Consider the following 71,285-nt stretch of genomic DNA (forward strand, 5'->3'; position numbering starts at 1 on the left):
AGCTGCATCAAAGCCAATAGGAAAGTACATGGCACCTTCTCCCCCATAATATCTCCCCCATGACAGCACCACACAACAGGAGGAAGCCCCCAGCTCCTGGCTTGTCCCTGAGAAGGGAAGGAAAGGACTGGACTGTAATCCAAAGTTCTAATGTCTTGAGGGGCTGCCTGAGGGACTGGTTTCTGTCTTGCCTGAGTCTGAGCACTGATGGGAAGGTGCTCCAGATTGGGAGCCACTGAAAACAAAGGTGATGATTTGGAAAGCATGCTCTCACTGGCCACAGACCTTTACCCACCTCAGCACAGAGCAAGTGGGGCACAAAACCCAAATCCTGGTTTCCTCTGGAGGGAAAGAATTAGAGCATTCATCCAACATTTGGGGTAGCTATCCAAAGGACTGGCTTCTGTAAGAGAGCTTTTTTTGGGAATCAACCAGCCCAAAAAAAGAAAACAAAACAAAAGATAAGCACAAACAACAACAAAATAAAACAAAACAAAAACTACCATTAAGAAAATCCCAAGGAAACAGCCCAACCAGATCACCCTAAATAGAAAACCAAAGTATAAACAAAACTAACTCATGTCCACAGAGCTTCCAATCACCTTTTTACCCAATTAACCAAACAGTATCTCACACAAGAGACAGAGACCACAACAGTCGCACTGAAAATGAAAGCACTTGGGAGAGAACAGACTGAGGGAAGAAGAAACGAAAAAAGAAACTCTTAGTAACTTTAGAGCTATAACTGACTAGAACTCAGAGGTATAACTAAAAAGACAGTATCTGTGAAGCAAGAAAAAGATTTTTTTCTTTAAAGAACAAAAAGATGTTAGGGGCACCTGGGTGGCTCAGTCGTTAAGCGTCTGCCTTCAGCTCGGGTCGTAATCCCAGCGTCCTGGGATCGAGCCCCGCCTCGGGCTCCCTGCTCAGCGGGAAGCCTGCTTCTCCCTCTCCCACTCCCCCGGCTTTGTGTTTCTGCTCTCGCTGTCTCTCTCTCCCTGTCAAATAAATAAATAAATAATCTTAAAAAAAAAAGAACAAAAAGATGTTAGAGTTTTTTAATGTTAGGAGAAATGAAAAACAAGAGGATTAAAATATAAAATGTAGGAAAATATCACAAAACAACAAAAAGGCACAGAGAAAAACAATAGAGAAGTGGTAAATAAATCAGAGAATCAAAACAGATGGCCCAACCTCAAAACAATAGGCATTTCAGGGATACCTGGGTGGCTCCGTCGGTTAAGTGTCTGCCTTTGGCTCAGGTCATGATCCCAGGATCCTGGGATTGAGTCCCACATTGGGCTCCTTGCTCAGCGGGGAGCCTGCTTCTCCCTCTGCCTGCCGCTCCCCCTGCTTGTGCGTGCTCTCTCTCTCTGACAAATAAATAAATAAAATCCTTTTTAAAAAATAGACATCTCATAAGTATGGAAATATGGGGCAAGAAAATTTCCCTGAATGAAAGTTGTGAATTTCAAGATTGAAAATTGCTCATCAGAATAAACAAAAGAATGTACCCTATCAATTCTCAGAGAAAGAAAACAGTTTTCCTGGAAAAGTCAAGAATGAGAATGGCCTTGAACATCTCTCATTTTTTTAGTTTTTTTTATTTTATTTTATTATGTTATGTTAGTCACCATACATCATTAGTTTTTGATGTAGTGATCCATGATTCATTGTTTTCATATAACACCCAGTTTACTTATTTATTTGAGAGAGAGAGAGCAAGCACAAGCAGGGGGAGTGGTAGAGGGAGAAGCAGACTCCCCGCTGAGCAGAGAGCCCAATGCAGGGCTCAATCCCAGGACTCCAGGATCATAACCTGAGCCGAAGACAGATGCTTAACCAACTGAGCCACCAAGGTGCCCCTCTAGGGTGGCCTTGAACTCTTCAACAGGAACACCAAATGTTAGAATGCAATGGAGCGATGTTTTAAAATGCTCTGAGAAAATTAGTTGGGACCTAGAATTCTATAGCTAGTCAAATAACCATGTAAGTATAAGATAAAATAACATTTTTTTTAGACCTGATAGGTTTTTCTTCCAATCTGTCTCCACTGCACTCACTCAGGGAGCATGTGTCGCACCTAAATGAGCCATCAACCTAAAGAGAAGAAACAGAGGATTCAACCTGAAAGAGAATCCCTAGAATGATGGTGAAGGGGGATCCTAGGATGACAGCTCTCAGCCACCTCAGCCAGAAGCAGGTCAACCTCCAAAAGAGGTTTCTTCAAGATTAAACTGATAGAAAATTTTATATGTTTGAAAGTTTTGAGAGGATATTTACATAAATGTGAAGGTTTAGGATTCAAAAAGAACCTCAAAACAGAAAAAGATTGTTTCTTACCAACATACCTGGCCAAAACTCACCTGCTGATACAGCAACACCTGCATAAAGGTCTGTGTGTCCCACACAGACAGTGGAACTGGTTCCATCATACCTGGAGAGCCTACCTCACCAAAAACCACACACTGTCAAGGACTTAACCCACAAAGATGGTGTCAAGTATCCAGATATTTGGTCCGCAGGCTGGGAAAATGGGCCCTGGCCCTTCATAGTGCTATGCATCCAGTTTGCACGAGACAAAGGTAAAAAAACACATCTCGTGCTGGTTCCTTCCCTACCTTGCTCTGAAGCCCACTGAGCTAGGGCTATGAGCAGACCCAGAGAGACAGACGCATAGTTCTCCCCATCTCACAGTGACTCCTGATAAACCTCCCTGGAATGTGTCACTCCCCACTTAGTCCACCAGCTCCTTCTTCATCTGAGCAGTGATGAACCAACTGTCAAGAGATGGCAGTTCCAGGGGAAGGTATTACATCAAAAGCCTCTTCCAGCTTCTCCTTTCTACTTCAGAGAAAGTTAATTGCAGGGGAGTCAGGTGCCCTGCTTCTCAAATTTGTCCCAGGAGAGCATGAGAAAACAATGATGTTCACCTCTTAATGAACCACAGGAATGGTGGAGGGAGCACCACATGGATAACCAAGAGGTGCTGGGCAGGGCCATCCAAACGCCACTGAGCATTCCAAGCAGAAGGATGAGCAAAGGAGTCTGTTTTAAGATACAGGTTTATTACGATCTGAGCAGGTGAGGCCAACAGGTTAGGAGAGCAGTACCATTGAAAAGCTAGCTTGTTACAGTTCCCAAGAGGAGGGGTTGTGGCACGCTATTGGGGGCCCCTCAGAGAGGCACTAGGGTCAGGCAGGAGACACAGGTAGTGAGGGGGAAATGTGGACAATGCAGGGCATACAGGCTTAGGACTGGCTAGTTTGAATAATTTCAGTGGGCTCTGGGACACAGGGGCTATCCCTTGTTGTCTGGAACCCGGCCCTGGGGATCAGCAGAGGGGAACAGTGGCCCTGAGTGTGAAAGCCCCACAGAGGAGGGGGTAGGGAGTGTGGGCTCTGAATTCGTTGGTTTGCCCATGAAAGGTGCACTGGCAGGTGAGGTGTGTGCTATCTCTAGGAATCAGCTAGCCCTGGGAGGGGGGCCCTCAAGATGTCAAAGCATCAAAAATATAGAATAAAAAGGCATGGTCTATACAGCATTCCTATTTGTTCTCCAGGGTTCATGGCAAGACTGCTCAGGTACTCAGTGGTGCTCAGCACTGAATACACAGCAGACTCACCTGCAAGCTTTTTAAAATGCAATGCTCAGGTCACATTGCAGGTCAAGTGAGTGAGTGTTGCTGACTGAAGAATGAATGGAGTTGCTGATGTCAACACAGCCAGAAAGAGGTGCCGCGTCCCGGCAAAAGTGGCATTTCCCCATGTGAAAAACACCCCCAATTCAGCAACATGATACTCTCTGGGGGGAGATCCACAGAGGGCTTCCAGTGTGTTTGCTGTGTTTTTGTTGCTTATGTTGTGTGGTGAATACATACAGGCACTTGAGATCCTGTGTGTGCGTGTGTGTCTGTGTGTGTATACACACCCATATACATATGATTCTGTGTGTGTGTATGTACAGCCAATCCCCATTATTCACAGAGTCCATATTTAAGAATTCACCTACATAAATTGATTTGTAATCACAAACTCAATACTGCTGGGACTCTCATGGTCATTTGCAGACATGCACGGAGCAGCAAAAAAATCTAAATTGCCTACATGCTCCCTCCCAGCTGAGTTCCCACAATGCTCTGCCTTCTTGTTGTGCTCTCATACCATAAGCAAGTGCCCTTTTCATGGTCTGTTTAGTGCCCCAGGTTTCACATTTTTGTCCTGTATGCCCCTGGTTTCACTGTTTAAATCAGCCAGAAGCATTGTGCCACACTGCTACCTAGAGTTCTCATGCACAAGAAGATTTTGGGGTGCCTTGCAGAGAAAATGCGTGAGCTGGACAAGCTTCATTCAGGCGTGAGGTATAACGATGTTGGCTGTGAGTTCGGTGTTAGTAAGATCAATAATATATATTAACCGTGCCTTTAAACAGAATCACACATAACACAGGGTTATGTTTTGAATGGTTGATGAAAGAGAACAAATAGGAGCACTGTATGAGTCATGTCTTTTATTCTGTATTTTTTCCAGCTTTATGGAGAAATAACTGACATGCAACATTGTGTAAGTTCAAGGCCTACAATGATGGATACACTTACATACTGCAAAATAGTTACCACCAGATGTTTCACATCTCATAATCACTATTTTTGTGGTGAAAAAGTTGAAGATCTGGTCTCCTAGCAGCTTTCAAGTATATATGCAGTATTGTCAACTATAGTCACTACTGTACATTAGATCCTCAGAACTTATTCATAACTAGAAGTTTGTACCCTTTGACCAACATCTCATTTCCTCCACCCCACAGCCCCTGGGAACCACCATTCTACTCTCTGTTTCTACGAATTCGGCTTTGCTAGAGTCCACATATAAGTAAGATCACACAGTGTTTGTCTTTCTCTGACTTACTCAGCATAATGCTCTCAAGTGTCATCTACGTTGCACAAATGGTGGGAGTTCCTTCTTTCTCATGGCTGGATAACATTTATATATAAGTTTTATTGTGAGAAGTTTTCCTTTCATCTCCCAGATGTCCACAAGGCTCCAGACAATGTTCCTCAAAGTGAAGTCAGCCAACCAGGAGCATCAGCATCACCTGGAAGCTCGTTAGGAATGCAGATTCTCTGCAGGGCCCTGGACCTGCTGAATCAGAATCTCTGGGCAAGACCAGAACTCTATGTTTTAACAAGCCCTTCTAGAGACTCTCACACACATTTAAGCATGAGAACCTGCTGATCCCAGAGAACTGTGTCACAACCCCAGACTCCCAGTCCATCATTTCTGATGGTCAGGGGGAATTAAGAAATTGAGAATGAGAGAAAGAAAGGAAAGAAAGGGAAGGAAGGGAGGGAGGGAGGGAGGAAAGAAGGAGAGAGAGAGAGGGAAGGAGGGAGAAGGAAGGAAGGAAGGAAGGAAGGAAGGAAGGAAGGAAGGAAGGAAGGGAGAATTTGAGAATGTTAAAGACCCAGACAAATGGGCCTCCACTTGCTTCACATTAAGGTCTCCTGGGAGCTTTAAACAATCACTCCTGCTTGGTCTCCATCTGCAGAGTTTCTGATTCAAGTCTGGGGTGCAGCCAGAACACGGGGATTCTTTTTTAAATTCCTCTGGTGATCCTAAGCTGCAACCAAGGATGTGAACCTCTGAGCAACTGAGCCAAGGACTTAGCAGAAAGAAAAAGAAGCCGGTGGTCTTGGAAGGCCTCTCTTGGCAGGAAGCTGTACAACTCAACTCCTGGGGACCACAGACCAGGTGGAAGGCGGCGCTGCCCACGCAGATTTCAGATAAGCCCAGTGCAAAGATCTGCAGTCTGGAAAAAATGCCCTTTCAAGAGAAATGCCCATCTAAATCCCTAATTCCACTGCAGAGCTGTTGTTCAGATATTTCCACTTACTGGTTGCTCATACACACTACTGAAGCACACAATACCTGCAATTTGTGTAAACCTTCACAAAGCAAGATGTACCAGCCACTGACTTCACAGATAACTCGTCCATCCACATACCTGCCCTTTGAAGTCAGTACTATTATTACCTCTAACTAGCTAATGGGGAAGCTGAGGTACAGAGAGATTTAGTAGTTTGCCTCACTATTAAAGTGGGGGAGCCAGGTTTAACCCCAGCAGCTGGCTCCAGATCTGTGGTCTTGACCACATCATTGCCTTGTTGCCTCTACTCAGTGATGATCTCTGTCCTGTTTGCTGCGGTATCCGAGAATGGAGCATTATGTGCCAGAAACAACAGAGGAACCTGAGGTCAACAGAGTCCCAGCCTCCATTTGTACTGTTTCGGATGGATCTTAGACCTCACAGTTTTCCAGACCTGCACTCAGCCACTGCAGTATCTCAGAGATCTGGGTTCAAATCCTGCTCTTGTGCCATCCCAGCTGTGTGACTTTGGGCAAATTACTTCACCTCTCTGAGCCTTTATTTCCCCCATCAGAAAAAAATGAACATAGTACCATACGATGCAGTGAAAATTTACCTGACCCCCATCCCGAACTATCAACTACCATCCCTCTCACTTGCCACGATGATTCTTTAAAAGGGAAAATAATTATTTTTGTCTTAAATGGCTATAGACTAAATTCACCAAAATACTCTTTCAGGAGGTCAAGGGACCATCTCTGCGGATGTGTTGAATGAGGGGGAATAATGGAAAGTGACTCCCCTTCTGCACACAGCTACATGACTAGCAATACCAAAGGCTGGGCTCTGAACACCGCCTATTCAGTTCTTTATGTAACAGTCCGTCTGAACTAAACATGTCTTTCTAACATGCAGATGCTTAAAACTCTATCACAACTCATTACAATAGCTGTAATTAAAAATAAAAAAGGGGGAAAGGCAAAAACAAGTGTTAAGAATGTGGAGGAATTGGAACGCTCTACCTTGCTAGTGGGAATGTGAAAAGGTGCAACCACTATGGAAAAGAACATAATGGTCCCTCAAAATATTCTGACACCTGCTCCAACATGGAAGAACTTTGAGGACATTATGCTCACTTAAATAAGCCAGTCACGTAAGGACACGTACAGTAGGATTCCACGTCTAGGAGGTCCCTAGAAGGGTCACATCCACAGAGATAGAAAGATGGTGGGAGCCTGGGGCTGGAGAAGGGGATAGGAGTTGGTGTTTCATGGGGACAGAATTCATTTCTTGCACACACATCATCCAAAAGGGGGTGCATTTGAGAGGAAGGAATTGTCTCAACTAAGGACAGCAGGTTCCACAACAGATAGGGAGAGTTGCCTCAAAATCCACTTCTGGTGGTGTTATCGCCTGTTGGTTAAAACAAATAAGTGTATGTGTGTGTGTTTGTGTGTGTGTGTGTATGTGTGTGTGTGTAGTGATAGAAATTGTCAGCACCTGTGCTGAATATGTCACAGGAATATGGAAGTAAGAAGGCTTCATTTTCCAGTTGTGTCCAGATTTAATCCTGGCCAGAGTTTTTAACCAATTTTGTGTGCGATCTCATACATGTTTTTGGAAATATTCATTTACTCAGCTATTTACAAGAGTCCGTGAACTTCCCCACCCCACCTTTACTGATGTAATTGACATTTAACATTGTGTGAGTTTAAGGTGTACAATGTGTTGATTTGATACACCTGTATATTGTAAAATGATTATCATTAAAAATACCAGGGGAGGGGCACCTGGGTGGCTCAGTCGTTAAGCGTCTGCCTTTGGCTCAGGTCAGGATCCCAGGGTCCTGGGATCGAGCCCCGCATCGGGCTCCCTGCTCCGCGGGAAGCCTGCTTCTCCCTCTCCCACTCCCCCTGCTTGTATTCCCTCTCTCGCTGTGTCTCTGTCAAATAAACAAATAAAATATTTTTTAAAAAATAGAATTACCAGGGGCACCTGGGTGGCTCAATCGGTTAAGCGTCTGCCTTTGGCTGGAGTCATGATCCCGGGGTCCTGGGATCAAGCCCTGAGTTGGGCTTCCTGCTCAGCAGGGAGCCTGCTTCTCCCTCTGTCCCTCCCCCTGTCCATGCTCTCACTCTCAAATAAATAAATTTTAAAAAATAGAATTACCGTATGATCCGGCAATGCCAATTCTGGGTATATACCCAAGAGAATTGAAAGCAGGGGCTTGAAGAAATATTTGCACAACCAGGTTCATAGCAGCATTATTCACATAGCTAAAACATGGAAGCAACCCAAGGGTCCCTCGACAGATGAATGGGTAGGCAAAATGTGGTGTAGACACACAATGGAATATTATTTAGCCTTAAAAAGGAAGGAAATTCCCTGGTTCTGCCCTGTCCCTTTTATCTTACTGAAAGCTCCTTTTTGGATCCCACAGAGGCCCCCTCCCACCAAGGGGAAGCCGAAGAAATCCCTAGAGGGAAGGTGGACACCCCTTCATCACCACCACCATGTGGTAGAGAGAAGGAAGAGAAATCAGGGAAGGCTTTCAAGAGGAGGTGGTGTCTGCCGAGATTTGAAGAGGCAAATTCCTGCTCTGTGGGAATGGGGTAGGGAGACTGTTCCAGGTATCAGGCAGAGCAGAAGGGTCAAAGAACAGCAGAGGGATGTCTGTGCCTCTCCTAGCCTCACCCCCCACCCTAGGCAGGCTTCTGTTTCCTTCAGGAAACCAGAAAAGCCACACCAGCTAGGCGACCACCTTCTGATTAATATTCTAAGGGTTAATATTTTAAATTAATTTTAAGATTAAATTCTAAGGAGAGCTGTGACTAGCTCTCCCTTACCACACTATAAAGAGCTTCAAAAGGAAGCACCAAGAGGATTCCAGGTCTTACTGGGCTCTGGGTCAGGGAGCTGGATCAGAGGTCTCTCCTCCAGCACCCTCTAGCCTCCTCCTCCAAATTTGCCACTTTGGGGGAATCCAGAATAGATGAGTATTCTGGGAGCTTTCTGGGGCAGGGAGGAGCTCGTCCTCACCCCCTCCCCTGCATTGTGAAATCTTCTGAAGGGGCGGCAGGCAGGGTGATGTCATAGACCACCAGCCAGGCCCCTCTCCCTGCCTCTGCCTGCCCCTGGTCGGCCTCGGCCTTTTCTCCTCATACCCCCAGAGGAAAGTGGTCAGCCTCGCCAAGCAGCTGACCCAGCTACGTGCAGCCATGGATGCAAATCCGTCCAGTTGCACGAAGCCCCAGCCCTCCCCAAAGGCCTCCAGGACTGGCGTGAACCCCAAGTCAATCCTGGTGAACAAGACCCTGCAGCAGGAAGCCCCCAGTATGGTGGGTGACAGGTTGCCACCAAAGACCGGCGCGGTGGTCATCGACATGGGCACGGGCACCTGTAAGGTGGGCTTCGCGGGGCAGGCCCGGCCCACCTACACCGTGGCCACCATCGTGGGCTCTCAGCCCAAGAAGCCGGCCACCAGTGGACAGCCGGTGCTGGAGACTTTCATCGGCGAGGCCGCCCGCAGACGCCCAGAGCTAACCCTGGTGCAGCCAGTGCGCAACGGCATCGTGGTGGACTGGGACGCGGCCGAGCTCATCTGGCGCCACCTGCTGGAGCACGACCTCCGCGTGGCCACTCGGGACCAGCCGCTTCTGTTCTCCGACCCGCCCTTCAGCCCCACCACCAACCGCGAGAAGCTGGTGGAGGTGGCCTTCGAGTCGCTGTGCTCTCCTGCCATGTACGTGGCTTCCCAGTCGGTGCTGTCCGTCTACGCGCACGGGAGGATCAGCGGGCTGGTGGTGGACACCGGCCACGGGGTCACCTACACGGTGCCGGTCTTTCAGGGCTACAACCTGCCCCACGCCACGGAGCGCCTGGACCTGGCGGGCACGCACCTGACCGCCTTCCTGGCAGAGATGCTGCTGGGCTCGGGCTTGACGCTGGGCCAGCAGGACCTGGACACCGTGGAGAACATCAAGCACCACTACTGCTACGTGGCCCCTGACTTCCTCAAGGAGCAGGCCCGGCCGGAGCAGGAATGCCGGCAGACCCTGGAGCTGCCCGACGGGCGGACGGTCACCTTGGGCAAGGAGCTGTTCCAGTGCCCGGAGCTGCTGTTCACCCCCCCGGAGATGCCGGGGCTGGAGCCCGTGGGCGTCCCCAAGATGGCCAAGCGGAGCCTTCACAAGGTGCCCCTGGAGGTGCGGGCCGACATGGCCCAGAACGTGCTGCTCTGCGGGGGCTCCTCGCTCTTTCAGGGGTTCGAGGGCCGCTTCCGGGCCGAGCTGCTGCACAGTCTGCCCCCCGAGGCCCACGTGGTGGTGGCGACGCAGCCCACCAGAAAATTCTCAGTGTGGATTGGGGGCTCCATCCTGGCCTCGTTGCGCGCCTTCCAGTCCTGCTGGGTCCTGCGGGAGCAGTATGAGGAACAGGGGCCCCACATCGTGTACCGCAAATGCTACTGATTCCGGTTGGCGGCGTGGGGGGTGGGGGTGGGGGTGGGGGGAGGCAGTAAAGCTTCCGATACCCTGCCGGCTCTATCCTGCCTTAACCCAGGGCCCAGCCCAGTCCATTCCTGGACCCACCACCCAGACTCGCCTTGGGTCCTGACCCCACCAAGATCTACCTCCCAGACATCCTGGTTCTGCCCTGCCCGAAATCACCTCCCACGGATCCAACCCCAGAGACACCCAGCTCCGACTCCCGAAACCCACCTTCCCCATGATCAACCCACAACACACCACCTTGTCCTAACCCTGTGAAATCCACCTCCCATGATCCCTCCCCAAAAGCACTCTCAGGCTGGGACCGCTTGCCAAGGCCACCCCAAAGACATCCCCCAGATTCTCATCCCCTAATCTCACCCCGATGATCTATTGCTTTTGCTATAAACCTCCCCCAAGTTTCCTCTAGGCTCTAAGCTCCCAATTCACTCCCTCACTATGTCCCTCAAGGACCCCTGACCCATCTCCATGACCTGTTCCTCCCCAAGGAAGCTGCATCAGGTGCTCCAACCCCCAACTCTGAGAACCTTTCCATGAGAACCTAGGTGCACCCTCAGAATCTTCCCCCATTTCTAATCCCCCCAAAATACCCCCAAGAGCCACTTGCCAAGACACCCCGAGTTCAAGCACCCCAAATCCACCCCCTCAGTGGTTTCCCCGTCTGATTATCCAAAGTTCTCCTATACACTGATGTTCTGAGCATCCCCCCACAAGGGCCAAAACTCCATACCCACCACAAAGACCGACGTTCTGATCCTCAACCGTCTCCCCTACAATGGCCTACTAAAGGACCCTCCAGTGTCCAAAGCCCATTCCCCAAACTCCACCCTCCCCCATAACTCTGCCGTCCCTGCATAATTTGTTCTCCAAGATTCATTCCTTCTATCCCACACCCACCTCCCCATCCATAACCCCCCAAAGAACAGTATGTTCTGAATTCCCAGACCCCCAGGTCAGGGAATGGGGGTCATTCAGCTCACCTCCTTGCTCTGTGTCTCCCACATGGCCTGCCTTACAGTGCACCTCCTATCCCCCTTCCTCAGCCCTTCAAATCCTCCTAGGAAGGTTCCAGTCCCCAGGACCATCCCATGATCACCCCACTAATGCCCTAGGCCCTCTCCTGTGTTCTGACCCCCCAACTGCCTTCCCAAAGACACTCTCCTAGGGTTACCCCATGATGGACACCCAGGACATTCTACCCCAGGGTTTTCAGACTCCCCAGAAACCCACCCCCACAACCAGCCCCCCAGGGCCCCATCCCATTAGTTGAGGCACCAATAGCCAGCAACATTCCTGAGGGCTGCCCAGCCTGCCATGACCCCGGGGCAGATACCACAGATGGGGGCTCCACCTGGACACTGGCTCCCTCCTGCCCCCCCCCCACACACACACAGGTCCCCAGGGACCAACTGTCCCTCCCACAGAGGCTGGGCATTCTCCCCACAAGGCATCCTGGGTCCTCTCTCCTTCCTCCAACCTCGTCTTGGCTACCCTGAGCCCCTGCTGGAGGCAGGATCCTCTGCCTCACACCATCCAGCACAACCTAAAGAATGTCAAACCGCAGCTTGCAGCCTGGACAGGTCCTCACAGCTTGTCAACAAAATGAGCACAAGCTGCCAGAGCTCATCCATGTCCACAATGCGTCCTCCTCTCCCTCAGTCCAAGGAAACATTCATTCATACATCCAGTCAGTCAGTATTTACTGAGCTTCTCTGTCTCTGTCTCCCTGAGTCTCCCTGACTCTATTTTTGGTGTTTATTTGCTCACTTGGATTCATTCTCTCTCTCTCTCTCTCTCTCTCTCTCTCTCTCTCTCTCTCTCTCTCCCCCCCCCCTTTCTCCCCCATCCCTTGTTCCTCCTTCCTTCCATCTGACTCACCGGCCAGCACTCTTCTTGTGCGGGCATTTTCGGGAGTGGAAATTCATTTATTTGTGGAGCACTGAGACCACCACCCCCTCTCCACCCCCACCCCCACCCATCAGACAATGTGGGTGAAAGAGGGCCCTGGTTAGCCCCACCCACCGTGTCCCGCAGTGTCCTGGGGATTAGGCAGGAGCTCTGGTCCCATTCCTGACCAGTGAGTGGCCCTCAGCTGGGGGGACGGTCCCCTAGTCAGGCCAGGATCTCCAGATCACAAACATTCGGTGCTGGACCCCCTTGCCTCACCTCCTCACCAGGCAGGCAGCCTCAATCTGTAGCCTAGGCAAGAACCCCCAGGAGGTTACAGGTAGTGAGGAGAAACTTCTCATTCTTCCCACAAGGGGGCACCACCTCCAAGCTCAAGGCACTGCAAATGGCATCACATTTAGAATCACAGACTGTAGCAAACCAGTCCTCCCCAGACCTCAAGTGAGACCCACCCCACACAGTGGTGTCAAGGCACTGCCAGGCACACTCATAGAAGGGATGTGGGACAAACTGGGTCTGTGATGCTACAGGAAGTGAAGAGAATGCAGAAACCCCCACCACTTCTGGGCTGCCGGATGGACTCTCATTTAGAACAGACTGAGGTCCCCCAACTCCAAACCTTCCCTGATGCAGAAATTTTCTCTACAACCCTTGTGACATGTGCCTCTCCCTTTTGCACACTCCCAGGGATAAGAAGCCCACTACCTCAAGCCTATTGTTAGAAATCTCACCTCCTCCCTGGAGTTGTAGGTAAACCTCTGCACTCTCTGCCTGCCCCCCCCACCACTCCCAGCAGAGCACTGAGAGCACCAGAGACCCCTCCCTGTGCCCACGCACATCCATGGAGTCTGCTCTTCCATGTAGATCAGGGACCCCATCCTGGCACAGGCTGCGCATTCCTGTCCTGGGTCCCATGAGAGCAATACAAGGAGAAGGGGCTCCATATCATGTACTACAAAAGTAGGGTTTAAGGAGATACGTATGTACCAAGGTGACACGAGGTGGACTTGTGTTGGTTAATTTTGTGTGTCAACTTGGCTAGGCAATGGTGCCCAGATGTTTGATTAAACACCATTCTAGATGTTGCTGTGAAGGTATTTTTTAAAGATTTATTTATTTATTTGAGAGAGGGGTGGGAGAGAGAATCTGAAGCAGATGCCACACTGAGAGCAGAGCCTGATGCGTGGCTCTATTCCCCAGCCCTGAGATCATGACCTGAGCCAAAATCAAGTCAGATGCTTAATCAACTGAGCCACCCAGGCGCCCCAGTGGAGGTATTTTTTAGATGAGATTAAGATTTAAATCAATAGACTTTGAGTAAAACATTACCCCCTCATAGCATGGGTGGGCCTCATCTAATCAGTTCAAGGCCTTAAGAGAACAAAAATTAACCTCCCCCAAGAAAGAAGGGATTTTGCCAGCAGACTACCTTCAGGTTAAAATTGCAACTCTTCCTGGGTCTCCAACCTTCCAGCCTACTCTACAGATTTTGTGTCAACCTCCACAATCCTGTGGCCAATTCCTTAAAATAAATCAGTCTTTCACTACATATGCATCAAGATACATGCCAAGTCCCCTTCCTTCCTCAGGACTTTTGCACTTGCTATTCCCTGTACTGAGTGCTCCTTCTCACTTCCCATCTTCTCACTAGCCCCTTTCTCAGTATGACACAAAGCCCAGAAGCCATAAAAGGAATGATCAAAGCAGTTGACTTCATATAAACATAAAAAAAAATCTGCAAAGTAAAAATCACCCTGAACAAAGTCAAGACAAATGACAATTTTTTAGAAAAACAAATAATAATTTTTAAATAACAAATGGAGAAAGCTGCAACTCATAACACAGAGGGAACATGTCCATAATATATAAAGAGTTCTTGGAAAGAATCAATAAGAAAAATACTACAACAGTTAGCAAAGGATATGAACCTTAAGCTCACAAAGAAAGACAAATGGTTCTTTGACCCAAGAAAGGATACACAGTCTCATAAGGGAAATGAACATGAAAACTATACTGTGATACCATTTTTAACCCATCAGATTGGCAAAGATCAAAAGGCTTGATAACACCCATGTTGGCGAGGTTGTGGGGAAACTGGCATTCTCTTACTTTGCTGATGAGGAAGGAAGCTGGCACAACCCCGATGCAGGATGAGTCTCAGTAACTACTTAAATGACAAATGCCCACACCTTCTGGCCCCACTATGGCACTTCCAAGAATTTCTCCTTCAGATACAATCACTCATGTGCAAAATGACGTAAATGCACTTATCCCTTGTGTACTGCAGCACTTAATGGTGGCAAAACGTGAGAAACAACATTCTGTGTTTCTGATGCTGCGTGACCATCCAGAACAGGTTAAATAAATCACCCTCAAACATAGAGGAATACTGCACAGCTTTCAAAAAGGAACCCTAGCAAGCCATGATCATTGACAAGAGGTGATTACCAACATATATTTTGAGTTAAAAAAAAAAAAGGCCCAAAAGGCTATGTTACTGCCATTTATGGAAAGAAAAAAAAAACGGAATAAATGAGTATGTAGAGATTTGTTTGAAAACACGCAGAACATCTCTGGAAGATTTCACGAGGAAATGGTGGTTGCTTCTAGAAAAGACTTTCCCAATGTCCCATCCTGAGGGGCAGTCACATATAGACATTTTTTCCTGTCTCCCATGAAAGTTTAACAGCACAGATCAACTGTGTATCTTTTTGTATTTCTATGTGTTTCCGTGCTTTATACATGAAAACACATTTTCCCCACACACACCCCCAACTAATTTTTACCCCCTTGGGGGCAATATCACCTCCACTGAGGGTTGATGCTTGTGAGAGGGTAACCTGGGCATCAAGACCAGAAGGGGACTTCCCACTGCCCACCCTTTTGAAGTATTAGAATTTTCAATCATGTGATTCTGTTTTTTGTTAAATATGAATGTTTCCTTTAAGTTCCTCTGGTATCCACCCAGGCAGCGCCAGCAATGATCATCTGATTTGTTTGATCCTTGTTGATAGATGGCGTCACCCCCTGGGGCCATGAGTTCCAGGCCCCGCGTTTGTCATGCTCCCAGCTTTCAATAGAGTCCAGGAAATGTCTGTTGAATGACTGAATGATTGAGCCAGGGTTTCAGATGAGCTTACAGGAATCCTACGTAGGGGCCCCTCCCTCTCATTTTCTGGCATTGGAGTCAGACAGACGTGAATTCCAGTCATGCCTCCTCACCTGCTAAACGACCATGGACAAGCGACCTGACGTTTCTGAGCCTCACTCAACACACCTGTAAAATGAGGGTGATATCAGTGCTCACTTCAGGAGGGAGCTTTATAAGGATTAAGCATGACACAGGTGCTCTAGGAAGTGTAGAAGGACACCTCTGAAATTGCCGTTTTCTTTGGGGCTGCAGGGGGTGGGAGTGTTTCGCATTTACTCTAGGTATTAATGTATCATTAGAATGTTCTACAGTGCAAATGCCTCCATAAAAATAATTTCTTAAAACCATTTCGAGTAGTGCATAAAATGAACTTAACATGCTCAGTACACAGTAGGGGCCAAATAGATGGCTGCTGTTTCAACTAGAGTGTGCCAAAGATAAACCACAAGTCCTCCAGCCAGCCAGCCAGCGGGCCACCGAGGACCTAGAGACCCTCCTCCATGGGTTTGAGCAAAATGTCGTTAGGTGTCTGCCTTCTACTCAGGTCGTGATCCCAGGGTCCTGGGATCGAGCCCCACATCAAGCGGGCATCAGGCTCCCTGCTCGGCGGGAGGCCTGCTTCTCCCTCTCCCACTCCCCCTGTTTGTGTTCCTGCTCTCACTATCTCTCTCTCTGTCAAATAAATAAATAAAATCTTTAAAAAAAAAAAAAAAGGGATCCACCCAGTCACTGCCAGGGCTTCACCCCAGGTCCAGACCCTCTGTTCTTTGAGGGACCCAGAGGAGGACGTATTTGGAGGAGGTGGGGTCAGCCCACCAGGCAAAGCACAGACAGGGTGGGATTAGGGTGAGGCAGGAGAGAGACACAGAGCCAAAGGGCACCATCAATGCTTGTCTGTGTTTTAAGATGTGACAGTTTTGTTCATCAGGGGACTTATTTTGCATGAATTTTGATTTTTTTTTAAATATTGCACTGAGGGGCACCTGGGTGGCTCAGTCGGTTAAACATCCGACTCTTGGTTTCAACTCAGTTCATGATCTCAGGGTCATGGGACTGAGCCTCGCAGCAGGCTCCACACGCAGCACGAGTTGGCTTGAGATTCTCCCCCTTCTCCCTCTGCCCCTCCCCCAGCTTGTGTTCTCTCTCTCTCTCTCTCTCTCATTCTCTCTCTCAAATAAAATAAATAAATAAAATCTTTTTAAAAAACTGCATTGATGCCAGGACCTGGAGGAGGGAGGAATGGGGAGTGACTTAAGGAGTACGGTTCATTTTGGGGTGATGGAATGTTCTGGAACTAGATAGTGGTGATGGTTGCACAGCCCTGGGAATGTATTAACTGCCACTGAACTGTACATTTTCAAAAGGTGAACCTTAGGGCACGGGAGATTCTCTCAATGTAAAACACTGCTTTGAACGAATGATTTATCTTATAAGCCCTAAGGATTTAGCACAGGCAGCGCCGTGAATACAGACAGCAACATTGTGTCATAATCATCACACATGCTGAGAGACTAGAAAACCACCGAAAAGATATGATAATTATGGAACCAAAGGGAGGTGCTAATTAGAGCTACAACCACAATCATATTGCAATATATAAATGTATTAAATGTGGTATGCCTTAAATTTACACAATGTTATACGTCAAACATGTGTCAATTAAAATAAGAAACATTGTGTACTTTGATCCCTGAGATATCGGGTGCCCCCTTAAATTTTGCTCAGAGGAATGGCTCACTTACCATGCCCTAATCCCAGCTTTATGGACAGAGACACCGGGGAGATGGTAAGGGGCTGAGATTGTTTGCTTGCATGAGACTAGCCCAGGAAGGAGAGACCGGAAGATTAGGCTCCTCAAGACCATGGCCACAGAGCCTGCTTCCCACGGAAACCAGGAAATCACCCACACCACTGCCCTCACCCACAGTGGGGCACCTGCAGCTGCTGGGCCCACCCTCACCCTGGCACAGAATTAAATCCAGCCCTGGGGGAGGAAAAGTATAATTCCTGACAGACAGAGATTTCTGGGCTTGAGCAGAACCTTTCGTACACACTCACACCTACCCCCTCACCCTCAGCTGTCACCTGGGGTGTCCTGAAACTTTGCACGGACAGATGGGGCTACCAGATGTGGGGAAGAAAAGGGAAGGAGGGCTGGGCTGGGCGACAGGGTTCAAGACAAGTTGCTAATTGATTTCCCCAAAACCCAACTGATGCCTGGCTAACCAAGCCACTGGGCAGTGAGTGGAAAAGGTGCAGCTGGCCCAGCTGGTTGGCAGTTACCCCAAAGGGGGCTCATCTTACATCCTGGGCCTTGCTCTCCACCCCCTTCTCCCCAGCCCCATGCCTCCCACATAGGCCAGGTTGTTACCCCCTCCTCTCCATGGGCACCCGGTATTCCCACCTTCCCCTTCCAGTCTGCCCCCCTACCTCGAACCTCAGGAATCTCTTCTGCCAGAAGCAAATCTAACCATGCCCCTCTCCTGCTCAATATTCTTTGCTAGTTCCCCATAGCCCTAGAGCTAAAAGATTTTCCCGGAACCCCACTGACAGTTGGACCAAAGCCCTGCTAACCCCTCAGGGCTCCTCACTGCATTCCCCCGTGCATTCTATTCCTGCACGCCTCAGCACTTTCCCACCCACCTCAAGTCCTTCGCACACGAGCTGTCCCCTCCACCCAGAACACTGTCTTTCCTCTTCTTTCTTTAGTTGATGCCTATCCCTGTTTCAGCTCTCACCTCTGGGAAACACTGTGTGACCACCCAGGTGAGTCAGGCCCACCAGCATCAGGCTTCAGCCCGCCCTGACATTTATTAGGCCTATACATTCTATCTGCATGTGTGACCCAACCTGTGTTGGCCTCTCCCAGCAGACTATGACTTTCAGGAACTAACTGGAACCGGCGTGCAGTAGGTTCTCAACCAACACTTACCTGCGGGTGATTTCAGAACTTTCTGCCCAGCAGAAAGAAGAAAGAAGAAAAAGACAGTAAGTGCAAACAGAAAGAAGAATTTCAGATCGTGAAAAATGCCGTGAAGAAAATGCAACAGAGCGATGTGACTGGTGATCACAGAGGATATGACAAGGTGAGAGAAGAGCATTCCAGGCTGAGGGAACCACAAAGTTAAAGGCCTGGAGGCAGGACCAGCTCGGTGTGTTTGAGGAACCCAGTAGAGCGACTGAGGGGGAGAGAGGGGGAGGTGAGAGCAGGAAGGGGATGGGGTGTATGATGAGGGCCTTATAGGCTGTGACAATATTGAGCTTTACCCAAGCTTTGTGATCTTAGAAAACAGAGAAGGTTAGGGAATCCCCCCAACCTTTGTGTTCTGGGAAACTGCTTACTGCAAGGAACACCCTCCCATATGACTTAGATTAGACTCCCAGATGCTCCCTGTGATGATTAGTTTTATGTGTCAATTTGGCCGGGCCCCAGGGTGCCCAGATACGGCCAAACATTATTCCGGGTGTGTCTGTGAGGGTGAAGGTGTTTTGGGATGAGATCAACATTTAAATCAGTAGACTGAGTAAAGCAGATTGCCCTCCCGAATGTGGGTGGGCCTCATCCAATCAGTTGAGGGTCTGAATAGAACAAAACAATGACCGTCCTCAGAATAAGAGAGAATTCTACCTGCATGATAGCCCTCAGACTGGCTTACTGGCTTTGTTTTAGCCTTTGGACTTGAACTGAGATCCAGCTCCTCCTGGGTCTCAAGCCTGCTGATTCACCGGGCAGATCTCAAGTCTTGAGAGCCTCCATAATCACATAAACTAATTCCTTATAATAAAGATATATACCAGGCTATAGATATATCTCTAGATAGACAGACATAGATATAGATGTTTATCTGTCTATAGATCTATCTAGATAGTTATCTGTAGCCTGGCATACATATATCTATCTATATCTACTTATAGATATCTAATAGATAAAATATATGTATGTGTGTCTATATATATATATATATATAGACACACATAGACACTAAAGACATATAATGTATAAAGATACCTGTAAATATCTATAGATCTCTAGATATGTGTATTATATAAATATTACATAAATTACAAATATATGTAGAGATATGTATCTATCGAGCCATAGATTTTTGGAGAGATAGGACAGTGGAACCACAGACAGACACGTACATACATACATCATCCTATTGCATCCTATTGTTCCTGCCTCTCTGGAGAATCCCAATGCAAATTTCCTTGGTTACCTATGACAAGGCCAGATGGAGACCCTCCAAATTCCTACTTTGCCTCAGAAGTGATCTGCCTAAGTGCTTGTCCCCTGTGATCCATCAGAACACAATGCTTTTTAACCAAATTTTGGTTCAGCTCCTTTCCTTCCCCCAGGGCCCTGAACTTAGGTGCTCCTCACCTGAGCCAGCAGATAGCCTCTCCAGAGAACAGGCTGGCCCCAGGGGGACACCCTCTGCGATCCGCTCTCCCACCATGCTGTCTTTCCATCCTACCTCCCCACCCCTGGCTCTTGCCAGCCTTATTCACTCCTCTCTATAAAAGAAAACTGCCTTGTGCCTGAGTCTTGAGAGGCTTGCAGACCTCGTGGTCTGAGTGCTCACTCCCTTTCCTCTCCCCTGTCCTTTTGAATAAGGGCTCTCCTGCCCAAACCCAGATTTGTGTTTCATTCACAGTTGTGTAGAAGGCTTTGGATTTTCTTTCTAGGAGCCATAGGGAGCCATGGGCGGACTGAGAGCAGGGACGTGACACATCAGGACCACCTGAGGAGGTGCAAACTGGTGGCCAAGTTGGGAAGTCGGCAGATTCAAGCTGCATTTTAGGAGACGAATAGGCAGAGCATGAGTTAGAGGCAGTTCTCTGGAGGTCCCAAAACCTCCAAGAGTGTCACAGTTTGTGGCTATAACAGTCAAGGAAGGTGGCTCAGCATCTGGAGGAGTAGAGTAAGCTGGGGATGGAGGGTGCAGAGTGAGGGTTCCCAGGAAGGTCATTCATCAGGAAGGCTTAGAAACACAGAGCATCGGACTGGCAAAACTGAGGCACAGGGCTGTGCAGTGACCCATCAGAGGCCAACGAGCACATCCACGGCAGAGCCAGGATTCGAACCCAGGTTCCCTGCCTCCCAGCCCCAGCTGGTCCCACTGCTCTCTGTTTCCTGTGGAACTGGGATTCAAATGACCCCCGGGTTTGAACAGGGGAACAGGAGTGAGGGCATTCTGGGTGGGGGAACAGAGAGGGTAAACGTGCAGAGGCTGGAGCAGGGAAAGTAAGATGCCGGAAGTGGATAATAATAGCAGCTAGCATGTATCAGGCCCCCCCCCTACCTCCCAGACAGTGCTCTAACCACTATCAGGGGTTACCTCCTTTACTCCTCCCTCTGTGGTAAGAACTCTCATCTCTAGTCTATGGAAGGGGAAACTGAGGCTCAGAGAGGCAACGTGAGGCCTCAGAAGCAGTGCAGAGCCCTCTCCCCTCTTCCTGAGGACCTGGGCTGGGAGAGGGCAGTTTCTTCTAGTCTTTGCCCCCAACACCAGCCCCCACCCAGTCCCAAGACAGGAAGACAGTGGCCAGGACAGCCCTGCTAGAGGGTGGGGGAGGAGCCAGGCCAAACCACGGACAGGATTTCTCAGAATTTACAGTAGAGGGAGGGGAGAGGAGGCTAGGGGAGCCCCCAGGGCCCACAGCAGTGGGGAGTGAGGGGGCAATGGGGGGCCCACACCTGTGGCCTTATGGGAGGGGGCCCCACTCTCCTCCCTCCTCCCATATCTTTGAGCCTTCAGCCCACCCCCCTCCTGCCACATATGGGGAGATTTGAGGGGACCCCTGCACACCCAGGCTCTAGCCCAAGTGTGCATGGGTGTGCTACACTCAGGTCCCAAGCACACACGTGCACAGTCGGGCTGGAGTGTGTGAATGTGAGTCACCCCCACCCGGGCAGGCCCAGGCATTTCACCCCAGTCACCCAAGCACCCCACAAGGCTGGGGCAGCAGGGTTGCCTTCCCCCAGCCCCCTGAGGGCCACGTGTCCAGGCTGGGGTCTGTTGAGGGCACCTCTTATATCCCCTCTGCATGCTGCACGGGTCCCTGGTCTCTCTCTGCCCTCCCAGTTCCCAGATGCCCGTATGTCTTCCGTCCTGCATCCTCCAGACATGGCAGGCTCACTGGCACTGTTTTAAATTGGGGTGCTATTCACACAACATAAAATTCACCAATTTACAGTGACCAATTCAGTGGCACCTGGTGCATTCACAGGGTTGTGCAACCACCACCTAACATTTTCATCGCCCCAAAGGAAACGCCATACCAAGTACACAGCCTCCACCAGCTCTCCACTCCCAGCCCCTCACAGCCACCAACTGCCCTCTGTCGATGGATTTGCCTCTTCTGGATATTTTTTGGATATTTGTGGCCTTTGGGGACTGGCTCCTCTCACTCATGTTTTCCAGAACTCAGTTCAGATATCCTCCGAGGCAGCTTCCCTGGCCGCCCCCCAAGTCCCTGACTGCCCCCACCTCCTGCTCTCAGCTCACAGCCCTCAGCGGCATCTGACAAAACCTGTCCATCTCCTTCATACTCATTCACTCAGAGTTTGTCCATCTCCTTCTCAAAAGGGCAGGCGCCGAAGGGCAAGGAATTGGTTTCATTCTCTCTGGAAAGTCCTTGATTCACAGTATTTATCATCCACCGATTGTGTGACAGGCCCCTTCCCAAATACCAGGGATCCTGCAGTGAACACACCGAGAGGCTCCCCGTCCCCACGCTGCCTTTGTCCTCCAGGCAGGGACAGGTTATCACACCTGGTGACACGGGATTTACCTGCAGTCTAAGCTGTCACTAGGAGAATCAACTGTCATTTATTCATTCAACAAATATGTACCGAGCACCTACCATGTGCAGGGTCAGTGTAAATAACCAGAGGCATATTACTAGAGCAGGTGTTCAGGGAAAGCCTTTCCTGAGAAAGTAGCACTTGAGCAAAGACCTGAAGATGGGAAAGGAGAATCATTCAAAGATGCAGGGAAAAGCATTATAGCAGAGGAAATAGCAAGTGCGGAGGTCTGAGGCAGAAAAGGACTTTATGGAAGAGAAATGTGCACGACCTTAGGCAAGGCGTGTAACGGCTCCAAGCCTCAGTTTCCTCATCTGTTAATGAGGATAATAAAAATGCAGACTTTTGCAGAGGGCAGGTGAGACAAAATTCAAGGTGGCCAGGAAATGAACCCACTTGTCCTGGGTGACAGACCCCTGGGATCATGGTCATTGTGGGACAGGTGTAAACCTCTACCTCCTTCTCACCTCCCAACCTCACACGGCTGTCCTCCCCACTGCCGCCAGCCAGAGCCACCTTATCTCTGGATTATGCCCATGTCTTCTGGTTTACCTGAGCACACCACCCCATCTCAGCTATTCCTGGTCACTTCCTTGCTGACCTCCCCCATCTCAGCGGCCCTTCACCTTTCTGGTGTCCCCCACACGCGCCTGACGGCCTGTCCTCCCATGTTTGTCCAAAAGGGTGAGAGTGGAAGGCAGCATGATTCCTCCTCATGGAGCAGCTTTACCTGCCCTCCCTCAGATCTCAGAGAGGGTCAGAAACAGGGATGGGATGAGCACCCTGGTCCCAAGGGAAGGCGGCATGTGACTGCCCGTGGGGAGATAAACCACACCGACACTGTGGTTGGTCACCCCCTTTCTCAGACAGTGAGCCAGCTCCCCTGCGCTTATGTGGTGGGTTTATTTATTTTCACTCAGCCTCACACGCCACAGGATGGAGTGGGGTGGGAGGAGGGACAGTTACAGCAGAAATACACTCAGAAACTCCCCGGCACCCCCATCTCACTTACAGAAAAAGCCATGACCCACAGTCCCCGCATGAGCTGCCCCCTCACCTCCCGTCCTCACCTCCTCCCTCTCTCCCCCTCGCTCACTCTTGCTTCACCCCGACAGGCCTCCTCCATGTTTCTCCAACTCACAAGGCAGAGTCCTGCCCCAGGGCCTTTGCATGGACTGTTCTCTCTTGCTTGGGCAGTGACCTTCCTCCAATATATGCATGACTCCCTCAAGCCTCTGCTCAACTGTCACCTTCTGGGCAAAACAAGGGACCTCACCTCCCGTTTTCAATTATTATAACCCACCCACTGCCCCATCTCCTAAGCCCTCTGCCTCTTTTTTTCTCCATGATACTTACCACCGAGGATTCTACTTTTCTTGTTTATTTATCTGTCTCCCCAACTAGGCTGCTAGCACCACAGAGGCAGGAACCACATTGTTTTGTTCACTGCTCTTTCCTGTGCCTTAAACATCGTATATGATCAAGAAATATTTGCTAAGTGAGTAAATTAATTTTTTTAAGTAGGCTCCACACCCAGCATGGAGCCCAATGTGGGGCTTGAAATCACAACCCTGAGATCAAGACCTGAGCTGAGATCAACAGTTGGACACTTAACCGACTGAGCCACCCAGGTGCCCTGAGTAAATGAATTTTTAGAATGAATGAATGAATGAATGAACAGTTGTTATGGTTGAGCCATAAGTTTGGCCCCAAAGCCCCTGGTGACCAAAACAAAAACTGAAATAGGATTAATTACAGTCTCCATGTGGATAAACCCAGTTCCCAGAGGAAGGCCCTGTGCCAAGCCACATAGGTATTTCCTCTTACTTATCTCCATAGGAAGCCTCTGTGGGGTGAGTATATTTGGAATCCCCATTTACAGATAAGCAAGGGAGGCCTGATGATAGGCATGAGGCCATCCAGCCAGGAGGGCCAGCTCCCAAACCCATCGCTCACCACTGCACCAAATCCTCCCAAACCGGTCTGTTATAAGAATCCCCCAGGTGCTAACAAAAAGTGCATATTCCAAAGCCTCTCTCCTGGAAAGTCTGATTCAGGGAATTTATAACTAAACAAGGACCTCTAGGTGATTCTTCTAATCAAGGAAGTTTGAATAATGGCACTTCATGCAACAGAATGAGAGAAAGACAGAAAGAGGCTGGTTAAAGGCAAAACTTGAAAATATTTATAGGAACGTTTAAGAGACTATGTCTATGACCTTGAGACATGGAAGGACTCTTCAACGAGACAAAACAATGTATGAACCATTAACAAAGATCGATAAATTTGGATACATCCCATTTTCCAACTTTTGTTGAAATAAAACACACGAGGAATAAAATGAAAACACAAGTCAGGTGAAAATTCTGTGATGTTCATATGTGATCTGGAATATATGAAAAGCTCTGAGAAATCAGTAAGAAAAAGGTAAATATCCTGATAGAACAGGCAATTCATGGAAGAGGAAATCCAAGTGGCCAACAGCTTTTGGCAAAGATGTTCAACAGAGGAATGCAGGTTACCTCCAAATAGGCAAAAATCAAATTGCCCATCAAAACCAAGTGTTGGCAGAACACAAACTTCCTTTACATGCAAGGAATTGCAAATTGGCAATGCCACTCTGCAGATCATTTTGGCAATATCAAGGTTGAAGACAAGCACCCCTAGGATCCCCAGTTCTACTCCTAGGGATACACCATCAGCAAACTGTGGCCAAAGGGCCACATCTGGCCACACTTGTTTTGGGAAATAAAATTTTATTAGAACACAGTTACACCCACTCGTTTACATATTGCCTATGGCTGTTTTCACGCTACAGAGACAAAGTAGAGTAGACAGAACAGTGGCTGTCTGACCCACAAAGCCCAAAGTATTTACTCTCTGGTCTCATACAGGAAAATTTGTCAACCTCTGCTCTGGACCGATGCTTCTCAAACTTTAATGGGTCTCCTGGGGATTGCATTAAAATGCAGGTTTGATTCAGCTGTTCTGGGAGGAGCCTGAGAGTCTGCATTTCCAGCGGGCTCCCCGGTGTTGCTGGGCTGCTGGCCTGTGAACCATGATTTGAGTAGGTAGAAAGGATCCAGGTAACACAGAGGTCAGCCATGATGTGTCGTGAATCCTTGACAGACAAGACAGAGAAACGTGTCCTCATCAGCAGCTTCAACTCCTTTGATCTCTGCCCCCAGCAATCACCAACCAAGCGGGCAGAAACTTTCACTCAGTGTGTATTGTACACACTCTACGTGGGTCAGACATGCCTGAAGCAGGAAGGGAATTTCACACCTTCATAACCAAAAAGATCTCACTAGGTGTGAGATCTAGGGTATTCTAAATGTTTATGCACGTTTCCCCTTGCAAACTTCAGTCTGGAGCACCATTTCTCTCATCCAGTTTCTGTGTGACACATAGTAGGAGCTGAAAAATATATCTGTTGAAAAAATATGTATTTGATGAAGAAATGTTTCATATTCAGTTCCAAGAGTCATCATATATAAATAGCACTGACAAAAAAAAAAAAAAGGAGCCAAACCAGAACAAAGGAAAGAATTTTAAAGAATGAGAGGATATTTCCCCTGAAGAGAGTACTACTCTGGAGCTGGGAACATGAGAGCTTTCTAAAAAGGCAAAAAGGGAGGGGAGTTAACATTTGTTGAACACTTGCTGTGTGTAAAGTGCCATGCACACAATAAATGAGATTTAATCTTCTCAAATTATCTGAGGGGTGTGTGGTGGTCTCTACTTTGGAGAGGAAGAAACAGAGGCTTCTACCATGCCAGCTACCTCCGAGCAGAGGGAGGGAAGCGGGAGGGGGTTCTGAGAGGCCCCCTGTGGCTAGAACAAGATCAGAGTGGAAGTGTGCAGGAAGCAGGTTTTGACTCTAGAGAAGGAGTGGTGATGAGTTTTAGAGGAAGTGAGTTCTCCATCTCTAGAGGTATTCAAGTAGACTGGATGAGCACCCATCAAGAGACTCTGAGGGTCCCTTCTAATGTGGAAAGTCTATGATTTGCTTTAGGCAGATTCATCTCTGGGCTTTTCCAACCCAAGAGCGACCAGCCCCTGCTCTTGTGTCTACAGGATATGAGTGAGCTGGTCCAGACACCTCAGAGACCTCAGACACCTCAGACACCAACAAGGTGGCACTGTCAAGAGCAAGCACCAAGCCACCCACATCTCCCAGCAGTGGGGTGCTACACAGCCACCCAACCTCCTTCTTCCCTCTCTCTTAAGCATTTTTTAATATCCCTCTGGTCAGAGCCAGAACTTCATTAAAGGCCTTTGTGCAGGATTAGCCACAGCTGTGTGGCACCTTTGTGTTGGAGGTCAGCTCCTCTGCACCCCCAGTCTCCACCCTCCCAGCTAGGGGCACTGGCTGGGGAGAAACAGGCCAGAGCCTCATCCTCCAGGAAGCCCTCCTTCCTCCCTCCCCAGGACACTCTTGGGAGACAGGAGTCTCTGAGCCAAAACCAAAGGCATTGGATATCTCCCACCTGCAATGGCCAAGCCTCCCCTGGCTACAGCTGTGATGAGCAGCATGGGAGGCCCAGCCGAGCCCTTGTTCTCTGCTCCTACTGGAAGGCCAAGCACTCAGAGCATGGGGGCGGGATGACCTTGCCCAGTCCCAGCCTGGAACCAGGACCAAGGAGTGAGCAGGTAGAGAGGGCCCAGGCAGTGATATGTGGGTTCTCCATGCTGTCCAGTAGGAGCAGTGCTCCTGGCTGGCACACATTTGTGACTGCAATAAACCCAGAGTGACCAAGAATGGCCCAGCTTCAGGGGCTGCTGGGGGGTGTGCCTGAGGCCCAATAACCCAGCTGGCCGGGGCAGCCAGGGCTGAGAGACTGCATCAGCCCAGAGGAGTGCTCCCCCTTACCCAGTTCTCCCCACAATCAAAGTTGGGGGCTTTTCATCCAGAATCTAATAAAAACTCTGATTTTTTTTTTTTTCTAAAAAAGTGGTGCCTGAGTGAGAAACTGGGGAGGGAGGGTCTTTGATGAGCTCTGAGGCTCCAGGGTCCCTGGGGGGAGCTTCTCTGCAGCGGTCCCTTCTCCTGTCCACCCAGAGGTGTGTGTACTGGGGCTGAGACAGCCTCAGGGGCTGTGGGCAGCCAGAGAGAGAGAAGAAATGGACTCCCACCCCCATGCCACCCCCAATATTGCTGACCTGTTCCTGTGGTTCAAGACTCTGACCCAAGACACAGAGGAAGCCATCTGAACTGGGTGTGACGGACTCCCAAATGAGGTGGTCAGCGAGCCCCCTAGGAGAGCCCAAGACACAAGGATTCATACACCCTGAGACACTGCTTCATCCTTCAGCAGGACCCTCAGTATGTCTATCCCCAAACCCCCACAGCTACCTCCAGAATAGGAACTGCAAAGCCAGGAGAGTTTCTTCACACTTGTCACTAAGCTGAGCACCGAAGGAGGTCCAAAGATCATGAATGGGTGGGCAAGGGGGCAGGTAAATTGTGAAAGTCAATGGGTGAGAGAATGGATGGATGGATGGATGGATCAATGACCGAACGAACAGATGAGCACAGGAATGAGTGATTAAACGAATAAATGAAGGAAAGAAGGATAGATGGATGAAAGGGAGGAGGAAGGAGGGAGAGAAGGTGGAAGAAAGGAAGGAAAAGGGGGAGGGAGGAGAAAGGGACTACCCACAACACATATTTTAGGCAGGATGGGAACCAGGGTACGATCCAAGATGAAACCCCATCCCCTCCTCCCAGAGGCCTGGACACTGACAAGTGGACCCCTCCAAGGCCCTTGCCCAGCCGGGGAGCTGAGTCAGGGGCAAGCCACTCATCTTCCCCAGACATACCCATGCTCAGTCCCAACACCACCTTGTGGGCCCGGCCCTGCCCGGGGGAAGCCCTCAGAGGGGGCCCCGGCCATCCCCCCACCCTGGAGGTCCCCTGCCCAAGGCTTGGGACTTGACGCGCAGTTTGTGGGGCAGGGAGGGCTGAGTAAGACGCTCAAGATCATTCCCTGGGACAGGATAGGCCAACCCAGGAGGCAGCTCCACTGGATCAGCAGTGGGTGTCAGCAACACATCTGAGGGCCCAGAAGCCTGGTAACCAGAGGCCATGGGTGACCACAGCCCCCAAAAGGGCCTGAGCTCCGGTCTGGTCCCCCCATGCCCATCCAGGAGGTGACAGCTGAAGAAGGCGGCTGGGAGGGCAGCCTGCAAGGCCATGTCCATTCTCTTGGGGTTGGGGGGAACAGGGTCCTGGGGGCACCTGGGGGAAGCGGCCAGACCAGTCCACTTGTGAGCCCCCAGGCAGCCCCGGCATCCTGGAACCCCAGTGTCCAGAGCGCATGGCCTCAAAAGGCAGCCATGGGAGCCAGGGAGGGAGGGGAGTGGCTGGGCCCTAGGGCGGGGGTCTCCAGTCCAGGGGGCCTCCCACAGCAGTGCCTGCAGGGGCAGGGTCCGGGAGCCAGCAACGGAGGGCAAAAGGCCAAAGCGACACCTGAGTGCCCACAGCTCAGCCCTGAGCAGAGCGTTCTCCTCCAGCAGCGTGGCCAGCCTGCCTTCAAGGGCTACGTCGTTGAGACGCCGCTTCTCCCGGGATCTCTTGGCCGCCTCGTTGTTCTTCCTCCGCTTCTCCCAGTAAACCATGTCCTTCTTCTCTTCGGGCATGAACTCCCGCTGCCGCCGCACAACTGGGCCCCTGCCCCTCAGGGTCTTGCTGCGACCCTGAGATACCACTGGGAGGCCCGAGAGACCCACGTCCATGGCTGCCTGGGGGTCCTGGGGAACAGGAAAGAAGTCTTGGACAGGAGGCAGGAGGCTGACCTGGATGACTGTCCCTCTAATTTATCCTGAGACCCCACCGTCACTGATGGGGGAGGGCACAGGTGGAGTGGGAGCCCCACTGGAAGCCGGGATGGAGGCAGAGGAGGATGTAGTGGAAAGAGAAGCTGGTGGGATGGTTTGGCGCCTGGCGGAGTAGCGGGGGAGGCTGCCAGAGAGGCCACATGGCTGGAAAAGGCTTAAGAACAGACCACAATCTTTATGGAGAGCTAGTAGGGCACCCTATTCTCTCGGAGGAAGCAGGCTCCTTCCCCCAGAGTTCTTACCACTGAGAAGATCAGCTGACAAGCCAAGGGTTCAGTTCAATCTGAGTTCCAGGGTAAGATCCTTGGAGATTCAGAGGGGGATAGAAAGAAGGCTAAACCTGGAAAGAAAGAAAATGTGTCCATGGAGTTAAACTGAGCCAAGTTGGGGTCAGAAAATAAGCCACTATCCATCTGAACTGTGCTGAGGCTGTGCCCCAAGATCTCCTCAACATGTGGCCAGAATTTTGCATCTGCCCATCTGCCCATCCATCCTCCTACCCATATATTCATAAGGTGATCTATTCACCTGTCCACTCACTCAACTGTCCATTTGTTCATCCCTCTACCCACCTACTCAACCAACTCACCATCTATCCATTTACCCACTCAACTACCCATCCACCATCTTATTTGTCCATCTATCCACTCATTCAAACATCCGTCTATCCCCCATCCAATTATAGAGTCATCTATACATCTACTGCCCACATGCTCATCCATCTAACTGTCCAGTCACTGATGGATTCATTTTTAAAAATAATATTGTGCCTACAGGTAACAAATGAAGAAATAGACAAATTGGACTCCATAAAAAATCTTAAATTTTGTGCATCAAAAGATACCGCCCTTAAAGTAAGAAGATAACCCATAGAATGGGAGAAAATATTTGCAAATCCTATCTGATAAGGGATTAATATCCCAGAACATACAGAGAACTCCTACAACTCAGCAACAACAACAAAAAAATGAACAACCCAGTTCCAAAATGGTCACAGAGCTGGAATAGGTCCATAAGCAGACAGGATGGTCAACATCACTGATCATTATGGAAATGCAAATCAAAACTACAATGAGATACCACCTCACACCCATTCAGATGGCTGCCATCAAAACAAGACAGAAAATAGCAGGTGTTGGCCGGGAAGTGAAGAAATCAGAACCCTCACGCACTATGGGTGGGAATGTAAAATGGTAGAGCCATTGTGGAAAACAGTATGGTGGTTCCCCCAAAAATTAAAAATAGAATTCCCTATAATCCAGGAATTCCTTTTCTGGGTACATACCCAAGAGAATTGAAAGCAGGGTCTCAAAGAAATATTTGTCCACCTATGTTCATAGCAGCATTATCCATGATAGCCAAGAGCAGGAAGCAACCCAAGTATCCAATGGCAAATGAATAAATAAGCAAAATGGGGTCCAAACATACAATGGAATATGATTTAGCCTTAAAAAGGAAGGCCATTCTGATACCTGCTACAAAAATGGATGGACCTTGAGGACATTGGTTCAGTGAAATAAGCCAGACAGAAAAAGACTAGTCCTGTAGGATAACTACTTGGGGTAGTCAAAATCATAAGGACAGAAAGTAGAATAGTGGGTGCCAGGGGTTGAGAGGAGAGGAAAATGGAGAGTTATGATTTAATGATTTAATGAGTATAGAATTTCCAGTTTACAAGCATGTGGTGGTGATGGCTGCACAAAAATGAGAATGTATTTAAAAATCCCTGAAGTGTATACTTAAAAATGGTTAAGACAGTAGATGTGGGGCGCCTGGGTGGCTCAGTTGGTTAAGCGACTGCCTTCGGCTCAGGTCATGATCCTGGAGTCCTGGGATCAAGTCCCGCATCGGGCTCCCTGCTCGGTGGGGGGCCTGCTTCTCCCTCTGACCCTCCCCCCTCTCATGTGCTCTCTCTCTCTCTCTCTCATTCTCTCTTTCAAATAAATAAATAAATATTTTTAAAAATAAATTAATTAATTAAAAAAGACAGTAGATGTTATTATGTATATTTTACCACAATAAAAGAAATTTTAATAATTATACTAATGTAACTTTACTGAGAGCCAGGCATCTTGCCGTTCATAATTGGTCTCACTCCCTCCACCCTCAACTTGTCCATTCCTTCAACTATCCAGTACGTATCCCCACCCCGTGTCATCCAGCCTTTCACAAACCCATTCATTCATCCGTATATTCATCCATGGGTCCATCCATCTACCCAACCACCAAAAATCAACCCACGAGAATTTGCCATGTACCTAGCTTTGAAGAACCAGAACGTGAAGAACAGGGTGGGAAAAAGAATCAAAATCATAAGATTCCAAGCTCCTAGGGTTGGGAGCTGGAAAAGATGCCCAGGGTCCCAGGGATACTCCAAGAATGGGGAACACCTCCTTAGCCTCAGCACAGTTTCTCATATTGGTTTTCCTGAAAATTCTAACGCAAGGTCTGGGCTCTATCAACCTCCTGAGTTCCCTGAACCTAGGATGTCCTTACCTTCCGTGACCCTGATACAAAACAGGTGGAGAGAAAGAGAGAAACCCCAGAGCAAAGGTTTTCTGCCTGAGAAGCAAGCATGGGGATTCTGCCCGAGAAGTCACAACGGGCTCCAAGAAAGAGTAGACATCAAGAGCTATCATCCTTGTTCAGAAAACCTATGGCTAACCTTCATGAGGGCAGGTATATGTCTTTGTCTACCACTGTATCTCTGGTGCCAAGAATTGTGCTTGTAGACACTAGGTGGTAAATAAACACTGTTGAGTGAATGATGCACGAACAAACAAATGAAAACAGAACTTTGTTCACAGAAAATATTCTCAAAAGCTAATGATGTATTGTATGGTGACTAACATAATATAATAAAATTTTTAAAAAAAAGAAAATATTCGGCCCTCCCAAAATAAGATGAAAGCAGAGAGGGAGGCAAACCATGAGAGACTCTGAACTACAGGAAACAAACTGAGGGTTGCTGGAGGGGAGGTGGGTGGGGGGATGGGGTCACTGGGTGATGGGCATTAAGGAGGGCACTTGACATAATGAGCACTGGGGGTTATATGCAACTGAGGAATCACTAAATTCTACCTCTGAAATGAAAAAAAGAAAGAAGGAAAGGAAGGATGGAAGGAAGAAAGGAAGGGAAGGGGAGGGAAGGGAAGAGAAGAGAAGGGAAGGGAAGGGAGGAAATTTTTGGCTCTCCTTTTAACTGCCAACTGCCAATCGAAAACCATGAAGCCTACTTGCATTTCCCTTTTTGCTTTAGCCACCAAGAAACTTAGCACTCGGTTTCAAGATAAATTGTAATAACCTTCTTGATTGGGAAAGCAGTTTTTCTTCTCCAATGTTATTATTTGAATTTAGTCTTTTGCTCTGTGCTAAAAGCACTTGGCATTAGTGTCTATGACTGCATTAGGTCATTCAGATCACGTATAAAAGAGGATCGAGGCATAAACCATCAAAAAACAACATTCCTCAGAAGTCTGACCATGAAACATAACAATAAAAAAATTAAAAAAAAAAAGAAGTCTGACCATGATTCTAAGTCCACATTTCCCAAAGAATGTTGTCCAGAACCCCAGTGCCAAGGGTGCTGCCAAAAGAAAAAAATATATACAATGCATTTGAGAAATACTGCATATCTTATTCCCTATATAAGAATCATTAAAGGTTCTGAGAAGCCCTACAAAACACACACACACACACACACATTTAACCTTTGATTTAAAGGTTCTCATATTTTTTTGCCCACAAAATATTTACTTTACAGAATACCTTGGGATGCATATTTATTCATTTATTCATACAACACAGTGCCAGGTCCTACAGTGGTTACTGGGGCAATAGAGGAAAATCAAACAGCCTCCTGCCTTCACAAAGCCCACAGTCTCATGGTAAAGGTGAGTGAGATGATAATGGAAAATATAGGCTTAGAGAGGGTCTGTTATCTGCCCAAGTCACACAGTAAGTTAGTGGCAGAACAAGGACTTGAACCCAGTCTGTCTAATGTGTGGGTCCATTCTGCTTACAGCTCTAAGGGGCTGCTATGTCTGGCAATCATGGCTGGGCTTGGAGAAAAAAGCCTTGTGGGGCTCTGCGGTCACCTGAGTGGCCAAGAAATCCTAGTCACCAGAGGGACTCCTGTGCCAGGGCTTCAGACCCCCTCTGAGAATTCCTGATTCCTGAGGGGACTCCAGCCCCAAGACCCATGACCCCCTCTGAAACCCAACAGGCCTCTGGGGCCACCCGCCCACCTGCTGGTGCTTGCTGCAGCGGGAGGCCACCCCACACTGGCCCACATCACATGGGCTAGAGAAGCATCTGCAGTCTGTGGACCCTGATCCACAGGAGCCAGGTGGGGGGCCCTGGTCTTGCGCCTGCCTGCTGCTCACACCTGGGCTTTGCTCCTGGCAGCCTGACAAACTAACACATCTTTGTTCAGGAGGCCAAGTTCACTGACCCCTTCCAGACATCTGAGGCCATCACACCTTCTAGCAGGAGTGTATCGTCCTGCTTACAGAGAATAAAACTGAGGCTCAGGAGCTTACATGGCTGGCCTGGGGATACTCAGCAATTTCACAAATAAGCCTGACGTTCCCTCCCGTCCTTTCCTCCCAGCACGGTGAGGGCCACCACCAACTCTAGACACCCCTGGCATCCTCCTCTCCTGGCCCCCCTCACCCCACCTCCCACCAATGCCCCATCCACATGTGCACAAACCCCCTCCATGCTCCCCACAGCCCTGGCCGCAGCTCAGGCATCTCCTAGCCCACCTGACCCCCACCCACCTCCACCATGGTCCCTCCAAATCCACCAGCAGCCCAGAGGAATCTTTTCAAAACCCTACTTATCCTCAGCTTGGAAGCCTCTGGGGTGTGCTTAAGAAAGTGCGAGTATCTTAGACTCCTGAAAACAGTGCTCACGTGCACCTCAGTCCACCCCCTCTCCACCCCCGGGGTCAGGGAGTAAACGGAGGAAGACACTGCATGAATGTCTTTTGGAATGAACCGATGAATGTATGAGTGAGTATTTGAATAAATTAATGAGTAAAATGCAAGTGAATGAATGAGTAAGCAGATGAAGTAATGCTCAAGGGTTAGGGGCCCTGAGAGTGGGGTACAGTAAGCCCGAATGAATCCTCTCTCCCCACTAAAGGGCTGGGCCTGAGCCTTCCACTGCCCAGACAGCTCGTCTGAGCCCCAGCCAAGACGAGCCCCTGAGACAGGCTCTCAGAGTCCCTTGTCCTACCAGTCACAGCATCCTCCTGCCACCCGACTGGCCCCATTCAGGGGGCCTCAGATGGTGTCCTGACCACCATTCCAACTTCAAGCATGCTGGCAAGAGCCTAGGACTTGCCATGCACCAGCGTGGAGCACATCCCACGGCCCTGGGGCCAGCATCCGAAGGCACCATCCTGGCTTGGGGAGAGAGGTCAGAAGAGAAGGGCAGGCTTAGAGACAACTGGGCCAGGGGCCAGACGAGCTAGAAAGGAAGGGGATGAAGCACAGGGCTCCTCTAAGACCAAGTCAAAAGCAGCAGATGGCCAAAGAAGACAGTAAAGACTGGCGGTCAGGTAGAGGGACAGGGGGCTCTTGCACCAAGCCAGTGAAGTAGATGAGGGCTAGTCTCACTGTGAAGCTCCCTTCCTGAGTCCCCCCTCCCTGTGGCTTGGCCTGAGCCCCCCCTAACCACCACCCCCACCTCCACAGGAACCCAAAGGGAGATGGGGCAGTAGATAGCTCAGCTGCCTGAATTTATTTAGAGAAGATGCAGCAAGGGCTGGGCTGAGCCTTCCTGTGGTCGCCGAGGAAGCACTCAATGGAAAGCAGTAAGTCAGGGGCACTCCTGTGCAAAAGCCCGCAGCATCGGCAAATAAGGAAACAGGAAAAGGGTCTCCCCCAGAGACAGCCCCGGCCAGTTCCACCGCACCCCCATCAGCGCCACAGCCTCCCTGACCGGTGGTCACCAAAACTCTGCTTGGTTTTCTAGTGTGATGGGGAGCTCATTCACTGCAAGTCAAGCCACTGCCAGGCTGCGTGAGCTCTCACGATCAAGGTTTTCCAGGAATGGAGCTAATACCGATCTTCAGCAGAACTTTTCCAATTAGAATTCATCCTCTCTGCTCGTGAAAAACTCCTCCTTCCTTTGGCCCCTAAGTGCTCTGGGAATTTGATGGGTTGATGCTCACATCCCCTCAGCCCCTACTCCGATCTGCTTTCCTCAAAGGAAAGCAGCTATGCTTGTTGAGTACCTACTATGTGCTAGGCACTAACAGTGTCTCACTTTGCACTTACCACCACTCAGAGAACAAAGTTCAGTCACCACCCTCATTTGACGGATGAAAAGACGGAGGCTCTGAGAAGTCAAGTGACTGACCCGCCTGAGCCAGCACGGCCAAGAACGCAGGTGCAATGAGCTCCAGAGCTCACACCCCGCTAACACGCCAGGTTAAACCTTCCTGGCTTTCCCTACTCCTTCCACTGAAGACACAGTTTTGAGTTCATTTAGCACCTCTGACGGGTGGAGATCGGTGTCCACAGAGGGAAAAAGGATCTGGAAGCCACACAGCTAACAAGGGGACGGGGCTGAGATGAGCAGCCACGCTGCCGGGATGATGCAATGGATGGACAGAGTTAAGACCTTAAGCCTGCTTGAACTGGGTTCAAATCCTCCTTCCTAAATAAGTGTGTTTGGGCAGGTCACATCACCTCTATGAGCTTCCAACAACTCCTCTAAAATGAGGATAATAGTAGCACCTACTTCATTGGCTATGTAAAGAATAAATGAGATTCTGGGTGTTAAAAGCCGGTACATAATAATAGTAAATGATCCACATGGCTACTTTTTGTTTGTTGTTGGTGGTGGTAGTGGTGGTGGTATTAGAACCCTCTTCCACTAGGGATTCTGCTGAGCTGCTCCCATCATTATTTATGTTGGAAATACCTGTGAGAACCCTCAGAGACCACTCAACACACTGTATCAGTTTACGGATAACAAAACCGGACTTCCTTTCAACATGGCGGACCAAGTACACACAACATGGCGGACCAAGTACACACTGAGACCTGCCCGTTCCTCCCCAAACACTTAGAAATGACAGGAAAATACCAACTTGAATGAGGGACCAAAGAAGAAGTGCCCTATGACAAAGGTGTGCCCACCCATGTATGTACAGGGCCCCTAATATATGAGATCAAAAGCACACATTCTCAAGAAACTCTGACCAAGGAGAAATATCCTGAGGAGATGAGGAATTCATGAAGTTCCCACAAAGTCTCCAACTGGGAGAATTTACATCAGAGGAAACAGAGATCATTGGAGCAATCTGAAAGGAGTTTTGCAATGAACAGATTGAGGGACTCAAAAAGATAAAGGATGGAATAATAGCCATAAAACAAGAACAGGAGGTTATGAAACAAAAACAGGTAGATTTTTTTAAAAAGAACCAATCAGAGTTCAGATATGAAAAATACAGTTGCTAGAAAACGTAAGAAAGGAGTTACCAGGGCACCTGGGTGGCTCAGTCATTGGGCGTCTACCTTCGGCTCAGGTCGTGATCCCAGGGTCCTGGGATCGAGCCCCGCATCGGGCTCCCTCCTCGGCGGGAAGCCTGCTTCTCCCTCTCCCACTCCCCCTGCTTGTGTTCCCTCTCTCGCTGTGTCTCTCTCTGTCAAATAAATAAAATCTTTAAAAAAAAAAAATGAGTTGCCTACCAGAAGGGGAAAACAAGACCCAGAACTGGGAAGGATTTACCAAGGTTAAATGGGATTTCAGTGTCAGAGATGGACCCAGAACACAGAGCCCAGATTTTAGAAGACCAGAACTAAGGTCAAACTCAGGAGCTGACCCTTGGGGCCATTTGTGGAAACCCTCTTCAAGGGTGTCCTGTGATTCTTTCCCCCCCCCACTTTCTTGTTTTTTTTTTCTTTTTTTCCCCTGTATTTTAATGTCGCTGCTGAGCTGGACTCCATAGCTCCTCCCTAACAAAGAACAGAGCTTCCCTCCCCTGACTGGTCAGGTGGGACAATGGATATGGAGAAATGGCCAGCGTTCTCCTCCAAAATCAGAATTAAATTAAGCAGAATCTGAATGTTAAGGAAAGGAGTTGACTGAGTAAAACTGAGAGAAACAGCCAATACTGGCCACAGGATGCTGGATGGATGACTTAACATCTCTGAGCCTCAGATTCCTCAACTATAAAATGGGCTCAAGGGTCCATGTCACATGCAGATGTTTTGAGAATTAAAGAGAAAGTTGTACGTACAAGACACCTGGCATATCCAGGGGTCTCACGTGGAACACCTCCCTGGAGCTCACCAACACTCTTTTTTAAGCCCATAGAAACCCCAGATGAGGACAAAGCTACAGTCACTGGGCCACAGACAGAGGAGAGAAATTTAAAACTTTGAAAGGAAAAAAAAAAGGTGAGAAAAAAAGATGAATCAAAGGAGAGAGTGTAGGCTGACTTACAAATCCCCCACCTACGTGGTCAGAGGACAGCCCACAAGCTTTCCCTTTGCTCCGTGCTACGAGGGGAACTAAAAATGACCACAAACTCTCCAGTGGGTGTAAGCCTTCTTAATACAGGCAAGAGATGACATTCGTGTGGCCAATGCACATCTGGAAAAATTGTTCACCCCACTTCCCTAACAAGAGAAATACTCATCTGTTTTCATCTCTGCAATGAAATATCAGTTTTTTTCTGGCTGAAACTGGCAAAGATTTCCAAACAATAAAACCCAATGCTGGCAAGGATGTGGTGAGATGGGCACTTGCGTACCTAGAAGGCGAAGGTGTAAACTGCTTCCTGGCAAAGCTATTAAGCAATATGAAATAAAGTTGGACTCATACCCTGTTTGAGGAATGAGGATATCCCTTCTCTCCCACCTGGATCACTATTCAAGCCATCTCCCTATTCTGGCCTCAGGAACCCAGTATCCTTCCTCAAACACACATTCCAGCCACTTAGAACCTCTTTTATTTCCTAAAGAGGTGTTCTCTCACCTCCACATGCTGTCCCTTCTGTCTTAAACATTCTTCCTCTTCTTTCACCTCTTCCCCAGCCAAATCTTACTCATCTTTCAGGACTAAGTCTAGATGTTACCTCTTACAGCAAGCGCACCAAACTGACCACTCTCAGCTAGACCAGGCGCCTCTTCTGGGCTTCCAGCATCCTGTGGTTTCCACCATCACCACGGTGATCACTCTGGGTCTGTGCCCTCCCCCGTCCACAGATCTCCAGAATAGGTACTTGATAAATAACAGGAGTGAAATATTTGAAAAAAGGGTGTGCTCTGTGTGGTCCCAGAAGTTTGAGCCAGGACCACAGATTAGGACATAGAGATGCAAGTTGGAGTCAGAGTCTGAAATTTTCTAGGGGCACCTGGGTGGCTTAGTTAGTTGGGTGTCCAACCCAAGTCATGATCTCGGGGTCATGAGATTGAGCTCCACATTAGTCTCCACACTGAGCATGGAGCCTGCTTAGGCTTTTCTCTCTCTCTCTCGCTCTCTCATCTTCCCCTGCAAGCCCTACTCACGAGCTCTCTTTCTCTCTCTCTCTCTCTCTCAGAATAATAATAATAATAATAATAATAATAATAATAATAATAATGAATTTTCTAGAAATTCCAGCTCACTAACCCAGCAGAAGCTGCCTCCAGAGGTAATGAGCTGCCCATCACAGGAGGTGTGCAAGCAGGTGGTTGGAAACCACTTCTCTTGCTCTGACTTCTCCACTTCTGCCTGCCCAGATTCAGAGGCCCAGGGATGAAGAAGATGCCCTCCTCCCCAAGTTGTTCCACGTGGCTTTCCTCTGACTCAGAAGACTGCCCAGCGAGGTCTATGGACCCACAGAGGCTGTTCCCACGGAGCTGATACAGCCCAGCCCATTCCTCAGAAAGGCCACAGAGTCCCAAGAGGCTACACTTTCACAGGGTTTGGGGAGCCTGATGGAGCCTTGGGGCCCTCTCACTCTGAGAAAACCCCTGCCTCATAAAAGCCCCAGTGAAACCAACCTCTAAAACCGAGAACCCTCTGTGGGAACTCAGATTTCAAGGGGAAAATGCAAGGCACTCTGGGACTGTGGCAGGCCCTACCCCTCCCCATGGCCCCCTCCCGGGCCCCATGGAGAGGAAGCCATTTGTACCTCTGTGCCCAACCCACAAGCCCAGCTAGAGTCCCAGATCCAGGACCAGACTGATAGGCAGGCAACAGGGTGTCTGCCGTCCGTGCTGTGATAATGACATACTGCATCACCTTAGACAGGGGCCAGCTGCTCTCCCAGCCTCAGTCTTTCCACTGTCAAGTGGGTACAAGATTGGTGCCTGGGTTGGTAAGTAACCCAGGTACGTGCTTAGTCCCAAAACATAGTAGGTGTTTTGTTCTTGAACTCCCTGAGCTTCAGGGAGGACCCTGGGGTTCATGGGGTCTGATCCAATGGCAGGAGGGTGTCCCCCATGAGCATCAGCTCAATGGAAATCGACCTCCTGAAACTGACCAGGAACAAAATTCATCTCAGGGACTTTAAGTCCTCGGCTCCCGGCCACAAAGATCCCTCAGGCTCCACCTCAGCCTCCATGCAGCCCAAACCAAAACAACCCCCAAAATGAGAAGAGGCCCCCTAACCAGCCTGGGGTGGTGTCGCCAGGAAGGAGTAAGGACATCTGGCCCCAATCACCACCCAGACCCCAAGGGTAACAGTTCAGAGGTGCTCCCTGTCCAGCCAGTCCAGGACCCAGACAGCCCCTGCTCCCAGTCAGGCCCTGGGTCTCTCTTCTGGGCACCTGAATCCCCAAATCCCCCCCAAAGGCATCTGGACACCATCCACCCACACATCTCGTCAATCCTGCTCCAAGCCTCATGGCTGTGACTCCTTGCACTCACTCCACTCCAGCCACACAGGGTCTTCTCTCTGCGCTCCCAGCACTCCAGGCATGGTCCTGCCTCCTGGCCTTTGCACACGCTGTTCCCACCTCCTGGAATGCTGTTCCTCCAGATACTCCCATACAGTCACTCCCTCACCATCTCCAGGTCTCTCCTCCTCAGCAAGATCTGTCCTGACCCTTAGGCTAAATCACCACACACACACACACACACACACACACACCTTCATTGTCTCTCCTTATCCTGCTTAGAGTTTATTCAGGGCACTTACCACTCCCTTAGTTTTTAGTTACTGACTGATTTGCTTAATGTCCATCTCTGCCACTGGAACGCTAGCCCCTGAGGGCAGGGGCAGCCCCTCTCTGTGTCCCGGTGCCTAGAACAGCACCCAGCACACAGCAGGTGCTTAATAGCTATTTGTTGAGTGAATGAATGAATGTGAACGATGTCAATTCTCACAACTTCCCTGAAAGGCAGGTTTACCCCCTTTTGCCACAGAGGCTCAGGGAGGTCACACAGCTGACCACACAGCTGGTCACAGGTGGGCTTGGAACCTGGGCAGCTGTACCCCAGAGCCTACCCTCTGGAGACCCAACATATAGCCAGAGGTGTAGCAGGTCCCAAAGGCACCTTGACACCAGGACGCAGCTCCTGGCTCCAGGGCCTTAGGCTCCTTTCTGTGAAATGGGCCCAGGGCACTGAGAAAGAGCTTCTGGCTCTGGGGAGCTCTGCCCTCCACCCTAGGAGTGACTGTCCTGGAATACACCATGGTTCCCGGAGACACGCAGGGCCTGGACACCCACTGGCCTCATCCAAGCCCCTTCTGGGTGCCCAGCTCTGCCTGTGCTAAGCACATTACAGACACTATCTGCCAGAGGGATCTTTCACCACACAGATTATGCCGCTTTCCAGCCCAAAACCCTCAGCAGATCAAGACCACCTTCCTTTGCCCAACCCATGGAGCCCCTGCACAGTCCACGAGGGGCTGGCCCCCTCTGTGCTCCAACCACTGGGACTCACCACAGGACCCTTGTACCTACAGTCTTGCTGTTTGGACCGTCTTCCTCTCCTCCCCTGGGTTCCTAATTTTCATCCTCTGATTGTAAATTCTCCGAGAAGCCCTCCTGAAATTCCCAGGTGCCCCTACTCTGCGCCTACTGAACATCAGGTGTTTCAACTTCTTAGCATTTATTATCCAAGTAATTTTACATTCACTTGTGTAACTTACTAACATCTCTCTTTCTTCAATGAGGCCAAGACCTGTGTTTCTCCTCCCAGTATATCCCCGCTCCAGGGCCTGGCATGTAGTAGATGCTCAATAAATACTTGAATGAATGATTGTGCTGGATCCCACATCACAGGTGAGAAGACTGAGGCTAGCTCCCGACCCCTCCTCTGCACAGCCTGCCCCCCACCTCCCCCAGGCAGCCTCCTACCTCACCTCCAGCTCTAGGGCAGTGGTTTGGACGTTTGTCAATATTTGGGGACACACTGGTTGTCATGACAAGGGGAGAGGGTTACTGGCATCTAGGGGGTAGATCCCAGGGATACTGCTCAACACCCTCCAGTGTCCAGGACAAAGGGTTATCCAGGGTGTAGTGGAGAAATCCTGCTTTAGGAGAAGTGCTCACATCCTAGCCTGACTGATAAAGACCGGCTAGGCCTGGGTCATGCAGTCAGAATGAGTGGGAGCTGTGACAGGAGATCACAGGATAAATTTCACCTGGACCCAGCTGCCCCTGTTTTAGCTGTTGTTGTTTTTTTTTAATAAGGCACCATCAAAAGACACGAATCACAGAGCAAAAAAGCAACTGACAGAATGGAAGAAAATATCTGCAAATCATAGATCTGATAAGGGATTAATATCCAGAATACATAGAGAATACCTACAACTCAGCAATAATGACCAAAAAAAAAAAAAAAAACTCAATTAAAAATTGAGCAAAGGGCTTAAACAGACATGTCTCCAAAGAAGATATCTGATTGGCCAATAAGCTCATGACAAGAGGTTCAATATCACTCAGCATTCCAGAGGACCAGTCCATGCTCCGGACATGGCCACTTGCACAGTGTTTCCTTCTTTTTTTCCAGTTTTTTTTACTTTAGTAAAATACACATAAAATTGCCAAACTAACCATTTTTAGTAATATAGCTCAGTGATATTAAATACATCCATAATGTTGTGCAACTGTCACCAGCATCCGTCTCCAGAACAGTGCAGGTTTGGACTGCGTGGGTCCACTCACACGCGGGTTCCTTCATAAACACCCTCCAGGCCTGTCAATGCACTTTCTCTTCCTTATGATTTCCTTAACAACACTGTCTTCTCTCTGGCTGACCTCACTGTAAGAACACAGCGATCCGTGTAACACACAACATAGGCATTTATCAACTGTTCTCATCATCACGAAGGCGGCTGGTCAACAGCAGGCTGATGGTGTTTTGGAGAGTCAAATGTGGTATGTGGATTTCTGACTCACAGGGGCTGACACCCCAATTCCCGTGTTCAAGTGTCAATGGTACAATGAGATATAGCCTCACGCACATGGGGATGCTATCAAAAAAAGAAAAACAAAACAAAAACAAAAACAAAACAAGACCAGAAAATCACCAGTGCTGGCAAGCACGTGGTGAAACTAGAAACTTCACGCACTGTTGGCCGGAATATAAAATGGCAGAGTCCTTCACTGTGGAAAACAGTATGGGGGTTCCTCAAAAACTTAAAAATGGAACTCCCATATGATCAGCAGTTCCATTTGTGGGTCTACACCTAAGAGAACAGAAAGCAGGGACTCAAAGAGGTGTGGGCACACCCATGTCCACGTGGAAGCTAAAACGTGGAAGCAGCCCCCGTGTCCATAGACACATGAATGGATCAACATGACGTGGCCCATCGACACAATGGAACATTCAGCCTAAAAAGGAAGGCCGTTCTGACACCTGCTACAACACGGATGGGCCTTGTGGACATTTTGCTCAGTGAAAAAAGCCAGTTGCAAAAAGACAAATACTGTATAAATCCACTGATACAGGGTTCCCAGAGTAGTCAGAGACACAGACAGAAGGTAGATGGTGGGTGCCAGGGGCTGGAGGGTGGGGCAGGGGGAGAGGGGAGTTAGTATTTAATGGGGACAGCGATTCAGTTTGGAAAGATGAGAAAGTTCTGGAGGCGGATGCTGGTGACAGTTGCACAACATTATGGATGTATTTAATACCATTGAGCTGTATTACTAAAAATGGTTAGGATGGCAATTTTATGTTATGTGTATTTTACCAAAGTAAAAAAAAATTGGAAAAAAAGAAGGAAACACTGTGCAAGTGGCCATGTCCGGAGCGTGGACTGGCATGTCTGCAGAACTCCAGACACGTCAAGCCCTCCAGGGCTCCCACCTCCCATAGGGTAAAAGCCCAAGTCCTCCCTGAGGCCCAAAAGGTCCTGCACAACCTGTCGCATTCCCTCCCTACCCTCCCAACTCCCCGCCCCCGCCCCCCCTTCACTCCACTTGGGCCACAAGGGCCTCCTTACTGTTCCTCCAACACGCTGGCCCAGTCCTGTCCCAGGGCCTTTGCACAAGCATGCCCTCCCATTTCAATACCTGCATGGCCGATCCCCTCTCTCAATGCCCATGACCCTCTATGCACGACAGAGTTCTTGCCTCAGCCAAACCCTTCTATGTCAGACTTGAAGTTTGGGGAGCAAGGCCTGACCTAGATAGTGGGTGGTCTCTGAGACATAAACATCCAGATGGTTTGCACCAAGTGAACCAGTGATTTCCACCCTCAGGGCCAATCACAGATGGGTGTGGGCTGTCTCACCTGCTCTTCCCATCTGAGCAGGGCCCAGAGGCCCCAGGCACCTGCTGCCACCAGATGGTGGGCACAAAGCAATTGTTCAATAAACAAGTGGGTAAAAGTGCATTGTGGAGGGACAGAGAAGAGAGAGAGAGGAAGAGAAAGAGATACAGAAAGAAACAGAAAAGACAGGGAGAGCAGACAGAGAAGGAGAGAGGGAGGCCAGCAAAGAGAGGTAGAGAGCAGATGGCTGCTAACCCACGAATGGCACACAACACACCCAGCAAACAATAGCCAGAGGTCTGTAACCACTAAGTGTCTGCAACAAACGCTCGTTCCCGTCCTCAGGCCCACTGGGACCTCACAGCACTTACACTAGACCCCAACACCCCCCAGTCTTTACCACCAGTGCATCCCCACAACAGTGAGACCCTGAGGACAAACACGCACAGGTCTGCACAGCAGACCACCACATCCTGGAACACCGCGGGCCCCCCGTCAAGTGACAAACCCGACCCTCCCCTTCAGCCAGACCCCTAGACAACTACACCACAGCAGACCCTCCCAGGTCCCCACGCACCCCCTTCTGAGACCTCGGCCTTCCACCCAGCGCCCCCCCCAACACACACACAACAATGGGTGGAGTCACCCATAACGACCAGCACTATCAGGTCCTTTTCGGGGTTGCATGAAGTCTGCGCTTTTTCACCCCTAAGTGCTGACCAGGCGACAGCAGCTGTCCTCAGCCTCCTGACGTAGGGGCCAGGGGCCAGGTATGGGGGCAACACCCAGAGAAGAAGCAGGGAGGAGGGCGGGAGCAAGGAGCCCGAGAGAAGGGAGCAGAGGTGGGGTGCACAGGGAAGGTGGGCTTTGGAGGCAGTGGGCTGCAGAGAGAAGGCAGTTGCTGGAGGGCCCCCCAAAATAGATGCAGGCATTGGGGGCTGAAGCCAGATGCTCCCACCCGTGGCTGTGTGAAGCCTGGCCCTGGCCACCTCCCCGCCGGCCAGCCCTTCCTGTCCCGTCCCCAGGGCCACTCCAGGTCTCCCTCAGGGCAGCGGGGTCCAAGGAGACAGAGCCCAAGAGGGGAGAGGACAGGCCCCTCCAAGTCACAAAGAGGCCTGCTCTCCCTCGCCCAGCCCGGAGCGGGGCTTGGATGAGGCCACAGAGATGTGACAGACAGAGACAAAGAGACACACAGGTAGGGAGACACACAGAGAGAATCCCAAAGAGGGCCAGAGACCCCAAGACATAGGGAGACACAGAGAGAGAGAGAGATGGGGCAGGAAAGCTGGAGGGAGCCGAAAAGACTCAGAGACAGGATTAGAGGGACGGAGACGGGTGGGGGAGGGGCCGGAGATCTGGGGGAGGGTCCCCGAGGGTCCCCCCAGAACCCTGGATGTCGGGCAGCCCACGCGGGCCTCTACCTGCACAGGGGGCTCACTTCCCAGGTCGCTGTTTCCCCAGCAAGTCCTGTGTGAGCCACGAGCCATGCCACATCAGCTGCGCGGGGCCTCCAAACTCCCTGCGGTGGAGGGAGTCACCAGCGCTTCCGTAAAGGTGACACCTCAGCCCCCAGCCTGTAGCTCGTGGCTTTCCCTGCAGCGCTGCCCCCCCCAACCTGTTGTCTGCCCAGGGAGCAGGTGCTGTGGGCTGGCTCCAACTCAGGGGGGTCACTGGGGTGCAAACAGCCCCACCAGGAGAGCACAGAGGGAGGGGGACCTGCTGGCCTCACCACTGGGGGCCCAGCAAGGGGGGTAGTCTGGATGGCCAATGCTAGAGCATCTCATTCCACCCCCACTGAAATCCTTCTAGAAAGATCAGAGGAGCAGAAGGAAGGGTCCCTTTCTCTCCTTCCATGTGAGGATGCTCTCCTGCTCAAACACCCTCTGTGGCTCCTCGTTGCCTTTCAGATTTTCTAATTCCTTGCCCCGGACATATCCTCTGGCCCAGTCTACCCAGCAGAGGAAACAAGCACAGAGCATTTTGGAATGTGCCCCCATGGGAAAGTGAGGCCCAGTCTTTAACTTCAGTATGAGTTTTCTGAATGGACATCAGTAAATGGGGATGGAAGGTTTTCCAGGCAGAGGGAACAGCACATGCAAAGGTTCAGAGGTAAGGACAGCATGGATACGTTTGGAAGGATCCTGGGAGAGAGAGACGGTCAGAGCTGCTTGGAGGAAAGCCCTGACTCATGGCGCCTGGACGTGAACAGACTGCAGAGGTAGGGCGGGGGGCTGGAGGTGAGGAGGAGTCCGAGGCACGCCCCACGTGCTGTGCACCCCCCAGCACCTCACCTCCTCCCCGCTGGATTTGAGGAAGAGCGGGCCTTGATTTGGGAACAGCGGCACCTCGTGGGCACGATGTGGAACTGCACCCTCCGTCGTGGATTCATTCTGCAGACGTTAACGGCAAGCCCAGCCCCGTTCCCGGTGTATTTGACACCCGGCTGGGGTCATCTTTTAATTCCCCCTTCCTATAAAATAAATTCACCTTCAGCAAAAATCATGAAATGAAAAAATTATAATAGCCCCAAAATAAGTACAGATGGTGAAAATTTAATTAATGCCAGATAGAAAAATACTTTGTGTAAATAGTGGCCAGTAACTAAGTGAATTTTAATAAAACTGCAAACAGAAGAGTTTGGGAAGCCACTAAGTCATACCACTGATGTACCATTTTACTTTCTTGATTCATTCATTAATGTTAAAACAAAGAATAATTTTTTTAAAGATTTTATTTATTTATTTGACAAGCAGGAGGAGTGGGAGAGGGAGAAGCAGGCTTCCCGCGGAGCAGGGAGCCCAGTGTGGGGCTCGATCCCAGGACCCTGGGATCATGACCTGAGCCGAAGACAGACGCTTAACGACTGAGCCACCCAGGCGCCCCAAAGAATAATTTTTTAAAAAATAAGTTTTCTACACTTTAAATACCTTACAATTTTGCCAATTACACCTCAACAAAGCAGAAAATTTAAAGAAATAAAAAGAATTAATTTCCCTTTTTAAGATGTCAAACTCGGCGCTATAGTTCATGTATGAAATAATATTTACACTTACTTGCCAATGAAAAATATTGTGTCTCATGATTTGCAAACCTTCATGTTTTAATAAACACAAATAAAATCTCCAAGTGGTCACAGAAAAATACAAAATGATAATTATTACTATTAATATTATTACTATTATGTGCTGCCTGCATGATTACTAAGTGTTCTGCACTGTTCTAATCACTTTACATATAATAACCTTTATTCCTCACCCAAACCTGTGAGGCAGGTACTATTATTACCCCAACTTACAGAGGAGGACACTGAGGTACAGGGGGATCAAGGTAATGGCTCAAGGTCACGCAACAAGGAAGGGATGGACCGAGATATGAGCCTACAGGGCATGTGTTTTTGACGTCTGGGCTTTACTGGCCTAGACTGAGGTCAGAAGGAGGGTGGTCAGGGACCACTGCCCTGAGGACATGGCCCGGTTAACCAGGAGGAGGAGAAGATGGGGATTTCAGGCAGAGGGAACTGCAGAGGTTGGGGGGGCAAAGTTGGGATAAATTCGGTGATTTGGAGAAACAGAGAGAAAGCCTATAGGGCTGGAGCTGAATGAGGTGGGCACAGCGGCGGGAAATGAGGTAGAGATGGCAGCAGGGTCTGCCTCGTGTAGATCCTCAGGGATCCACTAAGGCTCTACGCAAGGGAGGAATGACTCTGATTTCCTCTCTCTGGCTGTGCAGTCTCTGGCATCACCTGGAATCAGTCAGAGCCCCTTTGGGTGTAAATGACAGGAGCAAGAGGCTGGATCTCACACAGATGAGGGTTCCAGGCATCCTGGCTCTGGCCACCCCAGCTATGTGGCCTTGGGAGAATTGTTTTCTCCTCTTTGTGCTTGGGTTTCCTCATCTGTGCTATGGGGATAATAATAGGACCTAACTCAGAGGGTTGTTGGGAGAATTCAATAGGTTAACACATGTCAAGAGGTTACAATAAGGGTCTGGATGTAGTAAGGGCTACATAATGTCATGTATCATTATCTTCATTATCACAATAAAGATGAAAGCCTGACGGCAGCAGGTGAGGGTTTTTTTTTTTTATTAAAGATTTTATTTATCTACTTGACAGAGAAAGACACAGAGAGAGAGAACACAAGCAGGGGAGAGGGTCAGAGGGAGAAGCAGGCTTCCCCGCGGAGCAGGGAGCCCAATGCGGGGCTCGATCTCAGGACCCTGGGATCATGACCTGAGCCGAAGGCAGACGCTTAACGACTGAGCCACCCAGGTGCCCCAGCAGGTGAGGTTTGATCCAGGTGCTCACATGATATCCTCAAGGCTCTGGTGTCTTCCTTCTGCTATCCCAGGCTGCCTGGGCTTTACAACCTGATTCCACACAGCAGTGAAAGCCCCAGTCCCAGCCCTGCGGTCCACACCATGGTCACTGTCATTTCTCCCATCCTCAAACCACACTGTCTAGGGCCAGACTGAGAGTCTCTTCCATTTGACCCAAAGAAGGAAAAAAGTCAGGAGCAGGAGTGACGTGAGTCCCAAGAACCCCTAGCAAGTCTCCTTGCCTCTCATTGGCTCTGAGGGGGTTACATGCCCACTCTTGAGCCAATCGCTGTGGCCAGAAGGATGAGGTAGTGGCTGGGAGCTGGGGCTGGAGCCAATCACAGAGGAGGATGGGTGGCGGGAGGGGTAGGGGGAGGAGGGTGCATGGTCAGAAAAGAAATTCAGGGTCCGAGCTCTACTTCACCTGTCCTGATGGGTTCTGTGCTGGAGTCCTGGCGAGTCTCCCACCTTGACTCAGTTTCCCCTGCCCCGGGGGGAGGAATGAGGCAGCTCACACAGGACAGGAGCTGAGTTTATTTTGGCATCGAAAACTTATCTGGGGACTTGTAGGGTCTCCCTTCAGTGGCCAGAGGAAGGCCAGTGTAAGGAACACCCCTTCAGCCCCAGAGGGACCGGAAAATACCAGGGCGGGACCAGGCTACACAGTCTGTGCGAGTCTAAGACTCTCTGGGTCTTCCTCCACCCACATCCCTCCTCCCCCAGGCAGAGAGGTCAGAAGGGGGGATGCGAAGGTCAGTTTTGTGCCAACTTGGCTAAAGTTCTGGGTCATTCAAACACTAATCTAAGAGTTGCTGTGAAGGCATTTTGGGGATGAGGCTCCCATCTCCAATCCCTTGCCTTTAAGTAGCAGATTGCCTTGGCTATGTGAGTGGGCCTCATCCAATCAGTTGAAGGCCTTAGGATCCAAAACTGGTTTCTGGGAGAAGGAATTCTGCCTCGAGACTGCAGCACAAACTCCTGGGGGAGTTTCCAGCCTGCCCCGCAAACTTCAGACTTTCCAGCCCCCACAATTGCTTCAGCCAATTGCTTAAAATAAATCTCGTTATATATACATACACATATATATGCTATTGGTCCTGTCTCCCTGGAGAGCCTTGAGAGAGAGGCCATCCCCCCACCACTGCCAAGCTTGGGAGAGGGAAGGAGTTGACCCCAGCCAACAAGAAGGCCCTGGGTGTTAAGGGGAGGCAGAGAAGGTTAAGCTGGGGCATGAGGGTCTCCAGCCCCAGGCAGGTGGAAGCTCAGACACCCATATTCTTGGCCCCCTGTCCAAGCCCCTTGGGCCCCTTGGCCTCACTGGCCAAATGGTACCCTTCCACCATCAGAAAGTCTGAATGATTCCCCCACCTGTGGAAGGCAGGACCTAGTCGAGTCAGGCCACAGTCCACACCCCCAGAACCCGACCACAGGCAGGGTGTCAGCAGGCACAGTCCTTAGGAGGTCAAAAACTCAAGTGGTGCCATGTTGGGGTACTGGGTGACAAACGGACTCTTAAGTGTGAAAGCACCGGGCGTTAGCCTTTGCTGTCAACCTAGCAAAGTACAGCTGTTGACATGGATGGTGGGGTGTTGGCTGGTGACGACTGGGGAAAAGAACTCACCAGGCATCAGGGCGACACCATGTGGGGGGCCGGCTGGCAAGCACTGGACTCAGGCATACATACCAAGGGCCAGGCGCTGGTCTGCCCTGTCCAGTATCCGGTGGAAGCTCGGTGAGCTTGGCCAGTGGGGAGCTGGAGGATTAGAGGAATGGGCTGTGGATCTCTGTGAACCATGCAGGGTGTTGAAGGCAGGCCCCTTGGGTATTGGGATGTGCTGGGTGTTTTCTGATTGCAGCTGGCTAATAGATGCTGGAGGAGGGACATACTGCCCATCAGGGTGTCCATTTGTTGGACCATTTTGGCATTTGGCTGCCAGACCTTAGAGGCGGTCAGTACCTGGAACACAAAAGGGAGCAGGTGTTGGAACACCCACACGTCAACGTGACTAGGGACAGCGCAGCAGCCTGTTTGAGTGAACACCGTCGCCTGTTGTCTGATGAGAAGTCGGGGTGCTGACAGTGGTGGGAGTTGGGACTTCCATGTGTTGGGCTTCGGCCAGCCAGAGATGGGGAGTCTGCAGGCACTGAATGTTGGGGTGGTTCAGTGCTGGCCTGAGTAACGACATACTGGCACTGGCCGATGGGAACGTGGGATTTGAGATGCTAGAGTATTCTCCCACACCCTGAGTGTGGGTACCATGTGTTGGATAACTGGATGCTGACTTGTTCGAGTATCATGGGATCAATGTGTTGGATGCCAGCTCTGGGGAGCCAGAGATTGTGGATGCTGACACACAAAGGTTCTGGAAGTGTCCACAGACTGGGTGTGTGGGTCTTGGCCCAGTGGAGTACTATGGACACAAGAGAGCCAGAGGTGCTGAGTGTTGAGGATGGGGCCCTTAGTGTGGGACTGCATCGGCCAGAGTTATGTTGGGAACCGGCTGATCGGGCACCAGGAACGGGGGAGAGCAGGCTTGGACCTCCCACCCCAGGTCCAGGGGTGGATTCAGCCAGTCCCGTTCCCTGACGTGTAGACCCAGCAGCTGCTCATGAGTGTGAATGTTTGGGATAGACACCCTCACGTACCCTTCCCACCCAGCCCTCGCCACCTTGTAGGGCATCCAGCGATAAAAGGAGGCCTCACTTATGGTGACTCAGGAAGTCCAAATGTCACAAAGGCTGGAGAATGGGGGCCAGTTAGTGCAGTTTGGTGCACACCAACGGACCAGCCTATCCCCACGTCTCTGGGGATGGGAGGTGCTGCGAGACGGGACACAGGTACATTCACTAATGTCAGCACCCAGTGCCTGGGAGAGGCCAGAGTGACCTTGGCATTGCCTGGTTGACGAGCAGGACACTTGGGGCTGCTAAGAGAGTAAATCCTAAATGTTCTCACCACAAATGCTATGGTGGTGATCATGGTAATCATTCTGCAATATACAAGTGTATCAAAGCATCCCATTGTACACCTTAAACTTACACAACGTTATAGGTCAATTATATCAAAGCTGAGGAGAAAAGAATGGGTACAGATTAAATTCAGGGGGAAAATGTAAATGCATAACAACTGCTGATGGATCAAATAAACTGAATCATCCATCCAAAAAATATTTTTAATAAAAAAATAATTTGGGGGCACCTGGGTGGCTCAGTCAGTTGAGCTTCCAACTCTTCGTTTCAGCTCAGGTCATGATCTCGGGGTCGTGGGATCAGGCCCTGCATTGGCTCCGCATTCAGCACAGAGTCTGCTTAGGATTCTCTCTCGCCCTCTGCCCCTCCCCCCACTCGCATGCTCACTCTCTCACACTCTCTCTCTCTCAAAATAAATAAATAAAATCTTTAAAAATAATAATACTAATAATAATAACAATAATTTCTTACTCCCAGAATCACCTACTCGCCTAGTGTGGAGAAGTCCAGCTAAGATACTGGGAAGCAGTGCCCAGGTCCCTTTTGGAGAAACAGATGATAAGATTTCTGGATACCGCATTTAGCATTCACTCTGATTGACAAGATGTGATCTTACGATTAATTACCAAGGATGCAACTTAAAAATTCACTGTGATTTAGCCCAACACGTCACAGAAGAATAGCAATTTCAGGAATCTTCCTGAACAATGACAATAAGGGATGGACCACATTCTGATATTTAAACTATTTTATGTTGGGGTGAGGATCTTTTGCAACAGCACTAAATATTGCTATAGACTTCTCCCTTTGCTTTGTCACTTGCTACAACGGAACTGCTAAAGGAATGTTTGATGGTCACAACTGTGGCATTGTTAACAATTGTTGGCAGAGGTTACCTTTGATGTTTGAAAAAAAAAAAAACTAAACGCATTGGCTACCTAGGCACAGTTTATAGCTTGGAACTATTTGAACGTTCAGAAGAATGAGAGTAATCTGACCAAGGAATTATTAAAACCAAGTTGAAACTTTTTTTAAAAATCACCTTACGCCACGATTCCCAAATTGACAACTCTTGTTTGCATCCTAGGTGGTCCCTGGTGACATCTCAAACGTCATGTGACCTGGTTCAAGCACATCAGTTCTTTGCTCGCTCAGGCCAGGAGCGCTGGGGGACCCTCAGCTCCTCTCTCTACACCCCATAACCAGTCCTTCAGCAAACCGTAGAAGCTCTGGTTCAAAATCTAGCCAGAATCAGCCCACTTTTCCCCTCCTTAGCCCCACCTGGTCCGTCCTATCGCGGCCTACCTGGACTAGTCCTGGCCACCCCCAGTCTGTCCTCCCCACATCAGCCACCAGAGGGCGCCCGTGAGCACCTGACCCAGGTGCAGCCCTCCCAGGGCTTCCACTTCCCTCAGTTAAAAACCCAAGTTCTAACCCCTTCCCGGTCTCCTTCTCTCCCCTTCACTCACTCTGCTCCAGCCACGTGGAACTCCTCGTTGTTCCTCCAACTTCCAGGCACAGTCCTGCCCCAGGGCCTTTGCATGGGCTGTTCCCATGCCTGACCACTGTTCCCCCAGATATCAGCAGGCTCCCTCCCTCACCTCCATCATATCTCCTCACAAATCACCTCCTCAGAAAGGCCTCCTCTGAGCCCTGAGCTAAATAACCACATCCCTCCTCTGGTTCATTCTTTCTCCTTCTTATCTTGCTTTGTGTTAATTCAGGGCACTGATCACTATCTCCTATCTTATTATTTACTGATCTGGGTAGTGTTTGTCTCTGTCATTATAATGCCAGCCCTTGAAGGGCAGGGATGGCTACTCTCTGTGTATCCAATGTCTCGAACAGACCCAACTGCCTGGGATCAGATCCCAACTTCACCCCTGCCCGGCAGGTGGGACCTAGAGTAAGTTTCTCATGTCCACGTGGGGATCATTACAGTCAATGAGCTCTCATGGTGCTGGGCTTGCAAAATGACTGGCACACGTCTATGCCAGGTATCCTTGCCTATGCATCAGCATTTACCCAAATGTGTGTGTACAGAGGCAGGCCTGCACCTGTGTCCACATACCTGTGTGTCTACCTGCAGGCAGGGCATGCACACAGAAGCAAATCAAGTCAACCACCACAGGCCGGGCTGAGACCCTCTTCTTTCCTGGGCCCAAGGGTCCTGGCACAAGCCCCACCACACCCCACCTCCACCAGCTCACCTGGTTCAGGAGTGGGTCTTCCATCGGAGTTGAAGTTGTCCATCTATCTCTGAAGCTAAAGGTCATGGATCAACAGGGCCCCAGCTGGGGGGACCCCCTGTGGCTGCCATGAAACCCATAGTCTTTGGAGGACTCCACAGGGACAGTTCTGGGAGGGGGCCCTCTTCAGCTCCATAGAGGACCCCTCCCACCCACCCCAGTCCCTGTGGTGTCAGGCTTCATCTCCCACCCACCCAGCTCCATCCCAGAGCCCCCACCTCTGAGATGCCCACCTGACCCATGGGGACCACTGTGGACGGAGGGACCAGAAGTCTGAGAGGAGCAGCCCTGGGGGAGGCAAAAGGGACATTGACTGGTGTGGGGAACAGGGTCTCCCCCACCCAGCCCAGCAACTCACCTGATGTGGCTGAGGCACCATCACCAGGCAGGCCTTTAGCATCTGGAGGCAGGGGAGTCCAGACAGGGGCTGCTCTCCTCCCATCACAGCACGCCCCTCACCCAGCGTTGGACAGACGGGAGAGCAGCTAGCTTGGCCCCTCGGGAATGCACTATGTGCCCACCTGTTCCTGACCGATGAGCTTTCCCCATCGATCAGGGGCAGCACAGGTATGTCCTGCTCTTTCTGGGTGGAGAAGCAAGGGAGGGGATGTCAACCCTGCAGCCACCTGGACTCCCTCCTGTGGTGCCCCCCTTCTGGGCCTCAGTTTCCCAAGCACTCCCGTGGGTTCCACACACCAGAGCTTCATAGCCAAGCAGCAAGGACTGGAGAGGGAGGGCGGGCTCCACCCAACCTCCAGACCTCCGAGTAACAGGTGGAGAAAAGGAGAGAACAAGGGAACGACAGTGCTCAAGAGCAAACACTCGGTTGTCCGTGGTAGTCACTGGCCATCCACAGCCAGACACCCGGCCATCCACAGCAGGCCCTAAGCCACTCACAGAGGGACATGCCTCTTCCAATGGGTGGGCCTGAAACCATTCTCTTGGAGAAAGCAAGAGAGTCATTTCCATAACCATTTGTGACCATTCTGGAGGTCAGAAGTCCCTCCTAGGGTTCGCCAGGCTAAAGAGGTGTCCACAGGCTGTGCTCCCTTCTGGAGGCTCCAGGGAAGGATCCGTTTCCTTGCTCATTAGGGTTGTGGGCAGATTTCTGTTCCTTACATTTGCAGGGACTCAGGTCCCATTCCTTTGCTGACTGTCAGCTGAGGGCCATTCCCAGCTTCTAGAAACACCTGCACTTCTTGGCTTGTGGCCCCTCCTCAGGTTCAAAGCCCACAGCAGCAGGCCAAATCCCTCCCTGTCACCCTTCAAATCTCCCCTCCGCTTCTTCTGTGTCGCTCCTGTCCCAGCTGGGGAGGGTTCTCTGATTTTGAGGGTCCACGTGGTTAGACTGAGCCCACCCAGATGATCCAGGATCACCTCCCCATGTCAAAATGCAGAACTCTTATCACATGTACAGAATTCCTTTTGCCATGAACTTGGCGGGGAACATATTCGAGGTTCCGGGGATCCCGTGCACAGTTTGAGGGCTTTTCTGGCTGCCACATGCAGATGGACACCACACAGGCAGACAGGGGTCCATGGCTAGCTCACAGGCGACCTCCATGCAAATCAGAACCAGTCACCTTGCTATCACCGCTGGACACTTCAAAATCCTGCCATAGACTGACTTAGAACGAGACCCTTGACCGCCCTCTGCTGGAAAACAGTCAAAACAAATGTACAAATCCACCCTGTCTCTGATGCGTAGGAAGCCCCTCAAAGATGGGGCCCTAGGGCAAAGAAAATCTGCACCCTCGCCCAAAACATACACACAGACCAACTTAGAGACGCATGCTTACTCCCTTACGTCCCACGGTGAAGCCAGTTGCCATCTCCCACCAAAGAGTTGTGTTTTGAGTCATTGGTGCAAGGGTCGAGTCTAGGGTTCAGGGAAGATTTCCAGCAGAGGAAGGACGACAGCTAATTCTCTGCTGTGGAGAGTCTGTGGACTTTGTAGGGAGCTGGCCACAGTCACTAAGGGGTCGCACTCAGGGTTTCAGAAGGCTGTGGATGGCAGACAACAGGAAGTAGCCCCTTGGATGGCACACAACCATCTTGTGTTGTGTGTAAAACCTCAGACAGGGCTTGGGCTCTGCCTGTAAACATTCATCCACTGCACTAATATTTATTGAGGGTAAGCCGCATGCCAGGCACTGTTTGAAGACAACTGGTAGACAAGACAGGCGTGAGCCGACCTTGCCAGTGGGCCCTTCCTTAAGCCAAAGGACAGAAAAATATCCCCAAAAATGCCATTGCTGGGGACAAGAGGGTGGCTGTGACCAACCCAACCATCCCTAGAGAGCATGTTCTCCTGAGAACAATGCAGGGAAGACTATACAGTTCCCAGGCTAGCCCACAAGAGTCTGCGCAAACCTTAAGGCAGGTGAAAGGCGGAAAGGTATGGAAGGGGGAGGGAGGGAAAGACGGGAGAATGGCGGTGGCTGAGGAAGAGAACCCCACGGCAAGGAAATGCAAATGTCCCATACAGAGGAAGTCACTTTCCATAACTAGACTGGAGCGCTAGCCTGGAGGTTGTAGTCTCCGATTATCAGTTCTCTTCTTTTGAGAAGTAGAAACACTCATTAGGGTCAAAACTCTCTGAGTTTTAAGCTGATAACTCAATACCCAGCCACTCACCAGTGGTATGGGGCACTGAGAGAAAAAAAAAATCTGGTATGGGGCACTGAGAGAAAAAAAAAAAATCCATGACATTTGGCAGCTTCTCCAAGATATGGATTCTGATTCTCTACTTCCTGAATCTGAGTTTGACCGTGGGACTTGTTTTGGCCAATGAAGGTATTAGCAAACAGGCCACAAGGGTAAGCTTGAGAGGCCCTTACATGCAGGGCTTGCACTCTCTGCTTTTCCTGGCAACCCTGCAACCACCATGGGAATGAGCTGGACCTCACCTGCTAGAGAGGCCATGTGGCAGGGAAACAAGGCACTGCAGCCAAGAGCCTGCTGACTACCAGACACCTGCATGACGCCTCCAAGACCGTGCAGCCCCAGCCGACCCCACCCCCCAGCTAACCACAGTCCCGTGAGGGAACCCAGGCATGCCCAGCAGAAGAACCACCCAGCTGAGCCCAAATTGCCAATCCACAGAATCAGGTGTTAATAAATGATTATTGGTTTCAGCTACTACATTTTTAGAGTCGTTCGTTACGCAGCTAAGGCGAACTGATACAGTGTTCAAACACACTCTCTTTAGAAGAAGACAGCCCCACTCATGAAAGAACAACCACTAGTTCCCTGACAATAAACACATGGACAAAGACATTGGTGTGGTCAGTGCTACAAATTGTATTTTATTCACCACAGAAGGACTAGGTGGCAGGAATTCTTTGGTTCAAACTTCCACATAAGCTAGAAGTACAGGCGAAGGAATCAACCTGTGTCTCTGCTTAGGAAAAAAAAAAAAAACTGTTACTGGAACACCTGGGTAGCTCAACCGGTTGAGCATCCAACCCTTGATTTCAGCTCCAGTCGTGATCTTGGGGTCATGGGATCAAGCCCCACATCGGGCTCTGCACTCAATGTGGGGTCTGCTTGGGGTTCTCTCTCACCCCGCTCCCTCCGCCCCTCCCCCATTGTCTATTTCTCTGTAAAGTAAATAAATAAATCTTTAAAAAAATATTATTACCTCGATTTGGCAGATAGGGAAACTGAGGCACAGAGGGATTACATCTCTTGCTGGTAAGGGGTAGAGTCAGGGTTTGCATCCAGTTGTGACTCCATGGTCAGTTGCTATGTGGGACTGACACCTAGCTCTGCACATCAAATGAGAGAACCAAAGTCAAATCAGAGGTGCTCAACCTGGACAACCATGGAACCATACCACTGTCCAAAAAAATCATCTGGGTAAATACACTTCGGGGCAGGGGAGGGGGCGGCACGCACTGAGTCAGAGGTGGTCCGTAGATTTGGTTAGATTCCCAAATGAGTCTGTGATCCAGGAAAGGTTAAGACATACCAGACAGTACGCTTTTGAAGGCCCATTCCAAGGGTCAAGTCGACACCAAACGCAACCATCACAGTTATGCAGAAACCAAGCGAGCCTCACAGAGAATAGTCCTGGGTACGATTCAGCCCCATTCAGTCCACGTCACAGCCTCACTGAATTGTGGCCAAGGTTAAACATGACCCTGGTCTCAATTCCAGGCTCGAGCAGAATGCATCTTTCTGACACACCCTGCGCCCTGGCCTTGGAACTAGACCAGTTCTGGGCTTTTCCCAGCATGTCATGACCTGCCCGGGGAGGTTCCTCTCACCCCTGCCCCATGAGAGGTTCTGCTGCTTCAGCTTTGACCCCTGAGCCCTAACTAGCCACACCCTGAAAAAGCAGTCAGTGGTTATTACAGGAACTTCCAGAAGAATCTACAGCAGATTCTGTCTGGAGCAACCTCTGCCTAATTGTTCAGGAGTCTGGCTGAATCTGGCTCATCATCATAACTGTTTCTGGTCTCGATGTTTCCCGGGGCAGGGGGGGTGGGAGCGTCACTGTCTTTCACAATTTGCTCACCACCAGCCCCACTCTTGGCTCTGTACCAGCTCCTCTCTCCCCTGCCTCAACTTCCCGCAGCCAACCCTGGTCCTCCTACCCGCCTCCAAGTCTTCAAACCAACTTGCCGTCAAAAGCACCTACAGCTGCTCCCAGGCATGGCCCTGGGTGTCCAGAGTAAGACTCCTCTTCACACAACAACCCAGTTCACTTTAAGCTGGTCATAAACTTGGCTGGGTCGGACAAGAGGCATGCAAATTTTTCCTCTGGGTAGTGGAATTTTTGTCAAGCAACGTCTCACAGAAGCTTGTCGTGGAAGCTCAGACAACATTAAAACCATCAGGACGGCGGGATCCTGGGGAGGGCGTAACATCTTGCACAGGACCTGCCGGCAATGGGGTACATATGCAAGGACCACATGAGGTGGTGTGGAGAAATCAGGAATACAGGACTGTTTCTCGGCAGGGCAGGCCCCAGCTAGGTGAGTGAGAGCAAGGGTTCAGCGGGCAGCAGCTCAGGCCAAGAAGGAACCATGGGAACAGAGGCCCTGGGAATTTGCAGACATCTCGGGGAGGGCACTGGGCTTCCCGCAGGTCGTGGGAGAGAGGCAGGCGCCAAATCTCCGAGGCCTGAGTGACCCCAGCTGACATCTGGATAACATCTGTTATACAAAAGAGCCCTTCCAAGCCAGAAAGCAGTAACCCCAGCAGGGCTTTCAAACACCCAGCAGAGTTTTTTTAAATAGCTTTAGAGAGATTACTTCACAACAACAAACTCACTAGCAGCCACCCCACTCAGCTGTGGTTCAGACACACCTCAAGACCCACATGTCCAACACACATAATAATAACCTACTACGTAATGTATGTTTGGTAAGCCCCAGACACTGTACTATCGCTTTACACGGATTAATTCATAGAATTCCTGTAACTATAGGGTAAATGCTATTATCATCCCCACGGAAGCCAGAGGGAGCTGCTTCCACACCCTTCCACGGGGAAAAGCCAAGCCCCTCCCCATAGCCAAGGCCCTGCAGGCCCTGCCCCTGTCACCTCCCTGCCCTCACCCCCCCCCCCCCCCGCTCATTCTGCTTCAGCCCCACAGGCCTCCTCAGGCCTCCTCCCTGTTCCTCCAACAAGCCAGGCCCGATCCTGCCCCAGGACCTTTGGATGGGCTGATGCTCTTCCTCCACTGAAGCACTACACAGCTCACTCCTCACCTCACAGGACTGTATCCAAATGTCATCTTCTCGGGAAGGCCTCTCAGTCTAAAACGGCAGCCCTCTCCCCATGGACACACGCATCGCCCTTACCACCGTCTGGCATACTGTGTACTTAATTCTTTCTTTGTTGTTGGCCTGGCCCGCCAGAGCAGGGGTCTGTGACTGTTTTGCTCACTGCTGTGACCTCCAGTGCCTGGAGTAGTGTCTAGCACTCCTTAGGTGCTCCGTAAATATTTGGTGGATGAATGAATCCACAAGGAAAAAGGACACCAAAGCAGGAAGAAACTGGGCAACTTATCCAAGGCCCATGGTCTCAAGTGGCAGAAGCCAGATTCCAGCCCAGGCATTCTGACTCTGCAGTCTTTCTAACCACAGTGCTCCTTTTCCCTGAACACATCCGTGGACACGTCCCACAAATGCACACAAAGCCTCGCTAGCCACCGTACACACGCACACACTCATAAATGCGTGCAACCCCCTGCAGCCAGGAGCAGCCCCACGGACTTACCACAGGCACACACCATCACTCTGCCCCACACTGAACCCCCAGGCTCCTCGCCCCAGCCCTCACCTCCCCCAGGCCCCAGACCCCAGGCAGCCCTTGGTCTGCACCCTGGGGTAATGGGAGCGCATCCTCCTCTCGCGTCCCTGGGAAACGAAGGCCGGGGAGAGTCGCTGGGCTGGCGTGGCCAAGCGCACAAAGACGCGAAGCGCCTCCCCATCACCCGGGCCCTCTCCATGGGCAGCGAACCCTAGGGTGCGTGGTGCAGGCTGTCCTGGACAGTCCCTGCAGTCTCCGTGACACTTTCCCCACCCAGGCCTGCACCCCAGCCCGACCCCGCGCTTCTCCAGCTTCCAGGTCTGATACAGGTGGCCGCGCACGGTGGCCACGGCTCAGGCTGCTGAAGAGCACAGCCGCCCCTCACCGCCCTCCCCCCCGCTTTGCCTCCCACCCCCAGGAGCTCAGGGAGTCGTCATACTCCTCCCTCAGCCCGAGCCCCGCCCCCTCCCGGCCTTGGGCGCACCCTCAGCTTCCCGGGCGGGTGCACCAAGTCAGCACCAAGGCATCGCCCAGGCTATGGGACAGGACCCCCAGCCCTGGCCGGTCTTACCTGCCAGGTCAGGTGCTTCTGGGCCTCCAAGCGCGCGAAATGCCGCGGAGGAAGAGGAGCAGGTGCGAGCCCCGCGTCCCAGCCACCTCCCTGCGCCCAGTACGCGCCCCCTGAGTCTCACTGGACCCTGAAGGGACAGAGGAGGCTTTGGGGTACGTGAAGCCCTCTATTCCGGTCCATCGGGGGCAAAAGTAGCAGAGCTGAACGAGCTGATGGTAGAGAGCCTGCTTTAAGCCGGAGTGGGTTTGGAGAGGAGCCCCAGTCTGCTGGGCTCAAATCCAGGACCTGCAAGCCCACCTCTGACTTTTCGGAGAGCTTGTCCGGAGCTCCCAGACACCCCCACTGGTCCCCATCCCCCAGCACCTGAAACCATCTGTTCCCTGCACAGACACGTGTTGAACTCTTACTACGTTTTAGACCTGGTATTGGAGATGGGGGGCGGGGGTGGAGAGAAGGCAATCATATAGCCTGTGCCCTCTTGAAGCAACACCTCAGGTGGGAGAACGGAGTGCGATGAACAAGTTAGAGCCAAAAAATAATAGTGACGGATGGAGGTAAGTGCTGTAAAGGAGATGAACAAGCACTAGTGAGGGAGAAGACAGGCGCCTGTGGCTGGGACGGTCACCTTCTCTGAGGAGGTAGCATGTGCACTCAGATCGGAAGGATGGAAGAGCCGTTCGCACAGCCAGGGGAGAGCAGACCAGGTGGGGAGCAGTCTTTGCCCACCAGTGGCCTTTGCTCCACAGCCTTGCTTTCTTTCTCTCCACTGATCTTCCCCCTCAGCCTCAGAAATCCCCTATCATCCTAAAAACCTCTTCCCTGCCCCACTCCCCTCCCCCCCCATGATGGCCAAGGCTCTAGAAAGCATGAGCTAACCTGAATGTCCATCAACAGCGGGGTGGATGGAGTGAGACGTGGGACTGAAGACTGGAATGGAAACCGATCCACATCTACTCTTGGAGAACAACAGGACGTTTGTGTGATCCTGTCCGAGGGCAAAGTGATCAAACACACCTGGACATCTAAATAGATACCTAGCAAGGCAGATAAGGGAAAATCGTCTACGTCCCCCTCTCTGTGGATGTTGTTGATGTTCTCTGTCTTGGCCTAGGTTGAGTTACATGGGTGTCTGCATTTCTCAAAATACAGGGAACGTGCACTGAAGACGTGTCTGTTTCTAGCAGGGAAATTTCACCCCCTCTCCAATAACAAAGAAACAGAAAATAATGAACTCTAGGTAGCAGGGTGCAGACTGAAGTGTTTGGCGGTGACTGATACTGATACTGATGAAAAACACCATTAACTGGCAGGTGGAAGGAGAGGGGGAGGAGGGATGTCTGGGGAGATACGTGATGAAGTGAACACGGCAACGTGTTCATTGTAGAATCTAAGGGTGGGCGGGCCAGTGTACAGTTCTTTCCATTCCCCTGTATGTTTGAAAGTTTTTGTAATGTTGAGAACATTTGTCTCCCCACCACAGCCACCAGTCATTTCTCTACTAGGATGAGCCCAGTGGGGTCCCCCCGGTGCAGATCTGTGTTGAGAAAGGGTCCTTCGGGGTTTATCATGGCTGTGCAATGGGAGTGTGAGGAAGCTTTCATAGACTGAGGTGGGCTGCTGGTCCTCTGGGTGCCAGGGGACATGCAGGGGTGGGGCTGGGGCCACAGGAAAGAGAAGGAATTGGAATTAGATGAGCTCTGTGTCAGATTGGCTAAAAGAAGAGCCAGAATCTTCATTCTAACCAGATCCACCAATTGAAAAAAAAAAAATGGGCAAAGGATCTGAACAGACACTTCTCCAAAGATCTACAAGCAGCCATCATGAAAAGGTACTCAACATCACTAGTCATTAGAGTGCAAATCAAAACCGCAATGGGGGATAGCACTTTATGCCCCCTAGGATGGTGAGAGTCCCAGAGTCAGATAACAGGTGTTGGCAAGGATATGGAGAAATCATAACCCTGCCACACTGCTGGTGGGCATGCAAAGTGGTGAGCTGCCTGCAGGTGCCCCATACCTGTTTGGCAATGCCTCAAATGTTCAACATAGAGTTTCCATATGACCTGGAAATTCCACTCCTAGGTATCTATCAAAAAGAACTGAAGACAAATTTAAAAAAATACTTGCTCAGGAATGTTCATAGCAGCACTATTCACAGTAACCAAAGGTAGAAACAAGCCAATGGCCATCAATGGATGAATGGACAATGTGCTACATACATACGACGGAATATCATCCAACCATGAAAAGAAGGCATTGATACACACTACATATGGACAAACGTCAAAATGTTATGCTTGGTGAAAGAAGCCTGTCACAGAAGATCACATGTCCTATGATTCCATTTATATGAAATATCCAGAATAGACAGATCTATAGAGATGGAAAGCCTAGGGCTAGGGAGCAGGGAATAGTAGGTGATTACTAGTAAGCATCGGGTTTCTCTTTATGGAGATGAAAATGCTCTAAAATTAGATAGTGGGAATGGTTGCATAGCTGTGTGAATTGTGCGCTTAAATGGGTGAATTGCATGATGTGTGAACTATATCCCAAAGCTGGGGGGTGGGGGAAGGGGCAGGGGAGGAGAGTCAGGATTCCTAGGTATTCATCCAAAAGAAATGAAAACTTTATGCTCATACAAAAACCTGCACACAGATGTTTATAGCAGCTGTATTGATAATTTCCAAATTTTGGGAAGAACTCAAGTGTCCCTCAACAAATGAACTGGTAAGAGGTGGTATATCCACACCACAAATTACTCCTCAGCAATAAAAGGAATAATAAAATACTGATACACCCACATCAGGGGTGAATCTGCAGTGCATTCTGCTGAAGGAAAGTAGCCACACTTAAAAATCTGCTTCTGGTATGATTCCACTTACACTATATTCTGGAAAAGACAAACTATAGTGATAGAGAACACATCAGTGGTTGCCAGAGGCTGGAGAAGGGGGCATACTCTTATCTTGATTGAGTTTGTGGCTGTATGGTGATAAGCATTTGTCAAATATCATAGAGTTGTACCCTAAACTGGGTAGATTTTACTGTATGTGAATTATACCTGAATTTTTTTTTTAAGTAGGCACCACGCTCCGCATGGAGCCCAACGCGGGGCTTGAACTCACAACCCTGAGGTCAAGACCTGAGCGGAGACCAAGAGGCGGACGCTTAACAACTGAGTCACCCAGGTGTCCCATTTCTTAATTTTTTTTAATGAAAGCAAAAGATCTGGAAGGAAAAGACACACCATGCAGTAAAAATCATAGCTGAAAAAGAAGGGCTGCCCATGCTCCCCAGATCTGCTTCCTTCCGCCTGTCCTCTCATCCAGCTTTAAAGACACTGCTCCTTTGACTGGCTGAGGCAGACGGCTAAGGACCCCCCCCCTTTGCCCCATTCATGCCCCTTACCCTCCTTGTTGCTAAGTCCCATGAGCAGTGGGTGCTGGTGAATACTCTTTCCTGCTTGAGACTCAACAGCTCTTTCTTGGCTCCTTATGCCACATCCCCAGCTTGCCCCTGCATCTGTGATGACTCAGCTCTGTCTCCTTCCCAAATTTTCACCGTCCTGCATGCACTATCCTCCTGTCCCTGGCCTCACCGGCTGCCAGCATGTGAACCACACCCACTTCTACCCACCCACCCAGATCTCTTTCTAGTGGTCAGTTTGTGCTGAGATCACCTCCTTGGATCTCCACAAGCTATTCTTAATAATATGACCTGGATGCAGATCTGGCTCTTACTGTTCCTGTGGTTGGCTGAACCCCCAGTCTTTTTCCCGCATGACCTGTGCTCTGGGGTCTCAAGGTACTGCCTGGCAAGTCCTCCCTGGGATGTTCCTTGCTCAAGAACCTACCGTGGGATTAAAGACCTAACCCTAAGCTCTAAAACAATAAGACTCTTAAAAGAAAACATTAGAGAAAATCTTCAGGACGTTGAACTTGGCAAGGATTCCATGCATATACATCAAAAGCACAGGCAGTGAAAGACAAAATAGATAAAATGGACTTCATCAGGTTAAGAACTTTTTGCATCAAAAAGACACTATTAAAGGGGCGCCTGGTGGCTCAGTCCATTAAGTGACCAACTCTGTTTCAGCTCAGGTCATGATCTCAGGGTCCTGAGATTGAGCCCCACGATGGGCTCTGCATTCAGCACACAGTCTGCTTGTCCCTCTCCCTCCCCCTCTGCCCCTCCCCCAGCGTCCCTCTCCAAATAAATAAATAAATAAATAAATAAATAAATAAATAAATAAAATCTTAAATTAAAAAAAAAGACACTATTAAAGCAAAGAGAGGGGTGCCTGGGTGGTTCAGTCAGTTAAGCAACTGACTCTTGGTTTCAGCTCAGGTCATGAACTCCCTCCCAGTCATGGGATCAAGCCCTGCATGGGGCTCTGCCCTCAGCTGAGAGTCCCCCTGAGACTCTCTCTCTCCCTCCCCCTCCACCCATCTCCCCGCTCACACACTCACACTCTCTCTCTAAAGATAAATAAATATTTAAAAAAAAAAAGGAAAGAAAGAAAGAAAGCAAAGAGAGAGGCACCCGGCTGACTCAGTCGGTAGAGCATGAGACTCTTGATCTCAGGGGGTGAGTTCAAGCCCTACATAGAGCTTACTTAAAATAAATTAACTGGGGCGCCTACATGGCTCAGTCGGTTAAGCGTCTTCCTTCAGCTCAGGTCATGATCCCAGAGTCCTGGGATAGAGTCCGGCATTGGACTCCCTGCTCAGCGAGGAACCTGCTTCTCCCTCTGCCTGCCACTCCCCCTGCTTGTGCCCTCTCTCTCTCTCTCTCTCTCTGACAAGTAAATAAGTAAAATCTGGAAGAAAGAAAGAAAAGAAAGCAAAAAGACAACCTACAGAATGGGAGAAAATATTTGCAAATCATATATCTCATAAGGGATTAATATCCAGAATATATAGTAAACTACAATTCAACAACAACAAAATCAATCCAAAACTCGTCCAAAGACTTGAACATTTATTTGTGCAAAGAAGATGTGCGAATGGCCAATGAGCACGTGAAAAGATGCACAACGTTGTAAGTCATTAAGGAAATACAAACCTAAACCACTTTACACCTACTATGAGGGCTATTAAAAAAAAAACGTAACAGGTGTTGGTGAGGATGTGGAGAAACTGGAGCCCCGTGCACGGCTGGCAGGAAGGTGAAGCAGAGAAGCTGCTGTGGAGAACAGTTTGGCAGTTCTGCAAAAAATGACACTGGGAGCTACCATATGACCCAGCAACTCCACTCCCGGGTATCTACCCAAAGGGGAGTTTTGTACACAATAGGTAATCAAACATATCTGCACACAGTTGTTCACAGCAGCGTTCTTCACAATGGCCAAAAGGTTGAAATAACTTTGTGTCCATTGACGGATGAACAGATAAACGAAATCTGACCTGTCCATACAAGGGAATGTTTGTTATCCAGCCTTAAAAAGAGTGATGCTCTGGTACATGCTACGACACGGATGAACCTTGAAAACACGTAAAGTGAAAGAAGCTAGGGGCGCCTGGGTGGCTCAGTTGGTAAAGCATCTGCCTTTGGCTCAGGTCATGATCCCAGGGTCCTGGGATTGAGTCCCAAGTCGGGCTCTCTGCTCCGGGGGGAGCTTGCTTCTCCCTCTCCCACTCCCCCTGCTTGTGTTCTCTCTCTCTCTCTCTGTCAGATAAATAAATAAAAATCTTAAAAAAGAAGAAGAAGAAGAAGACACACAGATTCCAAAAGGACACATCTCGCAGGACCCCAGTCCCAGGACGTCCCCAGAGGAATCCCATCCACAGAGACAGAGAGGAGAGTGTGGGAGCCGGAGCTGGGGCAGAGGGTGGGAGTCTGTGCTTCATGGGGACAGAGTCTCCGTGTGGGGAGATGGAAAGCTCCAGAGACAGAGGGTGGGGATGGTTGCACGACATTGTGAATTACTTCACACCACTTAAGAGCCGTGAGCTTAAGAATGGTTAAAATGGTAAATTTTATGTTATGTAATTTTTTATTATGTTATGTTAATCACCATACATTACATCATTAGTTTTTGATGTAGTGTTCCATGATTCATTGTTTGTGCATAACACCCAGTGCTCCACGCAGAACGTGCCCTCTTTAATACCCATCACCAGGCTAACCCATCCCCCCACCCCCTCCCCTCTAGAACCCTCAGTTTGTTTCCTGAGATTAAGAATTCCTCATATCAGTGAGGTCATATGATATATGTCTTTCTCTGATTGAAAGACATTTCAATTTCACTCAGCATGACACCCTCCAGTTCCATCCACGTCGTTGCAAATGGCAAGATCTCATTCCTTTTGATGGCTGCATAATATTCCATTGTGTATATATACCACCTCTTCTTTATCCATTCACCTGTCGATGGACATCTTGGCTCTTTCCACAGTTTGGCTATTGTGGACATTGCTGCTATGAACATTGGGGTGCACGTACCCCTTCGGGTCCCTACATTTGTATCTTTGTTACGTAATTTTACTACAATTGACCACAAAGCAAGAACCTGCCGTGGCTCCCTCCTGCCTGCCTCACTGAAGCTACTACACTCCTCAGCCCTCTGCTCCAGCCAGCCTGGCCTCCGCACCTCCCTCCTGGCACACCTCCACCCTTGTGTCATGCCGCGCCGTCCCCTGGGCGCACCACCTCCACTCCTCTCTGTCCTCCCAAACCCACCAGCCCTGCTTTGCACGCGGGTAGAGCTGCTCCCCACAGAGAACCAGGGCAAGGCAGCGCGGTGGGGGCTGGTCCCAGGACCAGAGAGGGGACGCGAGTCGCTGCAGGGCAGAGAGCTCTTTCCTGTGGTGCCAGCAGGTGGAGTGGGAACCGTCAGAGGCGGGTAAGAAGAGAGAATGGCCGGGGGCCGAGCCTGGGAGCCCTGTCAAGCGCCCGAGGTCAAGGTGTCTCGGAGACCATGCATTTCCTCCTCTTTCTCAGTTTTGTCCCGGTTTCCCTGTCTCGCTGGCAATGCCAAGGACAGCAGTCATGGTATCAGCCACACTGCAGGACAGGCCGGCCCAGGGGCAGCCAGCCCCCATCTGCCTCTGCCCCCCTGGGCCTTAACAGCCTGTACCCATCGGGGACACACAGGGGCCAAGGCCTGGAGTGACCAAGTCCCTGGCATCCTCACAACCAGAGAGGCTGGAGAGGGTGGACAGAGGAGGTGGAAGATGAAAGATCAGTGAGCCATGGCAGGAGGGGGGCTGGGCCAGGGCCGGGCAGCTAGACCAAGGGGAAGCCAGGCCGGCAGCCCATGTTTACTGTCGGAAGAGCAGGGCCAATCTTCAGCTTCCCACTGTGACCCTGGACTTGGGCCCCAGGGGTGATCAGATGTTTCTCTCCTGAGCTAAACTCTGGGCTTCATCCCAGGGGACTCCACAAGCCTTCCCAGAAGACACGCCCCCCCCCGAGAACCCCTGGAGATCCAGGGACGTTATTCAGCCCAGGAATCCTGCCTCTCCATCCCCCACGGAGCCCGTTCATCCCACTAGCCCAGCCCCCAGGCCTGCCTGGGCTGACCCCATCCAGCCTCATCCTGAGCTCCTAATTTGGCTGCCCAGTGTTTGCAACCCCACTGAGCCACCCCAGAGAGAACCGTGGGACACCAGCCTTGTTCTCAGTGCCCAGGTCCTGGGAAGAGGAGGAGGAGGAGGAAAGCTTTGATGCTTGGCCAGGAGCCTCAGCCCGAAATTCTGCCATTCCAGTTTCCCCTTTGGGCTAAAGCAGTGTTTCCTTTATCTGTTCCAGGAACCCCAAGCACCCGAAAGTGCTTCAGAGGGCCAGAAATGTCAAGGGGGCAGATACGTTCTGGAAATTTTTGCAAAACATATGAGCATATGAAAACATCTGAGAAGACCTGCACGGAACAACCCCATTGAGCTTTGCTTAATCCCTGGTTTGGCCACGGTTCCATGGAACGTTCTCTGAGCATCCAAGGCCCCAATTAAATGCCCACTGTGAGAGCCCAGAGGGGCAATGGGGGCAGTCAAGCTGCAGAGGGAGTGAGTCAGTTTGACTGGAGGGAGGGAGGAGACAAGGGTGGCACAAGCCGGCCCTGGGGGTCTTGCATGCCACCCTCAGTCAGAGACCAGAAATGTCCCCCAAGAGCCTAGAGGGGGATTCGGCCTTCCCTGCTGCCACCTTGCTCTTTGCTCCCGCTCCTGGCTCTCTGCCCAAACCCCCAGTCCTCCACCCAGGACCTCAAATCCCTCCCCCCTCCCCCCAGCCGTGTCTCCTGCTCCTTCCCCCTAGCCATGAGGGGCGGGCACTGTGCTCATCAACAGAGTTATCCTGGAGACATCACGGGCATTGTCAGCCCGCCATGTGATGACATTAGAAAGACTGGAGTTAGCCTTTAGTGGACACGATGCTGCATGGACAGTGATGGACACTCTCGTGTATTATTTCCGACACGAGGGGGGCAGATGGGGGTGGGGTCACCGCTAACCAGTTGTGCGTTCCCAGGACAGTAGGTTAAATTCCACTGTCTTAGAGAGACGCTGTTTTGGGGAGGAGGCTTTTGCAAGTCGGGGAACAGTGGTGGGCTGGGCTGGGAGGGACCTGGCTCATACCAATGGATGCCAGTGGGGACAGAAGACAGCTAAGGGTCAGGCCAGTCACTGTCACCCAACCAATTCTGCACCCCCCCCAGGAGACATCGGGCAATGTCTGGAGATGGTTTTGGTTGTCAGAATTGGGGGTGCTCCTGGCATCTGGTGGGGAGAGGCCAGAGATGCTGCTAAACACCCTACACTGCATAGGACAGCCCCCTAGGACCAATACCTCTCCAGCGCAAAATGTCAGTAGTGCTAAGGGGGAGAGACCCTGGATTAGTCACCCACAATCCACTGGGGATCATCATCATCATATTGATTAGCTTCAGTGTGCACTTACAGGGTACCAAGTCCCATTATCAGTGCTTTATACACATTGACCATTTTATTCTCATAATGACCTCTTTATAAGGTGGGTACTATTATTGTCCCTGTGTTCAGAGAGGTTAAGTAACTGTCCCAAAGTCACCCAGCTAGTAAATAGCAAAGCCAGATTCCAACCCTGATCCTTCTCTTAACTCACCCCCACCCCGGGTGGGAGAGGGGAGCCTGAATCCATTCAGATCACAGTTTCTCCCCCCGCCCCACAGCTGGACAAGGGCTCAAAATAAAGGTTGGTTAAGATGGGTTATAAAATACCAAATTCTCTTTCTCGAACGCTGGGATCCACATGCCTCCCTGAGCAGAGGTGCTTACGGACATTTTCTCCAGCGGTGGTAAGTGCAACTCTGTCTATTCTGGTATCAGAAGTAAACCTGCTTGGCTGTGGGGTCACAGGGGTCTGGCAAACAAGGGCTGGTTATTCCGGGAGGGAGTTCAGAAATCAGACGCCACAGCAACAGACGACACAGGCCACCACAACCACCATCGTCCTCGCTGTCACTAATAATAACTCATTGATAACAACTGTCCCACACTAACTGAGCACTTGCTGGGAACCATGTCAGGTCCTAAACCCCCGCCATTCTGAACCCACTTCCTGATCCCAAGCATCCTGTGTAAGCACGACTACCTATCATCCCCATTTTACAGACGGGGAAGCAAGTTCAGAGGGGAAAGCCACCTGCTGGGCCAGGCTGGAGGAGGTGTGACTCTGAGCGCCTGCTCGTAACCCAGAGTTTTTCCACCTCCATACTGTTTGCATTTGGGTCCCAATCATCTCGGTGATGGGGAAGGTCCTGGGCACTGTAGGGTGTTTAGCACTGGCTCCTACCCACCAGCTCCCAGTAGCACCTCCCTCAGGCATGACCACCAAAAATGTCCCCAGACATTGCCAGATGTCTCCTGGGTGGCAGAACTGCCCCTGGTCGAAACCACTGCCTTGACCCTACACTTTGGGTTGGGGCGGGGGGTGATCAGCATGGAAAGGTCTGCTTGCTGAAACCCCCCAGAAGAGTCTAGAGCCTGAAACCCAAGCTAGCAATAATAATCAGTGTTATGGCGGTGCCTGGGTGGCATGGTCGGTTGAGCATTGGGCTCCTGGTTTTGGCTCAGGTCGTGATTTCAGGATCTCAGCCCTGCTTTGGGCTCCGCACTCAGTGTGGAGTCTGCTTAAGGCTCTTTCTCCCTCTCTCTCCCTTCCCCCACACTCTCTCTCTCCCAGATAAAAAAATAAAATCTTTTAAAAAAAAATCACTGTTATGGCAATGTGGTCCTATAGCCCCTACCACGTGCCACATACTCTCGGTCTATTCTTTCATTTAATCCTCAGAAAGACCCTGTGATGAGAGGACTGTGATTAAACTTCTCTGCAAGGCAGAACCAGAAATACAAAGAGGTGCACTGACTTGCCCAAGGTCACACAGCTGGTAAGCAGCAGAGTTAGGATTCAAACCCAGGCTAAACACCACGTTTGCCTGCTTGCCCAGTGGCCCTGCCAGGGCTGCACGGGTGAGGCTGGAGGACAAGTTAGAGAAGGAAAAAGAACCTCTAGGTTTGCAGGTGGCACCTAAGGACCCTCGATCCCAGGAGTCTTGGACCCTAATAGCTTGGCAAGGTTTTATTAAGCACTTACAGTGTGCTGCATGTTCTGGACAAGAAAAGAGCAACAGAACTAGTCTTGAGCTGTTCACCTTCCTGCCAGGACTCTACCTGCAATACCTCTCCCAGCCTCTCATCCAACAGCCAGGAGCTAAGCACCTACTGAACGCCAATATTTGCATTCACATTTAACAGATGCACAAAATGAGGCTCAGAGAGCCCAAGCAACTTGCCAGGGACACACAGTAGTTAAGCAGGAGTCAGGAGGCTCCCTTCTCCATCTCTTCAGTCCCCCATTAACCTTTAGAGCCCCCCCACCCGGGGGCCCCTCCTGGGGATCATCAGCACTTTGTTCTTCGGATCCACAGTCCTGTTGAAGCATCTTGGTATTTGCAGGATCTAAGAACCAGAGCACGCATTTGCTTTCTCTAGAGGTCTCTCTGCTCCCTAGGGCTGAGGATGCAGCCCTGATGCGGCCCAGCAGAAGCCCAGGAACCAGGTGTCCCCTGTATGTTACCCCTCGGCGCATCCCCTGGAGTGGAAACTACATCCCTCATCCCTCAGGATGTCCACTGCATCTGCTTCTTTCTCCAGCGGGACCCCACCCATCCCAGGCCCCCTCAT

At 50.3% G+C, this 71,285-nt stretch overlaps 2 protein-coding genes across 4 annotated transcripts; one reads left to right on the forward strand and one right to left on the reverse strand.

Annotated features, from left to right (window-relative positions):
• The first annotated feature begins 9,003 nt into the window (after positions 1 to 9,003).
• Positions 9,004 to 10,342, forward strand: ACTL9 (actin like 9). Its single transcript, XM_025863313.2, has one exon. The coding sequence runs from the start codon at positions 9,084 to 9,086 to the stop codon at positions 10,332 to 10,334; it is 1,251 nt and encodes a 416-aa protein (XP_025719098.1). The 5' UTR covers positions 9,004 to 9,083; the 3' UTR covers positions 10,335 to 10,342.
• Positions 10,343 to 24,416: 14,074 nt separating this feature from the next.
• NFILZ (NFIL3 like basic leucine zipper) lies at positions 24,417 to 53,393 on the reverse strand. Of its 3 annotated transcripts, none has more exons than XR_012377097.1 (4): positions 45,175 to 45,243; positions 29,326 to 29,423; positions 27,407 to 28,996; positions 24,417 to 25,673 (listed from the first exon to the last, which is right to left on the reverse strand). XR_012377097.1 is itself a non-coding variant. In XM_025863304.2 (4 exons), the coding sequence occupies exon 4, from the start codon at positions 28,979 to 28,981 to the stop codon at positions 28,121 to 28,123; it is 861 nt and encodes a 286-aa protein (XP_025719089.1). In that variant the 5' UTR covers positions 28,982 to 28,996; positions 29,326 to 29,423; positions 46,045 to 46,223; positions 53,251 to 53,393; the 3' UTR covers positions 24,417 to 28,120. The 3 variants fall into 3 exon arrangements, 2 of the variants coding, with proteins under 2 accessions (XP_025719089.1, XP_025719088.1); XM_025863304.2 differs by lacking the exon at positions 45,175 to 45,243 and adding exons at positions 46,045 to 46,223; positions 53,251 to 53,393 and having other exon boundaries at positions 24,417 to 28,996; XM_025863303.2 differs by having other exon boundaries at positions 24,417 to 28,996.
• Positions 53,394 to 71,285: the final 17,892 nt, after the last annotated feature.

Source organism: Callorhinus ursinus, unplaced genomic scaffold (assembly GCF_003265705.2).
Source record: "Callorhinus ursinus isolate GAN/ISIS: 27379988/994484 unplaced genomic scaffold, GSC_fseal_2.0 scaffold107, whole genome shotgun sequence".
Lineage (NCBI taxonomy): Eukaryota > Metazoa > Chordata > Mammalia > Carnivora > Otariidae > Callorhinus > Callorhinus ursinus.

Coding starts and splice junctions, on each gene's coding strand:
- NFILZ (XM_025863304.2), bottom strand. CDS start 28,981: ATGGACGTGGGTCTCTCGGGCCTCCCAGTGGTATCTCAGGGTCGCAGC.
- ACTL9 (XM_025863313.2), top strand. CDS start 9,084: ATGGATGCAAATCCGTCCAGTTGCACGAAGCCCCAGCCCTCCCCAAAG.